Source organism: Erithacus rubecula (genome assembly GCF_903797595.1).
Source record: "Erithacus rubecula genome assembly, chromosome: 2".
Taxonomy (NCBI): Eukaryota; Metazoa; Chordata; class Aves; order Passeriformes; family Muscicapidae; genus Erithacus; species Erithacus rubecula.
Window position 1 is genome coordinate 97,855,184 of NC_136685.1, and position 70,236 is coordinate 97,925,419.

The 70,236-nt window shown below is 45.0% G+C and overlaps 3 protein-coding genes across 4 annotated transcripts in view; 1 reads left to right on the plus strand and 2 right to left on the minus strand.

Moving 5' to 3' along the window:
- The first annotated feature begins 25,375 nt into the window (after positions 1 to 25,375).
- CST7 (cystatin F) lies at positions 25,376 to 36,791 on the plus strand. Its single transcript, XM_079297620.1, has 5 exons — positions 25,376 to 25,885; positions 26,010 to 26,118; positions 30,277 to 30,449; positions 30,695 to 30,811; positions 31,272 to 36,791. The coding sequence occupies exons 2-5, from the start codon at positions 26,043 to 26,045 to the stop codon at positions 31,362 to 31,364; spliced, it is 459 nt and encodes a 152-aa protein (XP_079153746.1). The 5' UTR covers positions 25,376 to 25,885; positions 26,010 to 26,042; the 3' UTR covers positions 31,365 to 36,791.
- Positions 36,792 to 38,311: 1,520 nt separating this feature from the next.
- On the minus strand, positions 38,312 to 49,828 carry APMAP (adipocyte plasma membrane associated protein). Of its 2 annotated transcripts, XR_013773225.1 has the most exons (10): positions 49,657 to 49,828; positions 46,811 to 46,927; positions 46,244 to 46,359; positions 45,015 to 45,107; positions 41,760 to 41,876; positions 41,087 to 41,261; positions 40,500 to 40,634; positions 39,957 to 40,149; positions 39,543 to 39,709; positions 38,312 to 39,003 (listed from the first exon to the last, which is right to left on the minus strand). XR_013773225.1 is itself a non-coding variant. In XM_079297595.1 (9 exons), exons 1-9 carry the CDS (start codon positions 49,746 to 49,748, stop codon positions 38,794 to 38,796), a joined length of 1,248 nt encoding a protein of 415 aa, XP_079153721.1. In that variant the 5' UTR covers positions 49,749 to 49,828; the 3' UTR covers positions 38,312 to 38,793. The 2 variants fall into 2 exon arrangements, 1 of the variants encoding a protein (XP_079153721.1); XM_079297595.1 differs by lacking the exon at positions 39,543 to 39,709.
- Positions 49,829 to 57,315: 7,487 nt separating this feature from the next.
- Positions 57,316 to 70,236, minus strand: part of LOC306798739 (TOG array regulator of axonemal microtubules protein 2-like) — a 15,816-nt gene continuing 2,895 nt past the window's right edge. Inside the window, exons 3-12 of the mRNA XM_079298939.1 lie at positions 68,472 to 68,577; positions 67,488 to 67,723; positions 65,827 to 65,979; positions 64,992 to 65,109; positions 63,932 to 64,035; positions 62,374 to 62,578; positions 61,115 to 61,336; positions 59,952 to 60,066; positions 57,900 to 58,369; positions 57,316 to 57,443 (exon numbers count right to left, since the gene is read on the minus strand). Of these exons, the coding sequence (XP_079155065.1) occupies positions 58,110 to 58,369; positions 59,952 to 60,066; positions 61,115 to 61,336; positions 62,374 to 62,578; positions 63,932 to 64,035; positions 64,992 to 65,109; positions 65,827 to 65,979; positions 67,488 to 67,723; positions 68,472 to 68,573 (1,515 nt within the window). The 5' untranslated portion in view covers positions 68,574 to 68,577 and the 3' untranslated portion in view covers positions 57,316 to 57,443; positions 57,900 to 58,109. The remainder of the gene's footprint in view (positions 57,444 to 57,899; positions 58,370 to 59,951; positions 60,067 to 61,114; positions 61,337 to 62,373; positions 62,579 to 63,931; positions 64,036 to 64,991; positions 65,110 to 65,826; positions 65,980 to 67,487; positions 67,724 to 68,471; positions 68,578 to 70,236) is intronic.

Consider the following 70,236-nt stretch of genomic DNA (forward strand, 5'->3'; position numbering starts at 1 on the left):
CCAGAAGAAAGGTCGGAGAGTGGGGAATCTCACCAGGAGGTGACCAGCTGTCTTGGCTTGCCATACAGAATGTGGCCATAAATGTGCATTCCATCCCCATCTGTTGAGCTGGGTGGGGCAGTGACCCTTATCTCCATGGCACACACCATCTGCTAATGGGCCATCTTTAAAACCAGCTGGGGCAATCATCTTTATCTTTCCACAGCCCATCCTCCCTCCAGGCAGATATCATCTGCTGCTGCCCCATTCAGTCCCACTGTGTGACTGAGAAAATTACATCATCCCACTGGGAGATGCTCCAGCCAGGGGAGGAGCCAAGCTTTTCCTACCTAGATAAAAACTGAGATTTTGGACAGCAAGGTACCTTCTTTCCACTGGATTCCAGAGGAAAAACAGACCTTTCCACATCATCCCTGCACCTTCAGAGGAAAACTGCACCTTCTCCAGGAGCACTGCTCCAGCTGAACCACATCTGCCACTGCAGGAGGATGCAGCCACCATTGAATGGGACTGCTGCCAACACCCTGACTGACTGACAGGGTGTCAGGCTGTATTCTGACTCTGTCAGAGTTTTGGGATTGTTCTTTGTAATAGTGTATTTCTATTTTAATTTTCCTAGTAAAGAATTGTTATTCCTAATTCCCATATCTTTGCCTGAGAGTCCCTTAATTTCAAAATTATAGTCATAATTTGACGGAAGTGGGTTTACATTCTCCATTTCAAGGAGAATCTTCTGCCTTTATTGGCAGACACCTGTCCTTCAAACCAGGACACCAGCGCAACAAGTCCCAAGGGAGAAGAGAGAACAATGCTAATGGTTTCTGAAGGAGCAGAATTAACAAAGCTCTGAAGGTCTTAAAGCAAGAGACTTGAAAGGGAGAACAGCTTAGCACAACCTCTGTGAGCCACCCTTGGCAACAACAGACTGATGGAGAGTGATTTTTGGGGTTTTTCTCCATGCCTTTTCTGGAACCAGTCTCCCTCATGCCAACATTTTTGCTTTAAGGGCTGCAGTTCTGCCCTTTCACACTCATGTATATCCAACTCCCAGCTAAGCTCTGGACAGCCTTTAGGAGATTTGCTTGGCTTTGCTTGTTGTATCTCATATTTACCACTGCTGTTCTTTTCAGCATCTCTTGGTACACCCAACCTTCACCTTCTGCTCCAGACCCATAAATGTGTCTCAACAGACACATTCACCACTGGCAGCCTGTTCTCCAGCACCCCTATGCTGCCCTGCACCCCTCCTGAAAAGGCTTTTTGTACTGTACAACTGAAGCTTGAAGAAAGGAGCTTTCCTAACAGAATCTGTTCATCCAAGTTGTCTCAGTGAAACTCAAGGCATAGCTCAGGTTTCTGTGTATGAGCATGAAAATTGCTGCACTTTGTTTTAAGCCTTTTCATCAAAGCAATTATTCCAGCGTGGACTGTATAATGAACATTAGTATAAAAGTAAGTCTATTAAAAAGTGTCTTCAATGTCATTGTGTAAAAAAAAAAAAATCTGCAATTTTTTTACCTTTCCCATCCCATGTTGCATTTCATGCACCTTCTAAAAGTGTTTTTTTTTGCATAGTCTTCTTTGCAGGCCTGTGGTCACTGGAAGAAAGGACAATGTATGGAGATTTTCTTAGAGCTTTGATAACACACTACACAGCCAAATTCTGAGCTGCAAAAGAGAATGATGGACTAAAAATCAATGCATTAATTGAACCTCAGGTAAAATTCTGTACAGCAGTACTTCATAAAAGTAAATGAAACAAGACTCAGTGGGAAAAACAGGTCTGTTCCTTACACAAAAATATATACCTTAGATTCACAAGGAAAAGTTCTCTTCACAGTTCAGAAATCACCCAGGTTAGCCCTAAGCATTGAGAGCACAAATCAATTTTTCTCTGCTTGCAGGGCACACATTCCTGAAGCAGCTCTATATAGAGGTTAACACACAAAATAACCTTGCACATTTTTCTTAGGGCACCATCACAAGTACAGAAAAAAATGCTTTGGAGTGAAACACACTTCAACTAAAATAAGGGAAAAAACAACAGTGGTAAGCTGCCAAGTGACATCCCTGTCACAGTGATCTGAGAACATTTGTTTTCTAGCAATACCAGAACCCTCTCATCTGTCATTCCAACCCTTGGCTTTCAGGGACAGCCACAAAGCAAAATAACCAACAGACATGGTGATGGAGGAAAAAATATTTAGCTACAAAGAGATGGTAGACAAGCAGATTTTCCTGGGATATTTTCCTGGGAGCTGAGGCTGCTCAGCTAAATACAGTTTGACCCAATAAGGCCATGATCTGCAGTTTATAAACCATGCAAATGAGTTTCACAACCACTCCCAACCCAGCAAAGCAGCCCCTCCCTGAGCTCCATGGGTGCTTCAAACTTTTTATTGTAAATTCACTATTCTGTAAATGTCACAGATGAAACGGAGAACAGAGGTTCAGGAGGAAAAAAAATTAGTGAGCAACAATTTGAATTAGCTAAATATTGTGACAGCCAATCTGCATATACACAAAGTGGATTTTGTGTGTTCAAACATCAACTGTTGAAAAACAACAAAATTTCATTTTCTGCACAAGAGAAAGAATAGGTAAACTTCTGCAGTCTGTTAAATACCTCCATTATAGCATGAAAATAGAGTAGCAAGAGTGAGTGTTTGTTTAAAACAGCTTAACTGCAACAGAACACCCAAATCTTCTTAGCTGATAATGGAAATGGTTTGGGTATGATTATCCATTTTAAACATATTTATGTCATACTTCAGAGAAAGGAAAAACCAATGTTAGAGCAAAAGAATATTTTAATGTACAATTATCGTGACTCTTGTAGCAAAGAACATTCCTATTAAGTCTACCACCTGGGGTTCAAATTTCACATTTTCTTTACAATTTTATTTTTCAAATAGCATACCTTACAGGTATTGGGAGGGCTGCATCAAAGAGATTTTATAGCTCCTAAGTGTAATGCTCAGTAGGTGTTTTTCTTCCACTAACCCACCAAGCCTGATTCTCTGGGGGTTCAAAAGTGATGGCTCCAAGAACCACATGGAAGTTGGGGGTTTTTGGTCTGATCAGCCTGCTAGTCATTCTGTATTTCTCTCAGTTCTTTCTCTGCTGTATTTCTCTCAGTTTAAGTCATGTCTCTCCTCTTGCTAACAGTTCTCAGTGGTCAGTGGGAAGGAACCCCATATCTTTACCTGAGAGCCCCTTAATTTCAAAATTATAATAAATTGGAGGGAGGGGGATTTGCACTCTCCATCTCAGGGAGGAGCTCCAGCCTTTCTTGGCAAATACCCATCTTTCAAACCAGGACAAAACCACAAGTGGCAAATCTCATAACAGCAACAGCCACACAGTAAAGTCATAATTTTCCTGCACTCTGGAGCCTGCTGTTCCCCTACTCATTTTCACAAGCTTCCCAAGCCTCTTTGTTGACATCCTTACAGTGATCTAATGCTCTCTGTGAGCAGATGGCATCAAGCTGGGAAATCTTACACATGCATTGTTACATCAAGCCTTGTCTGACCCAAAACTATTCCCATTGGGTTTCTTGGAAAAAGAAAGCAAACCCATCTTCAGATATTTTAGGCTCTTGTATACCCTGTAACATTATTTAGGCAAGAAGAAAATGCATAAACCACATTTTCATGGATTTTGTTGACAGGGTGTATCTCAACATCTTACTTTATTCAAAGTTTTAGAGAGAAAGCAGTTTATCTATGAATTCCAAGCCCATTCAGTCCCCTGCCCTGAGAGTATAAGTCCTCTCATTATTGCCAGAGGGATACATTTCTCCTGTCCCCTACTTCCTTCCAAGTTCCAAAACACAGATAACATAATGATCTGCTTCATCCTTGGGTCCCACACCTTTTTCTAGCCTGGCCCTTGGATAGCAGCTTTCACACAATTGTCCACCACTGTGCAGAAAAGAATTCTGTGCCTCTTTCAGCTGCTGTGTGTGAAAGGTATCCACAGGACACAACAATAGCAGCAAGGTACATGTTTGTACATGGAAGAAAACTGCAGAGATATCTCTAAAACAAGCTTAATTGGAAGCTGAATTACTTCAGTACACCCCAACCAGGACTGAACCTGTAGATATCAGGGAAGTCTCTCCTTTGTTACCACAGTTTTGGATGGGACTGCAAATTTCCACATCAAACACCAGCTCAGGCTGTGCATTTGGCTACATTTTTGCACAGAAGCCATCAAATGACTGACTTCTAGTGCAGGCAGAAGAAAACTACCTCAGTCTGTGGCCACACTGCAGTTAACACCTTACCAGTGAAGCAGCTATGCCACTCTTGTTTGACCTGATGAGCTATGACTGAAGTTTTGCATGCCAGATTAATATTTTGGCCTGGGTTTTATTGGCTGCACTGAAATGGAAGGGATGAGACAGTGGTGAAGCTCTACCTACAGAAGGACCTACAGAGACAGGAGGAGGTTAGAGGAGGAAGAACCTCTGCTTTGCAGTGCTGCCATTTGAGTCTTTCTTCTGCTCCATCATTCCTGTGCCCCTGAACTCCTAAATAAGGAAAATTTTTTGTCTTTGCCACTTAAGTTTGTACTTTGTGACACAGAATCAAAAACTGGGCTGCACTGCTACAGCAGAAGGTACAAACTGATGCAGCATTTTGCAAAGAGCAGCAGATAAAAGGAATCCAGAAATTCTGCTGGGGACAGTGTGCTTAGCACTGGTGGCAATGCAGCAGAGTCCAGCAGCAACTGCCCCAACACAGGCTGAGCTCCTCGGGGAGGCTGGAGATGGGGAAGAGATCTTTTTGCTTGAAGGAAGTTGGAGAAGTGCAGGTGGAGATGTGAAGTCTGCACAGCATCAGATGTTATGAGAAAGAGAACAGAATCTTCTCCAAGACTCCGAACACCCAACGACACAGCAGGAAGAAAATTCAGAGCCTGTACTCAGTGGGATGGGGAAAAATGATTCCCATGATGGAAAAGGCTGTAAGGTGGTAACTTCAGGCACCAGGAGGAAGCTTGCTGCTCCACTTTCAGGTCAGCAACTACAGAACAGATTTAGTGCCATGATGTCAGATGAGGGCTCAGAGCTGTTTTCTGAGCAGCATTGGAGGGAACTGAACCTAAATTATACAGTGGCAGCAGAAGACAGAGTGAAGTGGGTGCAGGAGCAGCAACAGGTGTCGCCCTGCTGGGGCTCTCACATATTCTTCTTTCAAATTGGTGTGTTTCTGAAGTGCTTGAGCGCTAATCCATGCAGCATGGGGAACAAGCAGGAGGAATTCTGACTCTGTGTGTATTCTAGGGTTATGAACTCATTTGGATCACTGTCACATGGTTACTACAGGCTCATGTGCCTGGAGGGCTTTGATGGATGGATATGGTTCTCCAGGAAGAACTGGCCAGAAGAGCAAGGATGGTTAACAGTTGGACACAGTGATCTTAAGGGTGTTTTCCAAACTAAACAATTCTATAATTCCACAATAGGGAGATTGCTTTAACATGAGAGAGAAGAGGAATGCATGAAGCTTTCTTTTCAGGTGGATGATGAATCAGCTGATAGCTAAGGGGTCATGCCCTGAGCACCCTGTTCTGGTTTACACTGCTTTGGGATTGGGATGGTCTCCAGAGATGCACATTTGTCTAGGACAAAGGCCCTAGGCAGAAAACAAAGCTTCACCCCAAATACAGCAAATGTGAATTTTAACTTAATTTTCTCCCCTTGTTCATAAGATTTTTTCACTCCTCTCTGTTCAGAAAAGGAGAAAATTAAAGCTGAAAGCAAGGAGTTCAGGGGACTCATTAACTATCCAAGCCTAGACACAGAGTTCTACAAATGATGGACAGTAGATGTTAAATTAATCTCAGCATGCTCCTGTGCAATGTGAAGGTGAGACTGAGCATGTCATCCTTAACAACCATGCCATGTTCAAACAATACTGTCCATTCATTACACAAATCACACACAGGCCTAAAATTTTACAAAGGCTTTCAGAAGTCATTTTCTGTGGGATTTCCTGAGCTCTCTCTGAGTGTCTCCTTTACCTACCAGGTGTCATCATGTGGCTAATGGGGCATAAGAGTTATTTAAAGGTTGTCCTTTGCTGCTTTAGGCTTGTCTTTTACAAGTATAGTGTGTACACTTTGCAGGAATCACATTACAGTAAAGCTGTATGAAGCAGAAGAATGAAGCAGAAGAGTCAGCTAAAAAATCCAGAGATGTTCAAATAAATATCTTCAAACTAACGACTTTCAACAGAATCTGAATGAGAAGGGCAGAGCACATCCAGTGACACCAACCACAGACAGCAGTCATCACTGAACACTTCTTTGCTGATGAGAAAGGTTGAAGGTCAAGTAGGGAAATCAGGTCAGTATCAGCAGGTACAGGACCAGGCATCAACCTACCTAAAGCTCAAGAAAATACCAAGAGAAAGAGTCTGAGCTTAAGGCACCTTTATGACAAAGTTTTTTTCCCAATGCCATGATCCCAGGTTACATCTGTACTGGACTGAAGCCACTCCTGAGAACAACCATGGTCCCAGGATCTGGGGGAAGATTGTGCAGACCCCATTTTGTTTGCTGAAGTCCTGGTAATACCACAAGAAAAACAAAGTAATCACAGAGATAATTTTTATTTGTTGAACAGATAGGAGTCAGAATGACTTAGCAGAGCTTAAGAGTGAACCCACATCTCCTGAATCCTTATTCTGTGTCTAGCCCAGAGACTCTGCCACAACACCCAGTCACATTATACACCTTAGGAAAAAGAAAAATAATGGTTCTTATGAGAACTTCAGGGAAAAGATTTACTTGTCTTGTCCCAGCAATTCCCAGATGGATGAAGTTATCTTTCTTCAAAATAAGGAAAATTATACTTTGAGAGTGCTTTGATGTTCCTTTCATTAATAACAAGCAGGAAAAAAAGATGTGTGAGAACTGCAGGGCTGAAAGGAGTAATTGGAGACAGATGGTCAGATACAGGCTCTTAGAAGCATGAAGATCAGCTAAGAACATCTGAAAATCTCTTGAAATTCTGAAACAGGAAAATCATATATTTGAGTTCTGTGAATCCAGCTGCAGTCTTCAGTAATAAAACCCAGCACAGCTCAGTAAACATGAATGTGGTCACAACTCACGGAAGACCACAGACTTTATGCTGACCCACCTGTAGATACTCTCAGCAAGAAACCTGTGAGAGATTCAGCTCCTCTTGTTATTCACAGCTTCACTCACTGCTGCCATCTTTGACTGTATGCTTATAACACCTGCCTTAATCTTCCTTCACTTTCTCCTCTCATGAACTCTGCTATCCCCCTGCCCCGTGACCACCATCCCACTGCTTGATTCAAAGGGTCTGCCTGACATTTACACCTCTGCTCCTTGCAGAAGGAGTGACAACAGGCCGGTGTTGGCTTCCCATACAACAAGCATTCCCCAAGTGGATTAAGGCTTGCCATCATAAGCAGTGTGTGTGAGTAGGCTTTGACAGACCAGTCAGTGACTCTGTATCTTCCCTGCCACCCTTTTGGTCTTGAGAACAAGCAGAAGTGCTGGATTGAGGCAACCCCCTGTTCTGGGACAGATGACATGGATGGCACAGATGACTTACACCTCCAGAGGAAGGTCTGATCTGCTTTCTCATCACCCAGCCACGCTGCTGCTCCACACAGACAACAACCCTGCAGGAATGACATCGATCAGCTTCCTACAAGGGATCCCAAAATGGACAATCCTCACTTGCACTCAGTCTCTGAGCCATTGCAGGGGAGGGCTGCAAGTGTTCCAGCAGGTAATGTGGGAGATGTGGGGATGCCCATATCCCCAGTGTGATGCCCAGATACAGGTGAGCAGCCTCTCCACCAGCTCTGCCTCCCTGGCAATTGCCCAACATCTTCCTGTCAGCAGGAACCCCAGGAAACTCAGACTGCTGCAAATAGCACTGATCTTTCATGCTGCAAATGGGATCATCAATCTCTGGCTAATGCAGCTTGTTAAAACAGCAGCCATCACTTTGATGAAGCAGCACAGTGAGAATGTCGTTTCCTAGCTGCCACTTTTAGGGAGATAAGTCCAGAGATCTCAGATAACTAAGATGTTACAGGAAACTTAAAATACAGTGGACAAAACCCACCTCACTATCTCTGTCCCCTCTCAAGGGTTTTTTTCCTTCTCTTTATATGCCTTTGGATGTTCTCTACACATGCTATAGTCACTCCTTCTTTCTCACATGTTTGGTACAGGTGACTTTTACTCCATCTACTCAGAAACAGTAACTGTTATGTTCCTAAGTCAAATACATCCCAGTGGAATTGTAACTCTTTGTGGCACATAAAACACACTGTGTGAAGTCCCAAATATGAGAAAGATTGCTTCAGCAATAGAACCACAGCACAGACAGGGGTAAGTGAGAGAAGAAGATATTTGGACACACAGAGAGAGCTGCTCATTCTTTACAGGGACATTGTGCCTGCTGTTCGATGCTAATGCCTCTCCCATCCAACATTTCTCTCCCCTATCTCTCCATCTTCAATGTTTTTCTTTTGTTTAAGATTCCCTGCCAGGCTTCCAATACTGTGAATTTTCTCTTAAACCCTAGTTCTTTATGAAGCTACTGATGTGACACAGCTCTTAACTTTTGCCTTTTGAGGTAGGGATTAATCATTAAAATTCAGATTTTTTGCTATTAAAATCCATCAGACAACAAATGAATCAAGGTAATGAGACAAGACTGTCACTTTGTGGGAAATCAATGTCATGGTGTTTTTGAAGCCAATTCCACTTTAAAGTCACATTACAAGAACAAATCTGTCTAGGCCTCTCATTTTAGTGTTGATTTTGAGACATGCACCATCAAACACCAGCTATACAGCTTGTGCAGAACATGAGTATGAGCACACAGCTTATGTTTGGAAGAAATGGTGCTAGACTGTACTTCCCAAGAGTTTTGGATGAAGACTTCCAATTTTTTGTAGCTTAGCAATCACATTCAAAGTTTTCAGTAGAAATAAATGGTCAGTGTTTAATGTGGTTACATAGGTCAGTACTGTTATCTTGTCCCTTAACTACAGCAAGATGCAGAATCCACCTTGGAAACTCCTGTCCTGCAGAAACCTGCGGTTCCTGTAAGAAATCCCCCAGGAAAGCCATTATGACAGCCTAAAACAGTGTCCTGGTGAGGAACAGTGTTTTCTAAAGCCCATTCTAGGACCCATCCTGTGAGCAAAAGTTTGATCCTGTGGGCTTGAAGATCCAAGGTGTTTTTCCTCACCAGCCTCTCTGACAGGTTTCCAGCTCATGGGTGTCTCCAGACAGCAAAGCCTGTATCTCAAAGGTAAAGATGCTCACAAAACACAGAACAACATGAACAAAGAACAGCACTGGCCCCCACACAACCACCAGCAGCACTGACATGGACAAAATCATCAGCCCCATCTAATTGCAGTGTACCTTGGTAGCACAGAGTTCCTTCCTCCTCTGATACAGAACCAAGCACAAATATCCTTTAGAAGTCCAGAACAGAGGGGCAGATCTTCTTTTGGGCTTATTGTTGTTGCTGTAGCTGCTTTGCTTGTTTTGTTTTTCCAAGCCCAATACCTAATAGGAGATCTCCTTTGTCACAGGGGGTGTTTTTTCACAAGTCACCTTTAAAGTGAAGACTTTTGTGCTCTCTACCCACATGGAAACCTGCAGCCAGGCCCATCAGATGGGCTGCAAAAACACCCCCAAAAGCTGTGGTGATTGTTAGCCATGGGGGCTCCTGTTCTGGGGGTGTAACAGCTTGGGTCAGGAATGGCAGCAGCACCAAGCATGAGGCTGCCCATTCCTGCAGGAAATCTGCAACAAGGGAATCTGGGTCTTCAGGCTCTGACACAGAAAAAATACCTGGAGCTTCCTGTTAAAGAAGCTCTGTTTTAGCAGCTTTTGGAAAAGACCTTGCTGATTTGTTGCCTGTGAACAAGAGCCATCACCCCAAAGATGGTAAAACATTCAGCAGGACTGGAGGGCAGTTCTTTCTTGTGCAACACCAACTGACTGATTCAGTGTGAACACTGAGAAATACAGCTACCCCTCTGCAGGGAGATTTTGGACCCGTGCTTTGAATTTATCTCTTTGGAGAATGCACAGAATCATTTTAAAAACAGACCCAAACAGTATGGCAAGAGTTCAGTATCATTGCAGGAAAATCTCAAGGAAACTTTTTTCTGGCAAGACCTCCTGACGTCCTCCGCTTAGGCACAGAAAGCATGTCAATCAAAGCAGGTGTGTGCCTTAGGATTAAACTCCAGATGGAGTCCTGATCCTGAAATTGCCTCATATCAGAAGGCTGCTGTCCCTGTCCAGAGCCCATTGCAGGATCAGGACCTCTTTGCACAGTCTGAACTATTTTGGGGAGTAGATCCAGAGCAGTGGTGACTGTGTCACAGTGTGAGGACCCAGAGACAAAACATCCTCTCTGTTCCAACAAATTGCTCCTAGTGCCAACAGTCCAAGGTCCAGCCCAACCCCATGCACCTTCTAACTCTAAATTACATTGGTTACTTTCCAGCAAACATTCACAAGCTTCACACTTCCTTCATGAGGGGCTTTGAACTGCAGTTGAGTTTAAATCAGCCTGCCATGGCCAGTGAGTCACATTCCTGCTCCTGCAGCCCCTTGCAGCCCAATGCTTTGGAGAAGTAGTGCTCCTCTCCCGGCTGCCCAAACAGAACAGTGTCCCAGTCTGGGGTTTCTCCTTTGCCCCGAGATCACCCCAGAGGGACATGAAGGTGGTTCAAACCCTGTTTTTCTCTGAAGCTTCCGAAGAGAGATTGCTGGAGACAGTTTTCTCTTGTTCCAAGGATTGTTTATTATTTCTTTTCTCAGGGACTTTTTGCCTGGCCATCAGCGCTCTGCTCAGCCTGGCATCCATGGTGGAATCTGCTTGGTGAAGGCAGGGCTTATCTTATATAGTTTGTACTACGTATTACATGTTTACAAAATTTTCCAAATACAATACAATTTTATTAAATGGTCCAGCCCTGACCCCATCCAATCCAAGAGTGCCAACGTGACACCCAACATGGATGACATGGAGAAAAAGGAGGAAAAGGTGTCCACCCCCCAAATTCTCCATCTTGGCCACGTGTCCCTTATCATAAACATTCCCAAAAGTGTATTTATCTACGTTCTAACAATCTAATTTACACTTCACTAATTTTGGCAGCTTGTTTCCATTCTCCTTGTGCTGACAACTTCCCCCAGGGGTTAGAATTCAGCACCTGTAAAACCAGGGTCTCACTCAAGAGTCTTTGAGACCCTTGCCAGGGGGGTTTTGAGACCCCCAAGGAGGCCGGGGTACACCCTGGGCTCCCACAGAACAGTGCCCAGTGATGAACCCTCAGTAATTTCCCTAAATTTGGTTAGTGGAGAGCAGTGACCTAAAGCTGCTTGCTGGTCTGCATGTGTCTTCCTCACAGACTGCTCTGCAGTGTCTCCATGCTCAGCTCTGCTCTGGAAAATTCCTGTCCATCCTCTTCCATGCTACTCTGAGGTGTGGTCTGCATGCAGCCCAGCACCTCAGGAATGTTTAAATTAATAACTGTGTCACTTATGCCTCACCAGCCTGACTTACAAATTCAAAGTGAAAGCTGGAGGTGCTTAGGATATGAGTCAGGATGCTGTTTTCCTCTTCCATGCTCTTCCTAAGGAGAGAAAAGCAGGCACCTTTTAAGAACAAGCCACAGGGAAGGTATCACTAAGGAGGAACTTCTGCTCTTCCTTCTATCAGGCCTCCCAGTTCAAGGCTTTACCCTGCCCTGAACAAGTCTGGGTTTAGCATTTTAGCACTAGGAACATCCCTGGGGCCTGTGGTCTCACTCTGTTCCAGGTCTTTTCAGACCTAATGTACTAATGAGATAGAATTGTCTAAGAACCATCACTATACCGATTTTCTCAGCCAGTGGGGATGACATTTTACCCCTGTCATAAAGTTCATTTATGGTCCAAGTGTGCTGGAAGAGAATTTAAGTTTTCCTCCCCTTGATTCAGCACTCTTCCTGAAAAGTTGAGCTCACTGTTTATGGGCAGCATAGGACTTAAATAGGACTTCCTCACATTTCACACTTTCTGGCCTCCTGAACCCTGCAGGAATCTTTCTTGTCTGCAGCAGACACCATACACAGAACATGGTGCATGGACAGACACACAGAGTCCCACAGGTAGTGGTTTGTGCTGTGGTTTGGCACAGGGAAACAGGCAGTCCAACACGCGGGGCTTGCAGATCCTGTGTGCTCCTCCACAGGAACCCCTGCAGGGGAGAAAAGACATGGGGGCTGGGGGTACATGACTTGCAAATAAACACCTCTCTGAATTCCAGTGACCCCAGTATGCACCTAACCACTGCCATTTTAGTGGGCACTATATAATTAGTGAGTAAAAATAACTTTAGGTCTATTACCATGAAAATAGGAAGGGACTTTACTTAAAATCTTATCCCTTTTGGCAGCATATGCAATCAAGGAATAGGTATTTTTACTTTGGGTATAGAACCAAATTACACCAGCAGTAACTGTGTTTTATCTCTTGGTAATGCACAATAAAAGAGTCAGATCTAACTTTATAAAAGGCAGCAGTAATCAAAAGCCAGCACAGATGCTTATCAAGGGTTTCAAACCCACTAATATTTATTGACCCTTTTTTGTGTCTTTTTTTTTTTTTTTATGAGATGGTTTGCTTATTTTAATGATGGTAAAATGGAAATGAAAATGCAGACAAAAATTACCTAAGTAAATTTGCTCAATGTGACTGCCAAAAAGATCTGTGTGTACCATGTGCATAGAGGTCAGAGTGAGTTTTGGGGGTTCATTATTCCCAGTGCAGATAGATAAAATATAAAAAAGAAAACTGCAAAAGGGAAGGGAAAATTACAACAACGGTGCTCCCAGAGATGTGCTCATTTTGAATCAGGAAACCACACCTGTAATATCCCATTCCAAAGGCCCCAACACCATGTAACAACAGCATTGGATGAGAAAGGGAAGGTCTGGCTGGGTTTGACCTACTGCTTGTCAAAAACAGCCCCTGGACTCAGCCTTCCAGGATCCAAGTGTCATTCCATCTGTGCTTCTCAAGGCATGGAGTGCTGCCATTTAGTTCTGAGACCACCAGCATAGCAAGGACATGAAACTGTTGGAGCAGGTCTGGAGAAGGCCAAGGTGCTCAGAGGAATGGAACACCTCTCCTGGGAAGACAGGCTGAGAGAGCTGGTGTTGTTCAGCCTGGAGAAGGGAAGGCTCCAGGAAGACCCTGTAGCAGCCTTACAGTACTCAAAGAGGGCCTGCAAGAGATCCAAAGGACTTTTGACAACAGGCATGTAGTGACAAGACCAGGAGAAATAGCTTTAGATGGGAAGAAAGTACATTTAGATAAAATGCTGGGAAGAAATACTTTACAATGAGGATGGTGAGACACTGGCACAGGTTGCCCAGAGAAGCTGGGATGTTCCATCCCTGGAAGTGTCAAGGCCAGGCTGGATGGGGCTTTAAGCAACCTGGACTAGCGGAATGTGTCCCTGTCCATTCTAACCACCAGAGGGGCTAGAACTAGTTGATCTTTAACATCCCTTCCAATCCAAACCATTCTATGATTCCATGATAACAACAGTTCTTTGCAACCACCTAATTTAAACCTTTGCAAATGCATTTTCACTTTTATTAAGAAAAGCTTTGCACACTGAGGGAAAGAATCCAGAGCTTGCATTCATAAAGCTAAGATGTTGCTACCAATAAAAATAAATAGATGGCAATTACTGAGCTATTACATTTAGAGCAAAAATGACTGAATTTATTGCCCTTCTGAACATATGCACCATAATATGCAGCAAAATAGAAGTTTGAGGAGAAGTACTGGGCTAAGAAACTCCTCTTTGATGAAGCCAAGAGCCAGTCAAGCTCATACAGTATCTGAAATCTGAACCTGTATGTGAAAAGGGCCTCTAGGGAGCACTCACACAGGTGGTTCAGTAAGGGGTATAAAGCAAAAAGAGCAGAGACAACTCTAGTATAGGCCCCCAGTCCTCCACAGCTTATCAAGCCTCTAAGTTCTTCCAAGAGTATACATAATGCCTCCCTTTCAGAAGGTGAAAATCAAGTTCCTGGCATAGAAGCATGACTACAACATTTTTCAGCTTTTGTGCCTGCAGGCACTGTGCTGTAATGGGAATGTGAGACAAGCAAAGGATACTCCTACACAGCCCAGACCATTCCCAGATTAATAATGACAGCTTCCAACACACATTGTTTTAATACAATATTGCTAAAATAAAAACTTCTTATTTTTTTTAAAGAGCATCTAAAAGCTGGGAAATTTTGAATGATAGTTGCCACAAGTTACCTCTGACTGTACTCTCAAAAAAGCACATCTAACTACTGTGGAAATATGAGGTACATTTTTTGCTAAAATGATAATAGTTTCCTGGTTAGGAAGTGGCAGTGCAATAGCTTACAAAAGATGTTCTGAAACAGCTTCCAGATTATATAATTGAAAAATGAGGAACTGTCTAAAACCAAAATCTGCACAAATTATTTTACATGTGCTGACTGTATCCAGAATAGAGACCCTTGCTTCCACCCAACTCACCCAGGGATTCAGCTCTGGGAAGACTGGTGTGCAGGTCTAGTTTATTTGTGAAATGCCTGGTGCTCAGCTTCCTCACTTCCTTAGTCCTGTTCATCCTTTCTCTTCCAGACATGTTCAACCAGAGGTGCACTCTGTCCTAGAACCATCACTGAGGAGATGCAGCACTTGCCACAGACAGACTGATTGCTTGGTCCCCTTGTATCTAACACCCCTGCATGAAGTCCCAGAATTCTCTTGCCATTGTGCTGGCAGGCTGTTAAATACATCTCCCTTTAATTTGAAGGCTCACATTGATGGAGAACTCAGTCCCTTGGCAATCAGGCCGATTGCTCTCTCTCTGGAAAATCTGCATTGTATTTTTACATTGATTCTCACTGACTTCAATTTCCAGTCACTGGGTATTATATTCTTTCCTATTAAGAAGTCTTCTAACACCTCTTCTCCCTGGACAGTCATTTCATCAGGGTCTTTGTGACATACTAAATAGGCTGGCAGCCTTATTTAGGCCCCACAATACAGCTGGTCCCAGCTTTGACCCTGCTCCTCCTGTAGTTCTTTAATTTCAGGATAATATCTGGTTCCTGTTTGTCCAAGACTAGAGCAAAAAGGGACGTCACCATTGTTGCAATAGGAACAGAGTGGGATAGCCAGGAAGTCCCCCACCAGCCTTCTTGTGAAGATTCCAGACTTTTCAGGGCTTTTTTTCTGTTTGTTTACTTGGGCTAGGTTCTTTTAAGTTTGAGACTCAGGTGTTTTATGAACACAAATCTATTTAGCTGATACAAGGGCAGGTGAGAACTCTGATTTCCATAAGGGCAACCTGTGAATACTTCTGTAGGTGCTTGTGCAGTCCAGAACAATCCTCAGGGAAGAACTACAATCCTCAGCTTTCCACAGACAGGACATAAGGAGTGCATTTGGGATTATCACTATTACTCTTCTGACCACAATGCCACTGATATCCTGGGACATTTTTCTGATGTTGTGTATGAAGCCAAAGTCTTGAACAAAGGCATCCTTCAGAGACTGTGGATCTCTGGAACTGGAAAGGTAGAACAGCTTCTTCATATACCTAATGGAAAGCCTATATTTTCCTCAGGCTGCTTAAATACCAGCTTAGCCTGCTCTCCCCAAAAGTACCTCAAGACAAGTCTGTTTGTTCCTGAACTCAACCCATTGAGACACTGTTCACAAGACTCCCCATCATGCTGTTGATGTGGGGTTTGGGGCCAGGGTCTACAGAAGCAGGATCAGGATGTCTTTACAAGTATGGACCATCTTGCTAAGAGCACTGTGCCCCCTTGATACAACCTGCAATGGTACAGCAGGCTCCAGATTTCTTTCCCTGTGGGCTTATCTGCACCTCCTTTACCCACATTCAATCTCTCTGACTTTCCAAAAACTGCTAGAATGACCTTTTGACTGAGGTAGGCTCCAATTCTTCCTCTAGCAGTGCCATTCTCTCTGCCCCATGGAAACAACCTCTGACTTCTCTAAATCAGCACACTCCCCCATTCCTACTCACAGTTTTGTTCAGATTCCCTCAGGGTTATCTTGCAGATAGGCTTTGTGCAGTCTGACCCTCTGTGTGGAAAACTCCCTGAATGCAAAACCATCCCTGCTCCTGCTGCAGCAGCACAGCTCACACCCTGCTCACTGAAGGACCAAAACACTTCAAAAGAGGGTGAGCTGGAGAGTCCCTGACCTCATATGGGGAGACAGAGCAGGCAGGAGGCATGGGCATGGGAAACATTCAACCTTCATGCTCAGAGCCCTGGTGCAAGCATTCTTCCAGACACAGCTGGTCCTGGCTTGGTTTCCCAGCTGAGTATAGAGAAAAGCCTTTCCTCCTCATTTTTCCATTGGTCAGACCATATGAACAGTACTTGTTGTTTGAGCATGGATTGCCTCATTCCAGGGTCAGGCTGATCCCAGTGCCCCAGTCCAGGGAAAGTCCACATCCACCAGGGTGATAATTCTTCCTAACTGGAGCCAGTGGTTGCCCAGTCTCTGTCTTCCCCTGTGCCCCTTTTTCCTCCCATGGCCATTGCTGGTGGCAGTGACCTGCAGCCTTCCCTGATCCAAGAGATCAGGCTCCCTGTCAGTCTTCCAAGCCAGAATGGAAGGCTTGGCTCCACTTGTTCTGGATGAGCTGAGTCAGAGATAGGTGTTACTGCTATCCCCAGCACACATTGACTCCAACCCCTGATACAATCACACAAACATTTATAGATGGCTTGGATACTGCCTGGGGGAAGGTCTTCATGCCTCATCCAATGTCAGTAAAACCAGCAGTTGTTGATGTGTCCATTCTTTCTGCAACTGCTAATAACAGACCACAGGCCTTTGGAGATCTCTGTGGGACAAGACTGCCATGCACACAGGGCAGTTTGACACCAGTTTGACAGCTGGCTACTCACTTCCAAAGCCTCCTCATTAGTAGATGGTGTTAATGCACAACAAAACATATCCAAATCAAAGAAAAATAGTTTTTTTCATACATATATGCAAGAACTTTGCATTCAGTTCTCTGTTGCTGATCTACAGATGACAGACAATGAAAAAGAACCAAACAGGAGCTGACATACAAGTCACAGGCCCTGTAAATCAAGAGAATGCCCTCTTTTTACTGACTGGCATCCTTGCAGGTGTGTAGAGTTTAACAGTGTGGTCCTGGAGCTGAGGGTGAGCAGACACATCAAGCTATTGGAGGTGATTTACCATTTGACACTAATTCCATCTAAAGGAAGTGGAAGGATGGAAACTGCATTTATGTCAACAGTTCATGTTCAGCTGAGCTCCAAGTGCTTTTCTGGAAGATACAGTTCCCATTCCACACATAGGAGGCCAGGGGAGGAAAATTGACTCCTTTGCTTCTGAATGACTCCGAAAAATGTCTCACCTTCTGTGCCAATCTCTGCCTGCTCCAAGGTCTGGTCCAAGGTCTTCTGGTTACTTTTATCAACCTCAGGAGGAATACAAAGGGCACACAATGTCCTGGAATCTATGTCCAGTTCAGAGCAAAGGTGTAGTTTATAGGGTCTGAGTTAATCTAAGCTCCACCTTTTCCTTGGTACAAAGAAATGTCCATTTCCCATTCATGGAAAGAAAAAAGTGTTCCCAGCTCTTCAGTGGCACAGCTGCTTCCCTAAGCTCTCATGCAAATGTCTTGGTTCTTTGGCTTTCTGGATGATGCCTTCACACAAGTAAGCAGTCATGGACAAGAGAGTGTGTATCCCAAGTTATTTGGTGAGAGCAGAAATGTCCCAAGGCTGCCATTCTCCTCTTCCTCTGGCTTATTGTGCTTGTGTGAGGATGCTGGGTTTCCCAGCAAGAAGGAGGAGAAGAGCAACCTCCCTGAGTGTTCAGAGAATTTTTCTCACACCTCAGGGCTCATTTTAAATTTTCCCAGCTCTTTCCATCTCACACAGAAAATCTGCAGGACCTCACTTTACCTCACTGCATTACTCATCCTGGTGATGGGTCTTCCCCAGCAGCTTGTGACAAAGAAATTCTATTCTGTGAGGGAAAGTTCTTTCTGACTGAGACAGCTGCTCACTGATCCCTGCTCAAATTCTGACATCCCATTGTCTCAGAGAGGTCAGCAGTCTGAAGAAATGGAAATAAATGGGAAGACCTGATCACTGAAGCTGCTTGGGAGGTTGGAGAGGGTCAGCTTCAAGGAGGTCTGTTCCTCTCCTGCATCTCTGCTCCCACTGCCAGAGATAACTCCTTGCTTTTCAGCTTTCATCCTCAGGAACAGCCCAGAAAAGCCAGTTTGAAGGACTGCAGGGCAGCACTGCTGACACACAGCCTCCCACTCCGCCAGTCTTATGCAGAAGATACATCTCTGAGCCAGAGCAAGAACTCTGGTTATGGGCCCAGGGGCAAGTGAAGGAGCTTGCCTGCACCTAGGGCACATACTGCAAAATGAGGTACTACTAAATGTGCTGGAAAACCAAGACAGGCCCAGAGGGAGATTAAAGTTAACACACAGCTTAACCCTTTTCCATACCCTGCACACAGCACGTGTTAGAACAGCTCCCCTGACACACTGCAGCAGCCCTGTTTAATGGCAGTGCAATCCAAAGCACTCTCACTTGCTCTGGCTGTGTTTTGCTCATGGAAAATGGAAAAAAAAATTAATCAAGGTACCTGAAAGAGCTCATTTCACAGCAATGTATTTTGGCATTGCAACAAAATATCTTCTACAGAAAATTCCCAAACGGTGTCTCTAGTATGGGTAAATTAATTCTGCCAGTCTGCAACAGCCACTGCACTTGCTCCTTCCAAGAGAAGTGTAGAAATATCACAAGACCTCAAGACGAAGTAAAAAGGCATCCCATTGTTCCCTGTTCCACCAGTGCACAGCTCACACAGTGCTCTGAAGCAAGGAGGCTTAGTGGAATTTCTGGATCCTATATAAAACTTAAGCACAGCTATTCCATCCTTGTTAAGTACCTGGCTTTCTTCAGAGAGCACTGACAAAGCAGAGGCTGTTCATAACTGGCCTCTCAGGTGGAGCTGTTTTTGAGAAGTCCCTTTTGTGTGCAGACAATGGCTTTGAAGCTTTCACTTCGTGCCTGTGATCAAAAACTTCCTCAGCCTTTCAGCAGGAGTGGAAGGACAGGGATTCCAATTGCTGAGAAAGAGCCCTTGTTGCAGTCAGGGAAAAATCATTAAGCCCTGATTGATTCTTCACTTTTTTTTGCTATAGAACCACTTTTTACAGTGATGGATTTCAGCAGGTAACAATTGTGTGGCTGTTCAGCCTCTGCCCAAACTACAGGGAGAAGCAGAATGGCTAGGAATGGAGGGGGGATTTAATTTGCTGTCCTCAGCCTGGGCACCACGTGTACCTAAAGTAACAATGACAAACACACATTTCTGCTTGGTTTAAATGGTATGTAGGACCTGCTTTTCTGCTCTCTACAGGACACCATTCTCCAACACCATCCTCATAGCCCTGGGAGCATTTTGCACATGCTGGTGCTGCCACCTGTGTATGAAAGCACATCTCAGCCCTCCTTTGGATCAGCTGGTGGTTGTTCCTCATGGAGTGAAGAATCAGGGAAGAGCAGGCAGCGGTGGTGAAAGGGAACACAGCAGAGCAGAAGCAGACTGAGGCTGTCAGATCCAAGTCTCACCAGCACTGAATATCTGTGTACCTGCCAAGCAGAGGAGCTCCACCGAGCTGTGGGAGGGATGTTCAAACACAGCTGGAGAGCACAGATTTTTCTCCCCTCACACTGGGAGACCTGCAGCATGCACTGCATTGCAGACACAGGCCAGCATTGTTGTGCCAGTGCCTCACTGTGTCTTGCACTTGCTTTTTCATGGCTTGTGTTGGGACATCCTGAATACTAAAAACCCAGCATTCATCTGATCCTCGACAGCTGCAATCCTGAGGCAACCTCTTACTGCTACCCCTTCTTTGGCCACCTGGATGGTTTTTTTAGCAGCTCTAACCCTCTGCAGCTTCCCTAAGGGTCACTTTCCAATGTCATAAGACCCATTTAACCAGATTGGTCTCCAAAGAGGACCCCAGCCAGCTGACTGAGCCAATACTTCCAGGCATCTGGGCTCTTCAGTCGGAGAGGAAAGGGATGGGGGGTTTGTTCTTATCAAAATTAGTAAAACAGCTGTGAGATGTTACATAGTGATTTGTGTCATTATAGAAACACACCATGGAATCAGTGTAAATAAAACACTGAACTTGAAGTAAAGCATGGACATGAGACAAAGAAAAATATAATAATTTCATTACATTTGTTAGAATCACTTTGCTGTGAATTACTGGCTTTTTTGCTGTTATGTATTTTTTGCCAGTATAATTATGAATTGCACCCACTTTTTATGCATAAGGAAAATGCAGGCTTGTGCAACCATGAAAAGACTTGTTGCTGCTGTTACCTGCTTGCTGGGAGTGTAACCTGAGAACATGTTCAAGCCTTGTCCAGACCTGGGTGGGGCTTGTAGCCACTGCTGCTTGAGCCAACATGTTTGGGTTTGCTTGGACTTGTACCCAGCACAGTGGGCATGGCATGGCTGTGGAGAAACGGGACTTATGGACAGCAAATCACTATGATTACACAGAAGCCGATCTATTGTTTACTTTTTAGCCCTAATTATACATTCTAAGACTACTGTCCATGTGATCACACATTTGATTGGTGCCTCTGTGTTGTTCACATACCTTGCACAAGCCCTCCAGGTACAATGGTTGGTCGCTGTCCAGAACTTCACCTCCCACCTTTATCTTGGGTCTTCTAATCCCAGTATTCTGTTTTTCAGCTCCTTCTCTCCTGATTTAGCACAATTTATATCTCACTAGCCTTGAAGGGTGTAATATATGTTATAAAATAATTTGTGTTGGTTTGTAATTTATGTGAAATAAAGCATGCTTGTATAGATAAAAAAATGAATAAGAAAATCTTTAGAACACATGTAGCAGTTGGGGAAAAAGGATTGGCCCACAATATTGCAAAACTACAGCTACAAAACTACAAAGCAAAGAGACCTAAATTAGCAAGTTAATAGATGTGTCTCCAGCAGAGATGGGCTCTTCAGAGACAGTCCAGGACACCCAAGTGATGAACACTTGATAAGTATCACCAGTCAAGATAACCAGATTGCCAGGGCAAATACATCTCAATACTGGATTCCTGTAAACTAACATCAGTGTTCATCAACATTCATCACTTCCCAGAAATGGTTTTGTCCAGCCCAGCACAGAGAAAGAAAACTACATGAATATATGAAATAACAAAAGTAAAGAAGAACCTCTGCCCCAGGTGGAAAAAACTGTATAAAACCAACCTGGCCAAGACAACATTCCTGAACATTGGGGGATCTGGAGCGATGGAGTTCGGATCAGTGTGTGTTCACCCGTGGGCTCAGCTGTCCTATTTTGATTGTGCCTGTTGAAGACAGTATTTCGGTCACGAAATAAAAATCTTTTCTTATGATTATTCTTAATTCGGCTTGATCTTTTTATTATCTATAACAAAGGGTCTCAGCTAGTTGCAGAAAACCACCTAAAAATGGCTCATCCCGTGCACTTGTTATAAACATTGGTCTAAACAAAGAAATATACAGAAAAACAACTAAGCATGTGAAGAAAGAGCAAAATATGCAGAAAAACAACTAGGCAGCAAAATCTGGAGAATAACAGCTAAATATAGTTTGGCTGGTGCATACAATGCAGACCATGGCCTAGACTTGTTCAGTATTAGTACACACAGCCCCACCAGAGGCTGCCTACAACAGGGGCAGTGACCAAAGGTGAGACAGATGTGTTGGTTGAGTGTAGACTCCCCATGTCCCCAGCAGTGCTTGCCCGTTCCTTATGAGCAAGTTAATAAATTGCCTTATTGATTGACCTACCCGATTGTGGTGAGTAAATTTGTAACACAGCCAAAGGTAAGATATAGAGGAGTCTTCACATACATCACAGCACCCTGCAGTGCAATCCACAAGCCATCTCTCACAGCTGCTGTCAGATAAACTAAATAACCACACTATTGTGTCCCCTACCCCTGCCTCAGCCAAGTTATTTCCTCTTCATGCCTCTCCTCTAGAAATGTATGGTAACCAGATTGTCCTCAAGCCTCCCAGACTGCTTTCATATTGGATGGAAATTCAGAAGTTATTGCAGGTAGGAAAAGAAAAAAAAGCAGATGCAACTACATGAGCCTCAATCCCCTTGAGAAGTCAGTTCCTTATGCAGCTTGGCACAGGGGAGTGTGGGTGAGCTTCAGAGCACCTGGCAGGAAAGGCAAGTAGACAAATTCTCTGGCTGGAGGTCAGCCTACTAACTTCTCCCATGCATCCTCTGGTTACTGAGTACCTGGATGCATATTCCCAAATGTGGCCACCACCACTGACTGAATGCTCCTCCCCCTTGTACCTCACCAAACTTGTTCAACCACACCCCTGCTCAGAAGGGTATCGAGTATCCTGTGGCTTGTCCAGGTGGTTTTCCACTTACAAAAGCTGAGCTGGCGAGATGTTCCTGCTGTAGGAAGGTAGAGGAGCAGCTGAGTCCTCAACTGAATTCTCTAATCTGGTTCTTCTTCCTTGAACTATTCTTTCTCTGGACCTCAATGTATTTTGCCCTGGCAAAATGACAAAATGTGGTGTATCTTGCTCAGACCCTTCATTAAAGCAACACTTGATACAACAAACACCAACTAAATTAGCTGCCCTAGAAATCTGATGAAAGCTTGGAAAATGTTAAAAATATTTAAAAGGGGAAAAACACAACTATTGACAGTAGTAAATGTGTCTTAATTAAAACCTTGGTATGCACAGTTCAAACACACTCCAGTCGTCCTCCAACTCCCTGCAAAAGTTAATGAGATATGTTTTTCTTACAGGCCCCCGCTGATACACAAACTACATAAAGGGAGTCAGAACTGAAAATTAAATGTTGTGTGTGCAGGGCTAGATGCTGATTGCATTTACAGGGGTGTAATTTCAACAGGATCCCTTGCAGATCCTGCTGGTGTTGTTCCAGGAAGCACAGTGGCAGCTTCTGGGTTGTGCTGCAGGGACAAATGTCAGGCCGTAAATAACTGAAGCAAAAAGTGATGATGAAGAAGTCCACCTCATGTTCCAAATGAAAATCAAATATCAGGTATGGTGGCTTTTCTGCTTCTTCAGTCCAAAGGAGAGTATAATTACATCCTTGATTTATGAATAATAGAAGTTTGGTTGGTTTTTTTTTATTTTAATCTAAAGAGTCCCCAGAGTTGCACTGTTGCCAAAGCCTCTTGTAACTCAGGCCAACAAAGACAGAATGTAATAACCCTGCAAATTCCCTTGCAGAAAACAGGGAATGTGTATCCCAAGGCTTGCAATAAACATTCCCTACCCACACACAAAAAAAAAAAAAACAAACACAAGGGTTCTTCATGTATGCAAGACTTTCAAGATCAATATAATCCATCTTAATGCAGAAAGATCACAAGTTTGATTTAGACTAGGTCAGGGATAGCTATTTGCTTAAAGCAAATGCTCTATTTACCCTGGGATAATCTGTGAGTGTTTCTGTGCCCACTTATACTCATCCTCCCCCTGTTCAGGATGCCAGCTCACACACTGGGAAATTCAGTGGGTGAAATCTACTCCACAAAGTGCCCCTCATGCTCTGAGCTGTGTGGAGGAGATCTACACGCTTTCTAGGGAAAGGGGATTAAATTCCTATCAGGGGCCCTCAGGGAGCTTCAATGATAAGGTATTTGATTCATTTTCTGGGGTTGGATGCCAGGCAAAACATCATGCTGCTCCAGTTCTGCAGATGGATTTGGGGCACAGAGCAGTACCCCAGGAAGTGACATCTGCTTTGAATGAAACTTTGCAAAGGGACAACCATCACAGTCTCCAGCCACTGGTTTATTCCACAGCACAAAATTTCCCTAGGAAAAATAACAGGTATATGTACCTTGTGGCCTTAGAGGAGTTTGATACTGTTTGGTCCTTACTGGGGAGAGGGGGAGGATTTTGGTGGGATTTTTGGTATCATGTTCTTTGTAATTTTTAAAAAATACCACTTAGCACTATTATACTACTGGTCATTAGTGAGCACTCTGTTACTTCCTAGGAGTAAAGAACTAGATAAACTTCCTCAACAAAATCATAAAAGGGGCAGTAGAAGAAGGATAAGTTGATATGGAAGAGCTGTAAATTATCCATTTTTATGGAAAGAAGGGGCAATGCAAGAAGACAGGAAAAATTGTGTCACCTGAAGACACATGCTGCTTTTTTGAAATTGCTGTCTGGCTTTATTACAGAATCATAGAATGGTTTGGGATGAAAGGGACTTTAAAGGTCACCTAGTTCTGACCCCCCTGCCATGGGCAGGGACATAGTCTACCAGGACAGGTTGCTCAAAGCCCCATCCAGCCTGGCCTTGAACACTTCCAGGGAAGGTGCATTCACAATGCCCCTGGGCAACCTGTGCCAATGCCTCACCACCCTCACATTAAAGAATTTCTTCCCAATATCTAATCTAAAATTGCCTTTCAGTCAGTTTAAAGCCATTTCCTGTGGATCTGTCACTATATCAAAAATCCCTCTCCTAGCTCTCTTTTAGACCCCCTTTAGGTACTTGAAGGCTGCTATAGGGTACTCTAAACATTTTGCCAGCTTGCTGATTTTCTAAAGAGGCCAGCAAAGGAGTTTTTAATTGTTTTGACCCCTTGAGAACATACTGTTGGTATTCCTCCCACACCTCTATCTTGGAGTAAATGAAAACCCATAAGCCCTTTTAAGTCTCATCAAGCAAGTTTTGGGGTCCCAGCCACCTCTTTCTTGCACGTTAGAGGACCTGACTATGGGCTTAGAAAGATACTTGCCAGAACTTGTCAGTGAGGTTGCAAATGTGGAGAACAGCTCTTCAGGAGAAAGGTGGGAGGTGAAGACACCTGATGACATCCCTACCTGTGTCACAGTCATGGGTCAGGCTACCATGAAGCTCAAAAAAAATTAAAAGGAGGGTGAGTAATTAAAATCCCCTCAATATAGTCCTCCTCATTCTGTATCAATGTTTTCCATAGGCTTAGCAGTGGCATAGGATTCAGCAGCCTGTGCAAGTGTGACACATCATGCTTGCCACATTCTTTCTCTATGGGACATTTCAAAACTGGATTTATCTAATCCCTTCCTACAACAAAACTTTAAGAATATTTTCCTCCAGCCCCTTTGACAACACCCATAGTACCCTGCAAGCTGCACAGAAACAAAATATCACTCTCCCCCTGTTTCTCTTCTTTCTGGATATCACCTACAAAAACTCATCTTCTCTAATGCAGCCCTTTCCTGTTGTCATAACACCTTTTATAAATGTAGGCTGCGATGTTTTCCTCTACCACCAAATCCAAAATGTTTTCCCTACTGGTTTTGTTCCACACAGCCCCCTTGGGTAGGTACCCCTAAAACTTCTCCATCTCCCTCACCCAAATCCCACATCCTCACATCAGGGGAAGCAATACACTGAGCTTGTCATCTCTGTCAGATGTCCACACACAGATGTACATATGCAAACCAAAAGCCACATCCCACGGGCTCATTGCCTATTTCTTAGGTATGGAATTTCCCCATTAGAGCACATGACTGTAACTCTCCTCACACCCACAACCCTTTCCAGTGTTGTATCACATGTATCCATCCACGCTTCTGCCCAGTCCTTGAGGACCCCAAAGCAAAAGTCCCTGTCTCATGCAAGACTGGCGCTGCTGTCACCAAGCCACAGCTTTGTGGCAGGGCTTCGAGGCATGTGGTCATCAGCAGGAGACAAAGTCTGCATCAGAGCTGTGATGATTCAGGGGGTTTTAAGGTGGCTTTTTTTCTTCCCCACCAGCCAATAAGAGCACTCACAGAGGCACATCTTTGGCAGGAAGCAGGGCAGTTACTCCTCTTCTGACGTGGTGGAGATGGCAGTGAACTTCGCCTGCAGCTTCACTGCACTTTGCTGTTTGGCACTCTGGAGCTTCATGGCGACTTCAGGTGGTAAGAATGGAAAATAATTGCTGTTTTCCTTGTGGTTTAGGTTCTGTGAGTGCTGCTATGTAATGCTCCAGTAAATAACAGCCTTTCTCCAACTACTGCTCATGCTGGCTCAGCACTGCAGAGTTTAGGCTGCAGCTGAAAACCCAACTGCTGAAAAGACTTCTCCTTGTCTAGTGAACTATGCTATCCAGAGATATATTTAAGGGGTTTAAAGTCAATTTATGGTTCCAGCTCATCTGTCAGTATTTAAACTCTGCATGACCTTGATTATTAAATCTAAAGACTGTGGGTAGCTGCTAAGTACAGATGGACACTTGAGTGCCGATGACTTTTAATGAAGCATTAACCTGTCTAATTTCTTTCTTTGCTGAGCAAGGGAACTCTCTTGATTGCAGCTGACCTTAAATCTTTAGAATGGGAGCTGCAGACATGAGTGTTTTTCTCTGAAGGTTTTGGTTCCGTATTACTGAATATATTTCAGTATTTCTTTTGAAAAATTTCAGAGATGGTGTTTGGTTAGCCAGTAGCTTTTAGTTTTTGCTGTGGTTTCCTTTGGGGGCTGCAGAGGCATGCAGGAACTCTGCCACATCTTAAATGTAAAGATAAAGCCCTAGCCTTGCTAGAGGGAGGAAGTTTTTAAAGGAGGGAGTAATGGGGGAGGAGATTTTCAAAGCATCTGGTGGGAAAAAAAATAAAAATCAACCTGTTGCAATCTGCTCACTTGTTTCACTGCAGCCTGGGAGGGAGCATCCACAGAATTGCTCTCTCATTCTGCAGGAGCACAAGGTCCCCAAAACAATCCTCAAGAAGGAAAGCACAAGAGAGAGCCTCAATACAACATTCAGCTCATATCTGCAAGAACAGCCCTCGTTTGCTCAATAACAGTTGGTTGCCTGTTAATTTTGAGCAAGAAAAGGCTCTAACCCTACTATTGCCCAACAGAAGGAACAGAAGGAGGAGGGCTGGCTTCTCCATCTCTCTCTCACATTTCCAAATCCAGGAACAAGGATGGGCTCTGAATATGAATGCTCTGTTCCAAAGCATCTCTCACTAGAGCAGCAAGAGTTGGCTGCTCAGATCCTGAGATCACACAGTCATGGCTTCTGAGGACTGTACGTGCCTGGCCAAGTTATGCTGTGCCTCTGCTCCCTCACAGGCTTGGGTGTTTCAGGAATGCTGGTATGCCTAGAGCCCTGCACTGCCATTTGACCCTCTGAGCCAAATCTGCCTTGTGTCTGGAATGGGGCCATCACCTTACACAAATTCGAATTTTTAGGTAATGGCACTCAAACCAAGTCAGGGATGAAATGGTCAGAAAAGGCTGCAGAGAGAAAAATCAGAATTACAGGTACCTCACACCAGAAAGTCTTTGGGGTTTGGAAATAACTACAAACTATTCCAAACAGTGATTTCAGAGCAGTGTGTGTGCCATGCAGTGACCACCTTGAATGGGAATGAAAGTACACAAAGAAAATCAAATCCTAGCCTCAGCAAATTCCCAGAGGAAAATGGTGGGATAAACATCTCCCAAAAGGACTCAATAGATTTTATACCTACTTTGCTCTGGTATGAGTAATTTTCAACACCAAGTTGCAACAGGTGAAAGAGGTAAAATGCTCAGTACCCCTTAGTGAAAGCTGAGGGGAAATATAAGCTATAGCCTATCCCCTTCTTACAATACATGGTATATTGAGTCTACCTGTCTACAACAGCTGTCCAGCTTGCTCACCTCTCCAGGTGATGCCTTTCAGAGGCCTGGCCCTGTGTGATACTTCTGGATCTCCCAGGCACTGGAATCAGGACTCTGACTCTTGGTTTGAGTAATATACATAATAGCTTTCTTCCCATCCACTCACTCAGTCTCATTCACCCCATGCCTATAAAAGTTACTACCATAACTCAAAAAATGTTGAGGGTTCTCAAAAACCACAAAAGGACATTGTGTTAAGATTGAAAGAGGCTGTGGTTAGCACCCCTTCTACAAAGAACAGTGCCTGATGTCATCACACCCACCACCACCACACTTGACTTTCCAACAGGCACGAGAGCAGATATTCAAGGAAGGTGCTGGGGAGCAGCAAGAAGAGCCCAAGCAGCAATCTGCTCTCAGCCTGGCAGAATGTCCCAGTTGCTAGGTGAGCTCAGGAAAAAGCTGGTCCCTCTAGCTGTTGGGTTGGTATTGATGGCACAGGAAAAGCAGGGCAATTTTGAGTATGAGGACAGCTGGTCTTGTGGGCAAGCAAGGCCCTGCTCTGCCTCGAGCTTCATTTCTGCTCCAGACAGGTCCTGCATCACCTGTGGATGCCAGAGCCTTAATCCCCTGAGAAAAGTTTTACCCATGAGCTGAACACTGGGTAAGATGTGCTTGCCTGAGAAATGTCTTTGGTCCAAGGCTGAATGGTCACAAGCTTTTGTGACACTTGAATCCTACCCTTGCTGCAGTGGCAAAATACCATCCCACAGACAATAGTCTTGGGACCTACAAGTGGATTCTGGGCTGTTGGGTAAAAAACACCACATTTGCCCAGTACTGGCTGCACACCCAGTGCCAACATAGATCAGAGGCATAGGACAGGAAAGTTATCACCTCCACACCAGACACAAAGCCCCCTGAAGAACATCTCCTCCTCTTCAACACATGGCTTGGGTCTCTCAGCTCCCATCTGCAAGAAAATATGGGCGTCATTAAGGTAGTTGGGGTATCAGCCAGGAAGAGAGATGGATTTGGACATTCCTGGGAGGAGGGATGTGGAATTGAGTCTCTCCTTTGCAGGTCAAGATGTAGATCCCTGAGCACTGTTACAAGTGAGAGCAGCAATTAACACCTGTGAGAAGGATGTGACAGTATGAGTAGGATGTGCATAAGCAACACTTAAGATAAATTTTTGTCACCTTCCATGCTGATGATGACACATAATTCTGGTTTGGTTTCTTTTGCAATTTTTTTTTTAATAGACTCTGGATCATCAGGCTGTCCTCATCTTCTTCTACTTAGGTTTCTCAGTGCAAACTGGCTTAAGTACAGAGCCTATGTTCTGTCCAGCTGGATATGGGTGAGAGTTTTAACTGTGAAAAATGCAGCACAGCAGATTTAGTACAACCTCTGTGAGTGCACAAGCACATGCAGGCTCACTGCCTGCACTCACACAGGGTCATCTCCTGTGCTGGCAGGCCTTGGTGTTAGCAGTGGCTGGATGGCACCTCCTGCAGGATTGGGGATTTTTCCTTTTCTTTGATTTCAGAAGTGGAAGATGGAGAGGAAGGGAAATGTAAAAGGGGGTGAAATAATGATATCAACTGTAGGCTTTGAGCTTCTTTTAAATGATTGAAAAATAAGCAGTGCATGGGGAAAGAGCTACCAAGGCAAGGAAAAATATACAGTAAATGGTTCTGTGAAATTCTATAATGTGAAAGGTCATGGGTTAACCCCCCACACTCCCCAATTTCCATTTCCTACACACCTTGCTTCTCCCCTCCATGACCTTGGTAATCATAGAATTGTTTGGGTTGGATGGGACATTAAAGAGCATCTACTTCCAACCCTCCTGCACAGACAGGGGCACCTCCCACTAGACCAGGTTGCTCAAAGCCCCATCTAACCTGGACTTGGAAACTTGCAGGGGTTGAACATATACCAGTGTCTTATCACCCTTTCAGTGAAGAATTTCTTCCTAACATCTAAATCCTTTTAACATAGAAACCTCAAGATGCCATCAAAGGTTTAAGGGTGGGGGGTAAAATCTTATATTGTAAGATAAGATATGCAAATTAAGAACAGCAGGACTCTTGAGCCACTGTTTAGTATGTTATCAAAACTATGCTGTACTCTTTATAAGCAGATTCAAAGTTGGTCGTTCTATAAACTGTGAGTTATACCAGAGGCATTTAAGTAATATTTGTGAAACTCTCTTCTTCCATGTCATTTTGAACTCTGCTTTCACTTCTGGCTGCATCTCTTTATGTCATTTAATTTCCTAGGTCTATTTCACCATTTCAGACATATAAACAAAAATTATTTTGTAACAGATATGAGCAGAGACCTTCTGAAGTACAAATGCATTGGACAAGTAAAAGGGTTTAACATTGGTTCAGAGGGCTGAAGCTTCCACCCTTTCAAGACCCTGATGTGTTTGATCCTGATGTTTTGTGTTGTTTCAGTTACAAATGTGCCACCACCCCACTCAACCATAAGACCTGGCTCCCCTGTCCCAGTGAACACCAACAACCCTGGGGTCCGCAAGGCCGCTCGCTTTGGGGTTTACAGATACAACAACAACTCCAACGACCTCTTTCTGTTCAAGGAATCACAGATAAAGAAAGCCATGGTACAGGTAAGAGCAGCAGACTCCTGATGGTCTTTCAAGCCATCCTTTAATTGATCCTCCCATGGCACATCCAAGACACAGCATCCCTGATCTTCCTCAGGACTGCTAATGCTGTCCCCCATAGCACTGCTACACAGGAGGGCTCTGTGTAGGTGACACACAATTGTCAGGTGCAGCACTTGACTCCTAGCCAAAGTTTTGGCATCTCTTTCCTCTGCCCCTATTTTAAAGGAGTAAACTGCTTTCTCTAGATTGTCAGAGGGCTGAAGTACATGCTCCACGTGGAAATCAAACGCACTGTGTGTGAGAAGAGGGATCACTCCAGCCTGGACAGCTGTCACTTTCAAAAAGAAAAAAAACTGCAACAGGTATGTGTTCAATTCATTTGGGGTGCTCAGGAGCTGCAGGGGATTCTTGGCCACCTCTAGGTGTACAATCACCTTTAGACCAGCTCGGTCATGTCTTCATACGTGTACAAGCCTCTCCTCTGCAGAGCCAGCTGGAGTGAGGCCAGGTTATCACCTTTCATGCATCCAGGGCCAGCTCCTGTCTGCAAGGAGTTGAACCAGACACATGTGCCTGGCCCATATTCCTGAGTGACTGAGGAGAGTGTGCAGAAATAAAGTAGGTGCCAAATAGATTTCCTGGATGGAAGACACTCCACACAGGCTTTCCCAATAGACAGGATTACTTAGCAAACAGTATTTTTCCTAGGATAAAGCAGGCAGACAAAGGGATGTTGTTTTCTCCTGCCTCATCACATCCTGCAATGCTGAGATTAACCAGCAGACACCTGAACTTTCTCACCTATTCCCCTTTTATTCACAGATGCTGAGATGCTATTTTGAGGTCTGGATAACACCTTGGACACATAAAGTACATATTCCTGTTGCCCACTGTCACCAAGACCTTTCCCCATGAGAGCCTGACATACAGGGGATCTCCTACCATGAGTTTTTCCTTGCCTGGACTGCTGAGGTCAATACTGAAGTGAGGAACAGCTGTACAGAATTGCCACAGGTCTTTTGTCTCAAAGCACATGATTGTTTTTTCCCTGAGAAAGACACTCAAAAGACAAGGCCTGCCTTGACTGAATGTCTTGCTATGCAGCTGTGTATCTGTTTTTCCAAAACTAAACTGCACATGAACATGTGTTGTCCTTCATTCACCATCCATCCTCTGGCTGAATTTCCAAGCACTCCCAGGAAGCTCTGTTGCACTTGTTTTGTGATGAACCTTCACAAAGCCATGATGGAAACGAGTCTAAACCACAGCATGTGTGAATACAACACTGAGGAAAGCTTTACAACAGTGGGATAGTTTGCCTGAGTATACATACACACACAAGTTTTAAGATTTTCCAGTGACTGAGACATCTGTCAGGAAGGCAAGATGGAGAGCTGTTCTATTTTTTTAAGACAGAGGTATGGAGAAGGAAGTCTTGAAACACAGACAGCCCAGAAATTACATAGTCTAATGAATCTTAATCAAAAGCAAAGCTACACTGTGAAAGGGCATTGCTGCAAATGCCACAGCAAATGCCAAAGCAAATAAATCTAATCATATTCCCAAAGAATAATTCTGAGGTTAAACAGCAGAGTTCCATTCAGGTTAATATACAACATCTGACTTCTGCCAGACAGCTTATATTCAGGTTCAGTACAATGATGGTCTTCTTTAGGTGGACATCTACCATTCCTTCAAGTTTTCACTTTTCATCCATGGGCTAATTATTGCTTACAGTGGACTAAGGCTCCTATGAGGAAGGATTTGCATGGCTGCTCCCTTAAAACAGCCATAAAGCCTGAGCCCATGATCAGTCACACAGACTTACAGACCAGCACTCCTAAATGGGCAAGGGCCTGATCTAAGCCACAAAGAACACATTTTCCCCACAAATACTTTTTTGTTTTTTTGAGAGTTGTTGCCTTTCTGCAGGAGTATTGTAACTCCTATTAGCAGTAACATCCCCACTTTCAGGCATCATAACAATTACTCAGTCAAAAAAGGCCAGTGAAAGACTCTAAGCCAAGGTCTGGGGTTTTTAAGACAGATGGTATTAGCAATACAGTTGAGTATCTGCTCCAAGTAATCCCAAAGCTGGCCATGTCTCAAGTTCTACTTCAGAAACACCACTTGTGATGAACAGGTGGCCCAGCAGCAGCTCAAATTCAGCATACAATGCTGGAGAGGCAGCTGTGCTGCATCTTACCTTTGGGAACAGCAGTGTCTTGGCTGGGGAAAGAAAAACCAAAACCAAAACCAAAGCAAACAGGGTTTAAAAAAAGATCCAGAAGAGCCTCAAGAGGATGCAATGTGATGCTACATTCAGCTATCACACAAGCCACCCCCAACAGCCTGGTGCCAAAGATAAGGAGAAAGTCATCTATGGTGGTTTGAGCTGTCCACAAAGCAGGAAAGCTAATCCACAGCTAAGTTTGTAGGAGAACAAGAGAAGCAGGAAGAGCTGTTCTTTGCATCTCATAGGGGTTGGGAATAGTCTCAATTCCTCTTCTCCTTCAGCTGCAGGCTTCATATAATGCCAAGGGCTTCCAACCAGGCTGTCAGCTCTAGACAGTCTGGGCCAGAACAGGCTGGGCAGATCCATGCTCCTTCCTTCAGCCAGCAGGACAGCCTGGTGCTCAGAACAGATGTCATTTACCTCTCATGTGCCACCATGGGGGCAAGCAGGCAGCACACTGTCACTTCAGGTCTGTGCAGAGTGCATGCAGGCAGTGAGCATGTCACACAACAGTGTCCCCTGTGCAACTCTCCAAGCCCCTGATACACAGTGCTTCATCTCAGTCACCTCACCAAGCCAATTCTCCCCTTGTCAGAGCAACAAAAGTGAAAGACAGGTGAACTTGGCCCCATGCAGGCTGACAAACCCAACAGGCCTTTGCTGTTCTCCCAAGGAAAATGCAGAACGACTGTTCAAACCCCTCCATCCAAACAGACAATCACCAGCTGAGAAAGACAGATCAGCCTTATGTTCAAAGCTGCATCCAAGTGTTCACTGTTACATATAATTCCAGTGTGCTTTATAGTAAGAAAGGCTATTGTAACAGAGCTTTCATAAACACCAAAGAAAGGAGCAGAGCCAAAGTCAAATGAGCTCTATCACTCCAGAGCACTCCACTCAGGAAGGATTTTGGTAATTAAAGAGGAGGATACTGCTAGCACTGACCTGAAGAACTGCAGCTAAATACCATTTAATCACAATGACATGCAGCAGTCCAAAAGCCAATGTCTCTGCCTTCTGCATCTTGGCTCCAATTTACACCACAGTTAACACTTCACCAATTCACTCCAAGGAGTTCATACCCTTGCAGACCTTGCTGAGTCTCTGACATCTATTTCAGGTTACAATGGCAATTTAAAAGGATTTTTAGTAAAGATTTAGAGCATGAGGTGAGAAGGAAAACTTGTTGCTAACAGTCTTGTATGTTGAAGAAAAAAAGGAACAATCCCAGCAGTGACATTAAGAGCTTGTGGAACAACCACAATCTGAGTTTTACCAGAGCTCCCAAGTGGCCAGTGATCCTCAAACTGAGATCTTCATTTGCTCAAAAGCTCTGCTCTGCAAATATTTCCTCTCATACTCCCACTTTTTCAATTCCACAGGAGACAAACTGCCTGCCACCGCAATATAAAGCGATGCTAACTGACAGACTTCCCACTTTGCATTCTCTTGACATCAGCAGCTCTACATGAAGGACCTGGAAGTTCTGCCTGTACCAGATGCACACCCAGTTTCACAAACTGACTGACTTTCAGAGCCCACTGGCAGCTGGACAGTCACAGCCACAGGGAACCAACACCAGGTTGAGCTGGCAGCAGACAGATAAGGAGACACAACAGCTGCTGACTGTGAGGAAAAGCCTTGCACACAGAGCTAAGGACAACAACTTACTGCTACATTCTTCAGTCCCTACCTCAAACAAATCAGCAAAAATCAGCTGCCCCTGTGCTCACTCTTTTGCAGCACTGTTTTTGAGCAGGCTAGATGAGGAGGCCAAGTGACAGCATCATCAGATCCCTGCTGTGATCACTGAGCAGACAGCCTCAGAAACTTAAGAGGTCATTATCTCACCTGCAAAGTTTTTACTGGCACAAAGCAGACACAACTTTAAAGGAATCAGATTTATGCCAAGGCTTTGTAATCACTTTCCTCAGCTGTTCACACTGAGAAACCAACCTTTGCATAAAAGTGTCATGGGCACATAAGTTATGTTTCAGCAGCTCTAATATAGAAGTTGGCTCCAGACAAGAAACAGGGCACTTAGCTGTGGAGTAACATTTTAGATACTTTCAGCAAGTTCCTCTCAATACTCAATGCCCCACAGAAACATCTATTCCACCAACAAGGCAAAACAAAACACATTCTTTAAATGCACAGCTGTGGTGTGCTCCAGCTCAGTTCCTTTCCTTGGATAGTTTTACTGCAGGTTTACATTAAATCAAAAATTTCTCCAAGCCTTTCAGGACACAGGGCAACATTCTCTCATATGCCATAGTCTGCCCCGAAAGAAACTTGGGTAAGACACAGGAAGCAAGCTCATGCTTCTCTGGGAGTTATGCAGAGAGGACTTCCTCCTTTCTTAAGGAACCACAGCCCCTTTCTTCTTCCACCAAAAGCTCTGCCAAGACCTCTGATACCTCTGTAAATGCTCTTGCATCCAGTAAGACTTCCCACACTAAAGAGCCAACCTTAGAGCTGCAGAGGTGTCATGTTCCTGCACTAATATCAACAAAAGAGAAGAGTGGCTGTTTGTTTCCAAGCCTGACTTGCTCCAGGTTTCTCCTTGCTCAAGGCAGGTGTGTCACCCTCCATCTGAAACCAACACACCATTACTCAGTCTCTGTGGAAGTGGAATGAGCCTGTAAAACCAGTCCTCATAGGAGCATCAAGAGGACATTATGCCAGTTTGTTTATTCCACAGGCATTTTAGTGCTGCTGCTTTACTCCTGCATTTGAGAGCCAAAGATTGGAGATTTTTTAAAAATTGTTTTTAGAAAAACACTGTTCATAAGCACCCCTTATGATGAATAATGATCCCTGTATGTCAGTCAACCTGTTTCATCTGGGTTTTACTAAAGATCTCCCCCACCTCTGCATACAATGGATGGATTATCAGGATCTAGCACAACACTGGGAATGGAAGCCAGCTAAAATGAAGTGTTAAGGCTCTTCTAAGAAATGGAACACCAGTGGTGTGCTTAAGCAGCCTATCACCATGCAAGGTTTGTTGCTTAGTATTGTGCCACCCACCACAGTTGGGACTTTACAGACTTCAGAGATATTTAATATCTCAGACTGAATAAAGCCTGTCTGTCCAGCCTGTATAAACAGAGGGAGCTTATGGGGTACAAGTCCAGTTCAGTTTGCAATACCTTTAAAAAATAACTGAGAACTGCACTCTGTCCAAAGGTTACTTGGTGAAACACTTTGGCAAATAAATCACTGTGATAACAGTGTACCAAGAGGCAAAGGCTTGACCCAAGGCTGCCAAAGCATCAACATAAAAGAATCAACTCAGCAGATTTGCTTTTTCAACCCCAACTTGAGATCCCATCAAGTTTAACTTTCATATCCCACCAGAAGAGGACAAATAGTTGCAAAGGCTGGCAGAGCAGTGTTAACCAGCTGCTACTGAAGCAGCCTGCCCTGGACTGGGCTTTCCCAGAAATAGGAGCCCCTGGCCTGTACAGGAACAACTCAGCCTGATCCAGCAGCCATCAGCTACTTGCCACAGGATTGATGCAGCCTGGCAGTAACACAGAACAAGGTGACAGAGGCACTCCTGACGAGGAAGAGTCATTTTCATTTGCATAGCCCTCCATTAACAGAAGAACAGAAGGCCAGTGAAATCAGGTGATATTTTTAGCATCACCTTCCCCTTTTCTGGTGCTTTTCGTTATATATTTATAGCACATCTCTTTCCTTTCCAAAGGTGACGAAATGCAGCAATTGTGTAAGTTTAGGTTTGATTGTCACCCAGTGGTAGAAAAGGAGAGAGCAGCAATAACTCTGATTCCCAAGTATCAATGCACTAAATCACACAGTGGCTGAAACAACTCCTCTATTTTTTAAGATGCAAAACCTCTTATTTAAAATCATAGTATGTTTTGGGTTGGAAGGGACCTCAAAGATCATCAGGGCCACTTCTCATGAGACTGGGTTGCTCAGAGCCCCATCTAGCCTGGCCTTGAACATTTCCAAGGGTAGGGCATCCACAACTTCTCTGAGTAACATGCTCCAGTCTCTCTGCTCTATGATCCTGCCAGGCACAGAGATTGAAAGGCTGTAGTTCCCCAGGTCTTCCTTTCTTCCCTTTTTTTTTTTTTCTAGTTGGTGGGAGCTTAACTGGACTACCACAACTCCTCAAATATAACAGATAGTGACTTAGCCCCTTCATCCATCAGTTCCCTCAGGATCCATAGATGCATTTTAACAAGTCCCGTGGACCTTCATGTTCCTAAGACAATCTAAGAATCCTACAGTGGGGGATTCTTCAGTCTCCCAGGCCCTGCCTTTCCCTTCTGCAACTTGGGCAGTGTGGCTGGACCACTTCCTGGTGGAGATGGGCAAAAAGTACCTCAGCCTTTGCCATGTCTCAGGTAATCAGGTCTCCCCTTCCAGAGAGGGTCCTCATTTTTCCTAGTGTTCCTTTTATCATCCCCATACCTGCAGAAGCTTCTCTTGTTGTTCTCAATATCCATGGCCACGTTTAATTCTCTTAGGGCTTCATCTCCTCTAACCTGATCCCTGACCTCTCTATTCCTGCCAGGCTACAGCTCCTGACTCCATAGGCCTTTTAGTCTCTGAGCTTGTCCAAAGCTCCTTGTTCATCCACACAAGACCTCCTGGCATTTTTGCCCAATTTCCTCTCTATTGGGATGCATCAATCCTGAGCCTGGAAGAGGTAACACTGAAATATCAACCAGCTTTCTTGGGCCTTTCTTCCCTCCAGGGTTTTATCCCATGGTATTTAACCAAGCAAATCCCTGAAGGTGCCAAAGCCTGGCCTCCTGAAATCTAGGGCAGCAAGTTTGCTCTATAGCCTCCTCCCTGCCCTAAGGAACTTGAACTCTACCACCTCATGATCCCTGCAGCCAAGGCTGCCCTTGAGCTGCACATTTTTCCTCATTGTTGGTGAGCACAAGGTCCACCATAGCCCCCTCCTCCCTGGCTCCTCTATGTAACTGAGTATTGTCTGGAATTCCTTCGTGCTGCCAACCATTCCAGCCACAAAATGTAACAGCACAGGCTTTCCTTTGCTATAGCTGGCAGCAAAGCATTCTCCATATTTACCAAGCAGAGTATCTGGTAACAGAGCAGGGCCCTGGAGATGCATCCATGAGCTACTACTGCATTCCAAAAACTGCCACCAAAGCCTTCCTCAGCCCCTAATGGTAGATTTTACAGGGACTATTTGAGTTCACATCCATCTTCGGACACCAGTCTTCCCCAAAATCTTCGCCAGTTCTTCATAAAAAGCATGTTGAAGAGGATTCCTGCAGGATTCCTCTCCTCTTCTCCCTGGAATGGTCACATAGATAATGAACAGGAGACTTTCAGGACCTGGTAAAATATGGAGGAAATACTAGGAACAACCCTTTTCATACCCACTGGAACTAGTCCTTAATAAAGCAAAAAATGCAACTGTCATTCATCATCTGACCTCAATGCTATAAAGAAACACAGGAGTCCACAGGTAACGATCCAATTTGATTCTGCATGTTGATTAACAGTTAATTGCAAAGTCTGATGTTATGTACACAGGCTGGGACTGAAGAAACCAATGGTATAACTATATTCCTAGGCATGTCCTGGATGTTGCTGCCTCTACCACGGCACCATGGTAGAACATTAGAACGTGCACTGTAATCACTCCTGGACAGGAGGCACTAAAACAGAAATAAACACATGCAAGCCACCCTCTTCCACCCAAATCTCACACAGTTAAATTCCATACATCACAAATCTTTCCAGTGTAAGAGGATATACAGTTGCATTAAAGGCGACAAGATGGTGTCTGTTCAAGATGATTCCAAACAAGGCTGGGCACAGGAAAATCAATGGATTTCCTTGGATCAACAAAGAACCAAAGATGCCTCACCATAGTCCTTACATATGAACAATAATACAGGCCAACTCCAGAGCATGAGCAGTCACCTAAGACAAAGGACAGGTACAGCGTGCTGTATCTCTTCCTATGGCCACAGTGCTCCTGCACTGTCACTTTTTGTCCTTTTGTCACTTTTTGTCACACACTGTCTCAAGCACATGCTTCCTCTGCACCTCTGGCATAGTACAAGACAGTGGGACTTCATCATGGGTGGGCAGTTAAACATGCTGGAGATCAAGTCTGCCAATATAGGGAGAGCGAAAGGATCCCAGGTAAAGGTGTCCATTGTGTTCATGTGCCTCACTGACATAAGCTATTGTCACTCCACTGGGATCATGGAAGCTTCTTTTGTAGGATCCTGTCTCACTGAGTTCCACAACGAGGCTATATTTGGGTACAAACTTTGTCACAGTTTCCTGACTCAGCAACTGAAAGAAAAGAAAAAGAAAATTAACCAAAGGTTTTGTTCTCCACACTGATCTCAGACATTTATACAGGCAAAGACCACTCCACGCTCCTCAGAAGCAGCAGCTGAGAACACAAGGACACATTCTGAGTAAAACACTCTTACACAGGGTTAACACATTAATATCTGAAAAGCCAACTTGAGAAGAAACAAAAGGATCAGCAGAAGCCCACTCTACTTCAGAGGCAGGCTGCAAGGCTGCCCACAAAAGAGACAGCAGCTTGCTCTGTGCAGCTGATGCCAAGCTCCCCACGGAATCACAGCGCTCCTGTAACGTGCCAGGAGAGACACGGACAGCACACAGCTTGCTCAGCTGGAATGGAATCCTAAGCACTGCTTGCTAATTTTTATTTTTTCAAGGACAAAAGTATTTTCAAGTCTTTGCATTGTTTAAAAAGCACCATGCTGTTTCTTTAGCCCTTTGCTCATCAAAGCGGGGTGACACAAAAACAAGCATAGTGAACCAGAACAAAATGTCACCTAACACCATCCACAACATACACACTGGCTCCTAGGGTGCCTAGGGCAGTCTTGGGAACAGCTCACACTTCCCAAATGCTCTTCAGACACCTGGCAATAAGCAATTTAGGCACTTCAGGTGAAGTCTTCCCATATCCAAATGTAGATCCTGTCTTGCTGAATGCTTAGAGATAGTCTCTTTTTCTTTCCTAAGATCAAGATGGAAGGCAACTTAAGAGATGTGTATATGCTAGTCAGAGAAGCAAATGTTAAATTTTTCTACCTATACAAAAGCTGTTCCACCAGGGGAAAGCAACAACAGTTTTAAACACAGCACCTAATGTTTTTTTAAATCCTCCTGTAAAGAGGAAGAAACAGGACAAACAAATATGTATCACTTCCATTCCTCTACTAAAGGTGGTATTTCTTAAAAAAGTTTTCTTGAATATTTTTTACCTTAAATATCATCCTTTTAATCCATGTTTTTTCAGATAAGAAGTCCAACAAAGAAAATCCAGGATTGGGTCGCACAGCTGCCATAGCTACCCAATATCCTCCAGAGCTGCTTAACCTGATATTGTCTGGAAGACCAGGCATATTCTCAACAAACATATCTGCTCCACCTTTCATCAGCCCAGACACATAATACCTGAAAGTTACATATAATAGATTAGAACATCTTAACTCAGTTTAAGTAATAAGTGAGAGTTCCAAAATTAAAAAAAAAAAAAAAAAAAAAAATCCCATTATTTTGGTACAGAGAAATACAGCACTGCCACATGCTTCTCCCCAGGAAAAAAGTCAGCTTACTTCACTGTGCTTAAGGTGCCCACAATTAAAACAAAAACAACAAACCCAATAAATTAAGTATTGAGGAAGAGTACCCTCTTTGTCATTTTTAACCAGGCCTAACTGAAGTGTAGGGTTTCTTTTGTCATTCCATTCATTTACTTAAACAATCCCCATACAGATTAGCAATAATTCCAAAGTCATACTCGCCTTCTGATTCTAGCCATGGTTGTCTCTAGCACCAGGACAAAGTCTTCTGCAGGGGACAGCTGCACACCATTGGGAAACCTCAGCCCCACCATTAAGACTTTCACTTCTTTTGTCACTGTGTCATATTCAAGGAGGCTGAAAAGAAACCATTTTTGAGTGAAAATGAGCATTTATGCATCTGTGTTTCATTCTTTAGGCAATCCATCTTTTCTTGAATGCACCACACTGAAGTTAAGAAGGCAGAATTAGCCAGGAAGCATTTGTTTATAACCACAAGAGAAATAACAAGGCACTTGAGAATGGCAACATTCATGAAGGATTTGGACTGAACGCAATGCTAACCCCTTCATTTTTAAAACAACCATTCCCTGCCAGTCCTCCTGAAGGAAAAAGGGGAATCTCATTTATTTTGCTGCAGGTCTCATTAGCAACACCCCCACAATTCCCTCACCCTCCCCCTGTGCAGTGCAGTGTTCACAAAGGTGGGTTTATAAAGAAAAGAAAACGTGAAGATCAAGGAAGTGTTGAAGTACTCTCTGACAACTGAGCTTGTGGCAAGTTAAATGCCATGGGAAGGAGATACTTGCCGCCCATCATCTGTGCCTTCCATAACCAGGAACAAGTAGTCTTGTCTTCTCCATTTACTGCTGGAATCAGTGAAGTAGATCTTCCTCCCATCCCTGGTCACTGTAAGATCATTTACAAATGACAGCTTCTGGCCTTCTATCAGTGTTTTCGTTGACACAAGCGTCTTCGTTTCACCTGGTTACAAAAAGAAAAGGAAAAGAAGACGCACAATATAGCCACACCAAAATGCATCTCTCTTCACTTTGTGTAGATTTGGGTTACAGGGAAGTGGAGAGCTTTTCACTACCACAGTGAGATCAAGGCAGAAACAAAAGTACAGCAAACATAACGAAAGGTTTTATGTATCAATCTTTTTCCTTCCCTTTCATGAAAACCGAAACAGCTGTAACAGAGCTCTATTCATGGATCCTGGGATACCAATTTTAACAACAAAACCCATGTAACACCAAAAGATAAGTCACTGGTAGCTCTGATCCAGACAGCCAAATACAGAGAGGAAGTGATTGCTACAAGAAAATAAATATCAAGTTCTTGCATGACTCATTTCATCCAGACAGCTTCAAATCGCTTTACAAAAAAGACAGGCATTGTTTAAGCTGCAGTGTCTGGCAAAACTGCAAATGAAGCCCAGATTTGTCAGTGGAAGAAAACTTTGGAGCTGGAAAGTCATACCTGTATCAGGATCAATTTCATGGAGTCCATAATAAGCATCTGCCACAAACAGGGTGTTATTTGGCCCAACTCGCATGCCGAGTGGTCTTCCACATGTTGGCTCATCTTCAGGGCCTCCTTAGGAAACAATTTTAAAATGGTTTTCCAAACAGAAATAAATATAAGGTATTTAGGGTACCTACACAGGTGTGTTGGGTCTGGCTGAGTTGAAGAGCCCTCCCAGTGCTGTGCTTCGCACAGTCAGCTAAAAATGTGTTTTGGCTGATGCTCAGAAGGGCTGGCACAGCATCAATGCTCTCTCCAACATTCCTCCCTCCAGCAGGCTGGGGGTGGGCAAGATCCTGGCAGGTGACATAACCAGGACAGCTGGCCCAAACTGACCAAAGGGATATTCAATGCCATATGCTGTCAGCTGAGATATGAAAGCTAAGAAAAAGGAGGAAGAGGAAGCAATTATTATTTACATTTGCCTTCCAAAACAAATGCTACATGTGCTGCAGCCCTGCTTCCTGAGAAGCAGTCAGACATCACTGGCTGATGGAAAATAGAGAATAAAATATTTGAGGGTTTTTTTTTCCCCCCTTTGCTTACACATGTGATTTCTGCTTCAAACTGTGGCTTATAAAAACTCTATGGCATACATATGGCACATATATTCATTAAAGAAATTATATAAAGAAAACTATTTCTACTTTACTAGGTGGGAGTGAAGCAAATATCCCCATGCTGTCTTTTCACCAGTCTAGAGAAAATCATAGAATTTGTCACGCTAGTAACTAACAGCTGCCTAATTTAAGAAAATGCTTTTTCTCAGAAAGAATCAGTTTTACTGCAGGTTTGGGGGGGGGGGGGGGGGGCTGGTTTTTTTTTTTTTTAATTAAATAATTTTTAATTTAAAAAACTTTTTTTCTGGAAAGGTCCAACATTGTCATGAAACAGCTAGTTTCTCAATACAAAGACACTGAAGTCTTCTATATGAGGAGGAAGGGGAATTCTGCAAATCTGAAGAATTTAGATAAATTCAAGGAGATATTCGAGTCCTGAAGAGCTAAGAACTTCAGAACTGAAAAATTAGCAAGAGAAATTTTTGGAGAAGGCAGATGGCTTCCAGCCTTTCCAGTTCCCAGCTCAAGGAGCACAAAAATCCAGGCTCCCCATTACCACTTTGGCCCCAAAGAAACAGGGCAGCATGACCTTCCCACCTCTCCCAAGCTGTTAAAGCCCAATGGAAATAAGCAGGGGAAAGGTGATTCTTCACACCTGCTTCATGCCTAAATCCAGCTTCCAACCAAGGGTGTTCTACATATCAGGCAGCCAAGAGAGTACTGCCAAATCAGCCCAGAGTCTAATCATGCGAGCATCCACATAAAATTACACGGAATAAATTATGAACATAGCAATATGAGCTAACAGGAACAGCAACAGTTCCTGACCCTAATTTCTAACTGGCAATCAGCACAAGGCTGTGGAACCTCAGGTGAGTTTCTGTATCATTATCACAAACAATACTCCCACCACTCCCAACAAACACCAGACAGGCTTTTCAGACTGCCCAGGCACTGCTGATATGGACACTGAGCTCCCCATAGAGATGGTTCTGTAATAAATAAGCTGCTACTAGTTTTCCTCACTCAGCTCCAGAAATCCCATTAAATGAAGCAAATAATTTGTTCAGAAAGAGGTGTAGAATTCCACAAGACATAACTGCAATTTAGCAGTGAGAAAACAAAAATACCATGACTAATGCAGAATCTCTGCTAAATCAAGTGCAGCCACAACTCCCACTGTGCTTACAAACAGAGGAAGGGAAATAGGTACAACAAAATGCTAGTCAAAATTCCATAGATAGGAAAGGTGGTATTTATTTTCAAAAGTCTCTGTAAGTTGCTATCCTTCTGTCCTGGGTAACCAAAAAATTGTATTCCTTATTTTCCCTACACCAACCTGTCCAAGATGACCACTGCCCCTTTTGAAACCAGGAACTAGAAGAACTGGGATGTTTTACCCCAGGCTCATGGAAACAGGTGACCTGGAGTCCCTTTAAAAGAGAGCAAAGGGGCACACTGAGCTCCTCTGCTCTCTCTAGGGCTTTGGAGTAGAGGCTGAAGAATTTTTTTTTGCCAGGCTGCCAATAAAGTTGCCTGGCACAGGTTCTTTGAGTCAAGGCAGTGCAAGGCAGCCTGGCAGGTTTATCTCCAGGCTTTGGAGAATTCTGTAACATCTTTTTGGCTGCTGTTGCCAGGGGCAGCCCTGTTTCTGGGTCAGGGAGGACATTTCCTTCAGACCTTTTTTTGCTGCTGCCATCCAGGACAGCTCCACTAGCATCATCCCCTCTCTCCAGGAATCCCAGCCACTGACCCAGTTCCAGCTGCCACTGTCAGAAGAGCTCCTGTCAGTCCATGTGGAGCCGCTGGATCAGCAGCATTTGACTGGTTTTGGACAGGAACAGTTCTCCAGGATTCTTCTGTTTTGTCCTTGTTCCCTGGTAGCTGTTGTTTGGGGGATGAGGTGGTTCTGTGATCATGGAGGATTGGTTGCTATATTGATTATTCTTTGTCAACAGGACACAGTACCTCTGTATCTAGTGGTTATTACTGTTATCTTGATTGCTGCTGTTGTAGTTTCTAGTAAGCTGTTTTTCTTTCACTTACATCTTCTCACATTCATCTCTCCTTATTGGTAAAAATTGAAGGGTTAAAAATACAAGGAGAGATAACTCATTTTGGAGTTCTAAACCAAGACCCCTTCCTACTCACAAATTACCTCAAGTTCATTCACTCACACTTGTTTAGAAGTCCTCAGTTTTCATGAGGTGGCCCTTCAGCTCAGAATCTTCGTGACTTCAGCTTCTACAAATATTAGACCAGGTTGCTGCCTGTTTTTTTCTTAAGATGGATGCTTTTTATGGATGGACTAATGGGAAAAGGAATGCTATTTGTGATGCTCTTTACTCTTGCCTTTCTCCCCATGTTAAGATGCAGGATTTTCTACCAGCACATCATCCATGGCCTGGTAGCCATGACACAACCCCCCCTTTCCTTCTTAAATTTTACTGCTGGAAACTTTGTGCTTTGCTATCAAGATCATCCATTTCCATTCTTTTGGCCCTCGATTCTACAGTTCTACTCTTCCTTCCAATGTACATATTTTCACAGAGCAAAACATGCACCTGCAATCCAGACTGAACACAGTTTAACTAACACATGCCCTTGACCCAGACATTTTCAGGCGCACTGCTCAGGAGCTGTCACTCACCACAAGGACCGTGGCCAATTCTGGCTATTGTTTGTATTTCCCCATCTTCAATTTTGATAATCTTCCCATCAGCTGTCCCAGTAAACAGAGCATCTGCAAAAACAACTTGTGTGATTAGGTTGATCATAAAACAATACTGGTAAACTTCTTCTACTTGCATGAAGTAGGGAATAAGGAGACTTCAAATTTATTCACAGAAAACTTATTCCCAGTCAGGTTGATTATTTCACTCATAGGTCAGCTGTCCCTTGCAGGAAGGTTTCCATAAAGTTTCCAATGAGACTGATGAAACTAAGCAACATAAAAAATCCACATCTTCAGGTAATTCCTTTAGCACATTGTTAACAGATATAGGTAAAAAAAGTGTGATCTAAAGAAAGAGTTTACAGTAGCTTCTTACTGGGTAATGTATTTTCTTACAAATATTTTACTAATAAATTAGAAGAAAAATAAATTATTTGGCACCTACTGAGCACCTCTTGCACCTGAAGGCTCTTTCAACAAGGGCTAAGAATAGTTCCTAGCCTAATCTCCTCTTCAGGAGGCACAAGAAACACCCCCTGAACCATGGCAGGTTCCAACAACAAGAATGTCATGGCATTAGAAGGGCAGGGAACTCATTAAGGAATTGCTCAGAGGTGGCATGGGTTTGTGGCTTGGGAAGAACCCACCTGCCACAAGAGAAAAGTACTGGATAGCTCCTGTGTTGGTTAGATTCCTTCCAAGAAGAATCCAAGCTTTAAGAGTAACTAATATGGAATATACAGGAGTTATGAATATAGGATATGATATTGTGCAACAGCATTAAAATTAAATATGCCATTTATTGATTTGAGATCTGTTTTCTGTCATAGAGGCAAAGGTGAACACCACAAAATTCAGCTCCATCAGCAGCAATGAGTAACTTCCAGTTAAGACCTAGCCAAATAAAAAATGGGACCATTTCCTTCAAACTTAAGTAGCCCCTGACTACATTGCTGATGCTCTCAGTCCTGGAAGACAGAGATTTTTAATCTGACAACAAGATTTATTTTTGAACTCATGAAAGAGAATAAAAACAGTATAGAGAACTTGGGTTTTTCTGCGTAACACAATTACTTTCAGAAAACCTCCACGCTGAAAATAACTCCCAGAGTTTGTTATCTAAGAGGTCTATTGCTGAACAAACTCTCACCAATGAAACAACATTTAAAGAGCCTTCTTTAAAAGCTGGCTTTGTCAGTGCTTACCCCCAATATTGACAATGGACTCTGGTCCAACCAGCTGGTTTTCCCACAGCCGTTCAGCTTTTCGTAACTTGGTGTTGGGCTCTAAAACACCCACCAGGAGGGGAGGCTCCTTCAAACTACAAAACAGGAGGACCACGTGATCCTTTGCACAAAATTCAAACATTACTGAGCAACAAATTTGATCATGTTTTCCCCTACTTTGCCAACTTCTGCACACCTGACTTATGCTTTACACAAGGCATGTTTCAAAAAGTGTTGCAGTAGTTTGAGCACTTGGCCTTTAATGAAAATGCAGTTCTTGTCTCACAGAAGGCAAGAGTGCACTGACAGCCTGGGTAGCAGAAAATAATTTTCTAGATTAATTATTAAAGAATGTAATTCAGCTCCTTCAATGATCAGTAGGGACACACAATTGCACAAGATGGCTCAAAAACAAACTCCCCAGTTTCTCAATCCAGACAGAATCACTTTGCACTGTTAACTCTTGTTTGCTGAAACAAAACAACAAAGCACACAGGAAAAGTTATGCTTCCACAACATGTGCTTCAAAACAAAACAACTGTTTACCTTATGGGCTGAGGGTCAATAGGACAATCCAGAAGAAGAGTCACTCCAAGCAGTGGCACAGCCACAGACACTGCCAAAGTCAGGAAGGTAACACGGAATACCTTGCTGCTGTAAGTACTGCCAAAACCAAACAAGAAATAGAATTAACATTGGTTTCAGATGCAATAGTCCTTAAAAATCTGTAGCAGACTCTTTTTTTCAGAAAAGGAAACAATAACACTTTTGCACAACTCCCATCCTCACCTTCAAGGTCCATTTTGAATATATTAGGATAAGAGAAAGGTCTCAGGACACTGGCAAGAAAGGCTGAACATCTTTATGTGAAGGTTTTACTCATGCTACGAGTTACAGCTGACTAAAATAAAAACAAAGAAACAAACAAACAAACAAATAAGCCAAACCAAAACAAACCATCTGAGAAACAGGGGTTTTTTTGGTTGGGGGTTTTTTAACTTGATCATTAGTTTTGGCAATGGTTTATATCCAGCACGACTTTAGAATACAAATTTCCACTAGAACAACAGACACAGAGGAATCTAAATGAATGGCTGCTTAACTTAGTGAGCACTGGTTTGAAACTCCAACCCCAGAACACAAAAGAAATTAAGTATTTTCTCTTTACCCATTAAAACACACCAAAATACATAAAAATTTCTTCCATATGAGAAAACCATATTTTGCTGTATACAAGTTTTAGAGAAATCAATCAGGCATTTACTGAGAAAAGCAGAGAGCCAAGCTCAACAAATCCTAACCTTGTACTGGAAAAGCAGCACATATAATTTTAGCTGTTCTGAACCATTCCCTGGCACAGACAGACAGGCTCTTTACAGGATCAGTTAAATAAAAACAAACAGTGCCTGGTGGTTCTGCACTAATCCTTGGACCACTTCCATTGTTTTGTCCTTCATTAGTCAATCATCCAGACAGTAGGAAATAGGAACCACTGCCCAGAGCACAAATATCCCAACTGGGAGCTAAAGACATATACTCATGATACTGATATCAGCATCAAGGTAACCTTCAGGATTATCAGCAAGAACAGCAAGGGCAGAACTAAGCATAAGGATTTAGGCAGGATTTAAGCACTTCCTGCTTTAACAGTAGATGTCTTAAGGAAGCAAAAACCCTCCAGTCTGCATCCCCTTGGATCTGGAATTGAGAACAGGGTGTAAAAGTAAAAGGCAATCCCCAAGTTTTTTTATAAACTTCAGCCTCTTGTCTGTCCACTGTCCTCCAAGAGATGAAAGTTCAACAGTGTAAGATTAAAAGTACTGTCAGTAGCCATGTAAGCACCTTTGTGACAGCTGAGAACACAAATGGAGCTGGGAATGAACAGAAACAGAATGGGAACTCATCTGCCAAAGCCAACCTAATTAAAGCTCCTAAAAGCATGATTTAAGGAAGGGCCATAGTTCTGATCCCCAACCAAACTTGCAAGGAACTGACAATAAAGAAAACAGGCAGGAAGAATAGGGTGATAAGCAGATTCACACTTCAAGCCTGCAAATTGCAAGACCTAGTTTAGACACTGCTGAAACGACAAGATTTTAAATAAAACCCAAAGGCTTTACAAAAATATAAACTAAATAAACTAAAAAGTAGTCTACTCAGAATCCTTCTCAAACTCCATTGAACAGTAACAACTGTCAGCCACTGGAGAGAATCACTGAGGTAAAGGTTCACCAACAGTGAACCAGAAAATCTTAGTCAATAGTCTCTGATAATTAATCCTACATGGCCTTCAGCCACAAATCTCAATAAAGCAACTTACCAGGACTCCAGCTATAATTACAACAATTTAGTTGTTATTATGAACTAAAAAGCAGAGCCATTAAAGCAGCTCCTGAAGACAAGGTAGGCTGGCAATGTGCTACTGTGGGTCACCACAGCCAGGAGGCCAGGCTGTCTCATCCCCTTGGCAGAAGAGCTGCTGGGCTGGAGAGAAAAGCATCTGTCCTCAGAAGTTTCTGCCATGGCTACCAGCCAGAAAAAGGCCAAGCCCAGGAATTTCCTCCACTGATTTCATAGAGAACAGCCCCTGTGAATAGTCTGGCTCAGTGATAGAGCCCTAGAAATTCAACTGATTGAACACCAAGAGAGGCTGAAGGGAGGAGGAACAGTCTCTCAAGCTCAGAGATGCTGATGCTTTTCTCCAAAAACAGGGACTGAGTGCAAGCCACCAGTCTTTCATTCTGATGGCCCTGAAGGGCAGAGATAAGAATCTGCAAAGTACTCACATCAGAAGAGATATAATAGATGGTGAACAAAAGTATTACAAGTCATCAGCTACCTTATGCAGTGAAAGGCAAAGCAAACACTCCCTTATTACAGCTATTGCCTTAAGTCACAATGAAGTGGGTTTCTTTATATATAATTCCTAAACAGAAAATTGTAAATAGAATTTTTTTAACTTAGCCACAAACAGACTGTTGATAAGATCAGACACACCTAAATCAGTTGAAAACCTGCAGGTCAGTCTTTAAACTATAACCAAGACATAGACAGACTAACCACAATGGCACGGGACTTAATCACACCCACAATAAACCTGTACAAGCCACAACGGGATAACTGTTATTTTTTGGGAGAGGAGAAGCGAGGAGAAGCGAGGAGAAGCACCAGCCCAGCCGGCAAACCGCGCTCTCTCTCCGCACGCCCGCAGCGGCCTCTGCCCAGCCCCGGAGCAGACCCCAGCCCTTCCAGCCCCTCCCCGGGCACTCCCAGCCCTTCCCGCCGCTCTCCCGGCTCGGCCTGTGCCCTCCCGGGCAGCGATCCCCGGGGCCGGGCCCAGCCTCGGCCCCGCAGCCGCAGCGTCACGGCGGCCGCCCCGCCCGGGCACCCACCTGCCCTCCTTGGCCTCCTGCGCCGGGCTGTCCTCGGTGATGACCTGCGGGCGGAGCGGCCGCCGCTGCCGCAGCCCCTCCGCCTCATTCATCCCGACCGCGATCCCGAACCGGGGCCGCCGCCGCCGCCGCGCACCGGAACCGCGCCCCGCCCCTCACACAGGCCACGCCCACCACTCGGACCGCGCCCCTCACCACCGAACCACGCCCCTCACGCAGACCACGCCCATCACCCTGGCCACGCCCATCACCCTGGCCACGCCCCACTCGGGATTGCAGAAAAACCTTTTCCGAACCCCTTGGCCGTGGCAGGTGCTCGGCCTGTGCCAGGAATTATTTCCTTCCGTGAGGAAGTTTTGGGATTTTTGTCATTTGGATATGTTGTCATATACAGGGTTGCTCTGGCTCATTCACCACACCTCAATTAGAGATATTTTTTGGGATTTTTGACATATATGTGAGCTTTTAAAATAGATTTCACTGGCAGGAAAGGCTTGGGCAGAACAGTGTTTCCTGTCACCTTTCCTTTGTAAATACAAGAAAAGCGCTACTAAATTTCCTCTCTAATATGAAAGCGTCTTCAACAAAAATAATATGATTTTCTGATTCACCAAATTTTCCCTCACTCTCTCTCTAGTCGAGTTGCTTGGGTTTCCTTTTCCTGCTTGAAACCAAGATTTGACTTCAGACTCAGGAACCACCTCTGAGTGCTGTGACTGACAGGAGGCACCCTCTGCAAGGAGTCACCAGTGTAGAACTCCCTGCCAGTCCAATAGCAGGGAGATGGGAATCTGGACATGGGAATGTGCTCAGTGAGTTTGTGAAAACAACTGTTGAACTGCCTGCATAGCTTCAAGTAGGAAAGGGAAACTCCAGTGTGGGAAGAGCTGCTCTTCCCAGTTCCCCCTGCCCTGGTCAGTGTTGGACTCAGGATTCCAATCTGCAGCAGTTTGCAGGTGATGTTTTACAATGCACTGAAGTTGGGGCACGATTTCACTCCTCATCCTGTGCACTGGGAGGTGCTATTGCTGCTCTGGTTTTGTGTGTTCTAGCTTTATCTGTGACCTCACAAAGTTGTTGAAATGTCATTCAGAGCCCTTGTCTTTCAGCAACAGATCTTGGCCAATGATAGCTTCAGCTTATTTACATGCTGAATTTTATGTGAACTTGATTTTGAAATAGCTACTTTTAATACAAACAAGCCTATGAACTAAAATTAAAATTTTGCTTAAAATTAGTAGTGCATTTTTTTCCAATTCATGGTGGTGTCTCATAAAAATATTACGTTGATTTATCCTATTAACAACACGTGCAAATTTGCTGAAGTTCCTTTTGTATAAATTTGCTTACAGAAAAGTTCCTTACTACAGTTAATACAAGTTTGCTTCAATTATATTTACCATAGGTCATGAAAACCTTATCAGAAGCACAGTTCCTGTCGCTTGTGGAGTGAAAGCTGTTTGGGGGAGTGGATGTAAAACCTCTCCAGTGTGTGGATTGAGAACATTTTGCACTGTTTGTACATAACAGCTTTCTGCTGAGGAAGATCCTCAATATTAGAAGAAAATACTATCAGAGTGCTTTTACACTTTTAATATTTCGTAAGATCTTAATCATAGTAAAATTTTTGAGAGGTTTTGTTTTCAAACATCTGTTCTACCCTTTTGCATATAACAATGAAAGCCTTAACAGTATGATGGTATATCATGAAAAAAAAAATATTTTTGTCCCATCATTGGGAGTGAGAAAAGATTTAGAAGAAAAACCTTAAACTGCCAAGCTGGCTCAGTGCTCCAGCTGCAATTTTTGAGGGGTGTGTGCAGGTGTCATGTTCCCATTATGTCAATATCTCATCCATATTTCTCCTAGAACACCATCCAGCGCTGTAGCCAAGTGTTTCGAGTACTTTTCCTCGGTACTTTGACGCAATTTGTTCCCCTGCCACCGGAGCAAGGATAGGGAAAGACACGATCCGTCTGCAGTCAGAGGCAGAGGGATTGCAGCAAAACCACCGTGACTTTCCCAGTATTGCAGATCCAACTGCAGACACTTGGTGGAGCAGGATGTTTACAAGTCATAATGACTGGTGGAAAAGCACATTTTTTCACTTGTTTTTCTGCTTGCACTCTTGTAGAAGATTGTGGAAAGGCAAAGGTTCAGGTAGTTCATGCACCCTTTAGTTCCCTCCTCACCCAGGGCACAGGAAGGAAAGCTGCCCATGCAGCAATGGGGCCTTAAAGAGCAGCTGCTGGACTGTAAACCCATCCCGGGGATCTGTGGGAATTGCAAATGGAGATGACTTGCAATTGAAAATAGGGAATTTGGAGGCAGTAAAATTTCCCCTGTAAAATACTTCTTATGTGGAAGACAGAATGTGGAGAAAATGTCACTCTGCACAACAGCTGTACTAAAAGTATTTGCAGATGTTCAGAAAATATTTTCAACATTAATATTCAATATTAAATATTGAATATTGAATATTGAATATTGATCTAAAGGGTGAGAAACATGGCTGATCGTATATTAACCAATGGGAACGTGGTCCAACATATAAACAGGGAAAGATACACCCAGCACCTTGTTCCTTCTGGATAACTAGATAACTGTTTACATGACCCATGTGTCTGGAGATCCCTGAGGCTTGGACTGTCCACACATGAGCTTTTCTGCTTTTCCTAGGACAACATTCCCAGAAATCTTCCTTATGGTGCTTGTAATCTCTGCTAGACCTGTGTGTTCCTAGGCTTAGTGAGCCTGACTATGGACTTTCTTTTTCCTTCTGGACTTTTGTATTTCAAAATAATTTCTGTATTTCTCCTGTATTTCAAAGGAATTGATGTATTTATGTATTACAGAAAGAGAACCATCTAAACCTTAGAATCAGATGAAGTGAATTCCTTTCAGAATTACTGTAATACATAGCAGATATTTAGGAGTAGAGGTGGAAATTAATGAGCAGAGAAAAAGAAAAAAGTTGGAACACAAAAGGATGTAAAATTTCAAACCATTTGCTGCTGGCAACATTGCTTTAAAAAAAACCACATTAACCTGTCCTGTAACTATAATAGAAAAGCGTTTCTACTGGGAAGAGAGATGATGCTCCTGCAGAGTTCTTCAAATATAATGATGATACAAGGACCCAAAGCAAAACTATTTCATGCTCTTTCCAATTTCTAATTTTGTAATCTTATCAAGACTGTGAAAACAAAGTGATACTGCAGACAGAAGATGGACATTAGAGTAATACAACAATTTCTGCACATGTTTATATCTACTTAACATGGCCTCTAGGGAATGCAACTTTGCCAAGCCAGAAATTTCAAATTCCCACCAAAACAAATGGGAATTGCAAGTCTTAGCAGCAAAAAAGACTACATCTGTGGAAATGCAAATCTGAAAATGATCAAGAAGGACATTATACCTTCAGCAATCCTTTATTGTACATCTGTATGGTTAGTCTAAAACTCAGATGCAGAAGAGCATGAAAATATACAGCTGAATAAAAAGATGGTTTCAAAGGAACATTTGATCTTTCCTGACCCGATTACAGGACTACAACTAAGAAACAATTCTGTGGAAATCAATATGGTTGTAGCAAGGCAATCTCAGTAAAGATTACAGAGTAATCTTAGTAAAAAAAAAATTATCAGACCACAGAATACAACACTGTCATAAAAATATTGTCTATTACACCTGTTTCAATGTTCCCTATAAAACACTGGAATTTTAAGATAAACTTTGTCTATTCTCACCTCACGTTGCAAATAAGATGTTCCTGGGGGAACTGGATCCCCTGCAATCACAGGAACATGCCTGAGAGTATGTGGGGACTGGGGCATAAAACTGCAAAAAGTTTAGCACAGGAGATGTCTGATATTTGCAAACCAAATCCTGGGCTGCGTCAGAACCAGCATGGCCAGAAGGTGGAGGACCAAGGACAGGGACACGCTGGAGCAGGAGCCCGGCACGGACACCCAGGTGCTGCCAGGGCTGCAGCAGCTCTCCTGCAAGGAAAGCCTGGCACAGCTGCGCTTCTTCAGCCTGCAAAAGAGACTTAGGCTCAGGCTTGACCCAACTGCGGCCTTCCAGTACCTGACGGCAACCTACAAGAAAGCTGGACAGGGACTTTGTACAAGGGCAGGCAGAGAGAGCACAAGGGAGAATGGATCCAAAGCGAAAGAGAGTAGCTTTAGATGAGGGGTTCAGAAAAGGGACTTTCCTGGAACAGGTTGCCCAGAGAAGCTGTGCATGCCCCAGCCCAGACAGTGCAGGAGGCCAGGCTGGATGGAGCTCTGGACAAGTCGCTCTGCTACCAGGGGTCCCAGCCACAGCACGGGGGGTGCAACGACGTGATCTTCCAGGTGCCTTCCAAGCCAAAGCATGCCATGACTCCGTGATTCTGGGATACCTCCCCTCCTCATCATCCTCTGGCAGAAAAAGTAACTTGGTACCAAGTTCCACATTGTAGACCATGTCTTTTGGCCACCAGCAACTGTGTCAGAGGATGAAAAGAGATTATATTACTAACACGATTTCCCTTTTCTACTTGAAAATTAAAGGCTCCACTCATTTCCATTCTCAGATGGCCATGAGGAGAGGAAATTCTTCCCAGGCAAATGCTTCATCTTGCCCAAGGAAGAATTAAACTACAAGCCAACACTTTTATTCATTTCGTTGATGTATTCAGTTATTTCTTTCATAGGCATTTATTTGTTTGCTTGTTTCTTTGGTTCCACGGGCATCGCGGAGGCAGCGGACGAACTGCTGCGCGCTTCGACAGCTCAGGAGCAGCGGCAGCAGCGCCTGTCGCGATCGGTTTTCCGCTCGACTGGCAGTGGAGCCGCTGGAGTGCCGCTCGTTCTGGCGCTGGCGGAGCAGCGCCAGATTCTGGCTCCGTTTGGCCCCGGCCCCGACCGAGGCCCCTCCCGCGGCTCCGGCCGCAGCCGCCCCGCAGCCGCCCGGCTCCCGCCCCGTCGGCGGCAGCTTCCCCGCTGCGAGCCCCGCCGCCCGTCAGCTCGGCTGCCGACCCCGAGCCTCCCGAGCCCGGGGCGCCTCGGGAAGCAGCAGCGCCCGGGGCGGGCGGGTGGCCCGGGCAGAATGGCGAGAGCGCCGTGCCGTCCTGAGGGGCGGAGAAGCCTCCCCTGGAGCAGCTCTAGCGGGAGGGCCCGCTGCTGGGGAGCGGCGGCTGCGGCAGCGTTTGCGCCGGGAGCCGGCTCGGCAACAGCGCCCCGGTGAGAGACAGGGCCGGCTCGGAGCGGTGAGGGGGACGGCGGGCGGCGAGTGAGCCCGGCCCTTGCCTTGGTTCGCAGGTGGCCATCAAGGGAGTGGCCCGGGATCGCGTGTGGGAGGGGGCGCGGCTGGGGAGGGAGCCGGGGCCCAGCGGGGCAGCAAACGTTCTCCCCTTTGCTGGCACAGGGGGAAGACAGAAGGAGGGAAGGGGAATCCTTCTTCAGCCGGCTGCAGCCAAGCTGCTTTTCGGCAGGCAGGGGCTGGCTGTTGTGGAGCAGGCTGGGAGGGAGGGAGCAGCATCGGCCTGATGGGCTGCGCCCGTGTCCCATAGGAAGGCGAGAGTTCTGCCCGCCAGAGTGGATCCTCTTGGGCTGCTACCACAGCCAGGCAGCCACCGTCTGGTCCCTGGGCATCCTGCTCTATCAGCTGGTGTGCGGGCACCTTCCTTTCAAAACCGGAGAGGACATTGTGTGGGGCCAGCTCTTCTTCCCGCCCCGGGTGTATCAAGGTGGGGATGTGCCTTCAAGGCACGGGAGCAAGAACAGGCTTGAGAGTGGGCAGGTGGCACATCAGCGTCCTGCTCTTGCAGCTTGGAGGAGGTTGATCTCCTGAGCTTAGGAGAAGGAGGCGGCACGTGTGTTTTGTGCTGCTCACCTCTGAAAGGGAGGATGGATGGGAAGCTTTGGGTGCAGCTCTGAGCACTCCTAGTGTGGCGTGGGCACCGTGGAATGTGGGAGAGCATGGACAGGAGCTGACCAGAGACTTGTGGTTTCTGTCTACAGAGTGGCAGCACATCATCAGGTGGTGTTTATGCATGGACCCCACAGACAGGCCATGCCTGGAAGACTTTGTGGAGCATTCTTGGCTGCAGAAGTCCCATGAGTTCCAGGAGACAGCAGAGATCCATCCCTATGCACAGTAGGATCCAGGAGCCCAGCAAGTGCCAGCTGCTGGCGTCTCGTGGCGCTCAGAGAAATGCCCAGAGCGTTTCCCTGCGGCCGCGGCGCGGAGCAGAGAGCGCGGCCCAGGAGATGCTTCGGCGGGTCCCCGGCGAGTTGTGGAGGGAGCGGCTCAGGGCTCCCCGTCCTGCTGGGGAAGTCGTGGCACAGGGCGGTGAAGTTGCCCCAGACTGGAAAAGGGGAAACATCCCCCTGTAGCTCAATGGCATTGCAATGTCCCCGGAAACCGAGGCACAGCTGGCGTGTTCTTGTGGAGCGCGACGCGGAGCCGAACGCCATCCTGGAGCTGGCCGCTGGCGGGGCAAAGCCGATGGGCTTTGGTTGCAGCCCCTTCCTGGAGGACACGCTCTGCACCCCCAGGAAAATCAAGATGAGTCCCCAGCGGGTGCAGGGGCGGGGGGATGCTCGTGCTTCCAGGCACGGCAGGGCTCGGCCTGGCCCCGCGCCACAGGTTCCCCCTGGGCGGCAATGGGAATATTAATCTTTCCGCCGCTCCCCCAGCTGCTTTTAGCAGGACGGGGACGGGTGTTGTGGAAGGGGAACCGGCTCCTGGCCTCTCTGAGAGCTTCTGCCAGCATGCCTGGCACAGGCTGGGGTGGGGGCAGCCAGCCTGAGCAAAGCATCCATCCGTGTGGATGGGGAGCGGCAGCGGGGGCCGGGTTCTGAAGCCAGGCCCCAGCTGCTCTGCTTTGGTAACAAATGATCCCATTCCCATGGGCTGAATGGATCCCAGGCCGGGATAGAGATTTGGGGAACCACTGACAAATGTTATTGACCTCACAGTCCACTCATCCTTCTGCAAACAAGTTGCAAACTACACTGTTGGACTGCTGTCCTGGATAAATGTACATACACGTGACTTCTCCAAAGCAGTGCATCTTTCCCCATGACTTCTTCTAACTTATGAAGTTGTGATTGGAGACACCTCTGAGGCAGATCTGGGTGAGACTGCAAAGGAGCAAAGCTGTGGGATTTGGGCACAATTCTCTTTGTTTCTCCGCTCCCCTTTTGTGAGCACAGAAAACATCCAAGTAGAAAATTTTAGACTGTACAGAATGTGTTGGGTCCATTGTCCCTCAAACATGTCAATGGGGGGCCCTGTTACCAAGTTATAAACAGCAGCAGAAATGACACAAAGATAACAAGGCAAAAGAGGAAGAAGAGAGGCCAAGGGAAGAAAGAATATGGTGAAACACACCAAGCACACCAAGTGAGCTGCACTCTGATAACCTCCAAACAAGTAGGTCCTGAACTCACATCCTCTGCTTGGTTTAAAAAAATTAGTTTATTTAAAATATAAAAATCAAAACATGTCATCAGAATAAAATATATACAACTCCAAATATATAATCAAAATATTAAAGATACAATCAAGATACACTTATTGAAACCTATAGCTAACTATAAGAACATATGTACATCTGTAACTATGGATCCTAACACATAAATGCTGTTCTTCAGTCACTCTCTGGGCAGGCTGCAGCTTCTTCCTGAGTGTGGAGGAAAGAGCTCTTCTGGACCAGATGAAAGGAGTTTGTGGCTAAATGCAATTGGGAATGTCCAGAGAAAACATCTTGGCAAGAGGGCAGCCAGTCAGGTCTGCAAAATGCAAACAGAAGAGTAACAGAGGGTGCAATGTAAACCTAAAGTATCTGGAGCACTATATTTCACTGTACAGACTTGCTGGAAATTTCTAAATGCCTGCACAGGGGTACATGCTCCTGCCAGCAGCCCCTTGAGGCAGGCCAGGGGCACACCCTGAGCCACTGGCACAGAGCTCCCAGGGGAACAGCCTGGCCTCTGGGCTGCCCTCGCACAGCAGGGAGCCCAAAGCCCTGTGCCTTCCAGCAATGGCTCAGCTGCACATGCAGCCTCCTGCTCCTCTCCCTGCCCCACAGCTGAGCAGCCCTAGAGCTGTACAAAGCACTGGGAGCAGCACAGCTGATGGCAGGGGCCACCTGCAGGGCAGAACTGTTCCCTGGCCATGTGCACAGGCTCTCCAGGCTGGCACAAGACCCTTCCTCCTGCCAGAGAGCAGCCCAGCTCCCACCTTACCTCTGAGTGAGGCTGAGCCCTGCTGGCCCTTCCCCTTGTCCTCCATCTCTGCAGTTGCTTCAGGCCCCCCATGCCATTCCAAGGAAGGGCAGTGGAGAGAGCAGGGGCAGATCCACAACCTTCCTTTTGTCTTATTTGGCACAGCTAGAATGTCAGATCTGGAGGTGTCCATCTCAGCCATTGTTCAGCTTGCTGGAGAACATGAAGCCTTCACCAGCCCAAAATGCTGGAGAGGTTTTCCTGCACGTGTCGGGGCTGGCTGGCAGCACATTTCCCCAGGCTGGTGTCCATCACCTCGTAGAGGGCAGAGGCGAGCCTGGTGACCACCGTGCGGACATTGGCGCTGCGCACAGGCAGCGCCTTGTTCTCCAGGCAGGCCCAGAGCACGGGCAGGGCGCACTGCTGGACAACGTCAGGGCTGCTGGCATAAACCTCTTCCACAAGCTCTGCCGGGACAGGGACACAAGCTTCTTAACCACCAACCTCCGTGCAAACAAGGATCTACCTCTAGTTTTGCCTCTTGAAGCCTCTCTGGCTAAGAGCAGCAAAGCAACACACAGATCCAGAAATGGCCACAGCAGCTGATCCTCCCCAAAACAGAACCAGCAACCCGTCAGGGCTAATTGCTCCAAACAGAGCCTTGTAACTGTGGGAGATTTTATACTTTCACTAAATAATTTCCCAATCTGTTTCTCAATGACTGAAACGTCAACTTGCCTTTTATTTCCATTGACAAGTTGTCTAAACCCACCCTGAAGATTTGGAAATGCACCGTAGAGAGGCAATTGAGAGATTTCTAATTCAAAGGATGATTGGTCAGGAGACGATTCTTATTTTTTGATTAGGCAAACTAGTATCCATTTATTATTCTGTGGTGTAAGAGATTTCATTTTGTCTATGCTGTTAATCCACCCACAGTCATCAATATTTAAACAGCTCCTGAGAGTACCCAAAAGCAATTGTGCCAGGAAGAAAAAGGGTTATGGTACCCTTATCAAGATGGGAGTTAATTGGAGTTGAAATGCAATTAAAGACATTGGTCACTATGGCACTTGAGCATAGAAGGAGATGTCTGCTCCCACTAAATCTCAGAGAGAACATTTGCCCTTTCTAAAGTAGTCCTAATTCATGTTTAATTCCTCATCAAAAAAACTGGAAAACTGAATTACTTTTTCCTGGAGATCTACTTTATTCAAATGCACTTTAAAGGCCTTTGACATTCTTAATTACTGAATATGCCCTTTTGAGATGTCTGATGAAGACACAAAGTGTATTAAACCTTGCATTTAAAGATGCTGGCACACTTAGCAGTGGGTTTAGCCCCAATTAAAGCAAAGCTATAAATCATCTTCTCTGGTATATGTTGAGATGATAATTTTTCCATTCATTGGCTGTTGCTGACATAGCCAGCTCCTCTGAGGGATCAATTATCAGCTGCATTTGTAGCTTTTTGGACAGGGCTGTCACAGGAAGACACTGTTTGCACACCCTGAAATGCTCAGTGCAATGCCACTGTGACAGCAGAGGCAGGGAGCCTCAGCACTCTGCTTCTGCCCCTCTGCCCCCAAAGGCTGCCTTGTACCAAATCCGTGCCTCTGATCTGGGTGCTGAGTTTTGACCCAAGCTCTGACCCCCAGGCACTGCAGGGTTCAGCCTCAAATCTTTCCAAGATCAAAACAAGAATTCTGTGAGGACAAAGCAAACGGATCTCTTGCAACAGCACTTGCCACCATTTTCCCTAAAGGATCACATATATCCCTGAGCTTTCAGGAGAGCAGCCAGCTGGGTATTTTTAGCCCCTGCCTTTCCTGCAGGTGGGTTCTGAGATGCCCCAGTGAGAGCTCAGCCCCAGGCCGAGTGCTGTCCCCATCTCAGGTGCTGCAAAACTCTGCAGCAGCCAGAGAAACCTTCCAAACACACCTGCCATGGGGATGGGGCAGGAGGGACAAGCTCAGCACCCCAATTTGGAGCAGCTGCTCTACTGTCTATTGACAGGAATTGCCTGTCAATACTCCCTGGGAAGAGCTCTTGGCTTAGAAGGGGAGCCCATACCTGTTATACGCTCTGTGACATCCAGCAGAGCTTGGCCACCCAGTTGATTCCACTGGTAGCTGAACTCTTTCATCAATGATACTTTATCTGCAAGAGAAACACACTGCTCACTCTTCTGAGGTCATAGGAGACAGGAGAGTGGGGAGGGAAAGGGCAGGGGCAACCCCTATTATGAAATCAAGTAAATTTCTGTTGATTTTTGCATCCCTTTCTTCTTTCCTGGCAACCTACTTGGGAGGATGTAAAATTGCCAAAGAAAAGCTCTCCTTTCCCATTTGTAAATGCAAAGTTGTCTGCTGTACCAGGAGCTTTGTTAAACATTTTAGATCAGGGACCTCAAGAGTCCAACCACACATCAGCAGTAAAAGGGTTTTGCATTCCAGAGCAAACAGGAAGAAGCCCAGACTTGGGATACAGAAAGGCACTGAGTCAGGCAGCTCATGAATTCACAGAGCAGCTCAGGTGCAGAAAGTGGAAACTCCCCTTGAAGACCTGCCTCTTCAACACTCCATTTTTCAGGCATATTTCCCTAATGGAGCATTTTCAGAGCTGACATAAATCTCTTCAGCAAAGGAATTTAGAGCAGCCCTTGCCTGTGTAGGTATTGGCTACAGCCATCCTGCCCCATGCAACACTAAATGTGGAACAGGGCATCACTGACAGCTGGATTTCTATCTGTTTGTTTCAAAGAAATGAAGTTTGTGAATCATAAGTTCCCTTTGAAAAAAAAAAAGACTAAGAAGAGAGGTGGAAAATAGGCAGCTAGTGCCTATAATGTGGAGCCTTCCAGGAGACTGCTCTGCAGAAGCTCTGATGGGCCAGTGTCCCTTCATGCCAACAGCAAAGCTATTCATTTGGAAAGTAAAATGGGGCCCAAGCAAACTCCAAAAGCCCCATTTGCCTCTGAATTGCAGCAAAGCTGCAGTACTGGACTTCCTCTGCAGACAAGCAGCACAGAACCAAGAGCTCCTGGTACTTTTGGGAAATGCTGCTGCACAGTCAAGCCTGTTGGGGGACTGATGTGTAAGGACTGCACCTCCACATCTTCTGGTGGATGTCAGCTGGAGCATTCCACAGGCAACAGGAGCTCTCAAGGCACTCAGTGTTCTCTTGTGTCAGAGAGGCAGAGACACAGCTGAGGAGAGTCCATGTCAGGGCTCAGCCTTACCTAAGTGAGCCATGGATTCTTCCAGAGCGCTCACAGCTGCTGCATGAACCCTGGGGTCCTTTGAGTTCAGGCTCTTTGTGATTCCTTCCACCAAAAGGATAACCACGGGGTTCATGGCATCTTTCAGGATGGCTGTGATTTCTGCCAGCACACTCAGCGCCTTCTGCTTCACTTTTTTGTGGCCATCAGCAATTCTCAGGACAAAAGAATCAAAAATCTGTGCAGAGAACAAACAACATGAAAGCTAGATTGAAATGTCCTTGTTTGAAATGAGCAGTCAACAATGTACAAGATGAAAGTGATCCTTTCTGTCAGGTCAGCACTTGCTTGCACAACTTCACTGCTTCCCCGTGGGCCACTCACTGGAATGGTTGTGCCACCTCATGCTGGTGTAAAGATTTTCATCTCTTTCTAAGAGGTTTGCGTGGGGTATGAATAGTTCCTACGGTGTTTCTCTTCACCTATACATCATTAAATTAATCCCATGCATTAATGCAAAATGGTATCTTTGCTTTAGATGTATGGAAGCAGATATTTACAATGCTTGCTTTTCTATACAATTGCCTCAAGTACTCAGGGCAACTACGATTTTGCCAAAACTATGGCTGGAGGAGATCCAAAGTTTCTTTTTTCTGTCTCAGAATCTGTGTCTGGAGAAGTGCATGGCTGTGATCAACTCTTCCAGGATCCAGATTATTTCTCTAACTAACAGGTAGACTTGTGAAATTTAATGTGCTTGACAATTCCCATTAGAGCAGATCCAGTCCCTTGACAGCAACATTATCAGGCACCATTTTCTGGGAAAAATGGAAAAAAGCAGCTACGGGGAGGAGAAGGAAGAGTTCTGTCCCTAGTAATTTTCCTCCATCCGAAATACTTGGTTTAAACCAAACCGGCCTGATCCTTCTCTTCCCCATCCAAACCCATTTTTGTCTAGAGAATTATTGCCATGCTTTCAGTGGCTGGATTCCCTTCCCTTGACCCAAGCAGGAGTAGGAGACAGCAGAAGTTACACCAGTGGAAAATTCTGTCATCATCTGATGAACAGCACCAATGGGCACCTGCCAGACAAATACAGCTGGACTGAAAGAACAGATCCATTTATCCTGAACCTGAATTAAATTGGTCTGGGTAAGAGGAACCAGCCTGTCCCAAAGAGCCAGGATGTAGTGCCAAGACACACTGAAATAACTGTACTGCTGCAGGCTTGGGAGAGGAGCTAAAGGAAGGGAGCAATGAAGACACCCTACATACTTGGACAATGTTTGTGGCAATGAGCTGGGGGTTGTTTTTGCACATTTCCAGGAGGAGTTCCACTCCTTTCATCCGTGCCTCAAACCCCTTGGCTCCCAGGAGACTGGAAAGCTTCTGGAGCTGCTCTGTTTCAGTCATAGCTGGATCTAACATGACCTGGGCTTTTGGACACTGTAGGAGGCGTCCATCAGAGGTTGACTTCACCCTGGAAAATAAAACCAAAGTATGAATTGTTGATGATAATACCTTCAGATAATTGTGAGCAAAATATCTAGAGGAGCTTTTCTAATGATGTGATTTCAAGCTAGAAAATCATGAGGCTCTGAAAAACAACATGGACCTGATGACAGTCATTAAGAGAGACAATCTCCAAGGAACATTCTCGCCAGTGCTCACTCAGGAAAACCAAGGATGAGATGCATCTGATCTATCTCCAGATGCCTTCCCAGGCACACAGGTCACATGGCTTTGTGGAGAAAGAGAGACACTACTGCCAAGTTCAAATGCCTCCTCATATGGGAGGTGTGTGTCTTCTAATAAGGAAAGTCATCACTCTGGAGAAGTGTCTCCACACCAGGCATGACAAGCTGGAACAGGGGCTCAGATGAATCTGAGCAGATGAACAGGGGCATATCCAAAAGATGCAGAAAATCAGTAACAGAGATAAAAACTGAAGCCAGACATCCCAGCACTATGCTCACATTATTGCTTCCCTAGAGACTAGATGCACAGCTTAACAAACCCACTGGGAGCAATTCTCCTGGATCAACCTGTCTCTTCCATAGGCCCCTGAAGCACGTGGTCACTTTCCTGCCACCGCTGAGCATGACAGAGCTAAATAAATCCCCTCTGTTATCAGAGGAGAACAGGTACAAGTAGCTCTGCCACTGGCATGGAGAGACAGCAAGGACCAAATCCCTGTCTGAAATGCAGATTGCAGCACAAGGGGAAATCAACCAAACATGCTGTCCATCAAGCAAACTATATGAAGGACAGGAATAGCAAGAGAAAAAGTCTCCATTGAGACACCTTTCACCATACTGAGCTCTACAATTTCTTAGGGATTGCCTTGCCATATACTACTCAACCTTGCTGGTGTTTGAGGGTAAGAAATCCTGATTCAGACAGGCCAAACCACTTGCATGGGAACTGCTTGTTTGGAGAATGGCATCTTGATTCTAGACTGGGACTTCTCATCAAAACACCCATTTGAGAAACACTCCACTGTGATGAAAATACCCTTGTAGAATTGACTTGTCCCAAGTCAGGCATCAGAGACATGGCCCTCTCCTAGCCTGCACAACACTGCCCTTGCCACTGCACTGGATTGTCTGAGCTGCAACCAACGGGTGTATTTTTGTTGCCCAATTTCTGTGGAAACCCCTCCGAAGAAGTTTTTTCAGTGTAATGTAGAAAAAGACATTTTTTATCATAGAGCATTTGCAGGGAAAGGAAACAATCTTTGGCACAGATTATCAGTGCCAGAAGGATTTTCCTGAGGAAGAGACATGTCCAGCCTGTCATGTGCTTTGTCACATCCAACAAAAGTGCTCAGTACCGTTGACTAGAAGGCAATGTGGCCTGGGGCTTCTTTGAGACATTGCTCCTCTTCTTCACAGGGCCCTTGACAGATGGGAGTTCAGCCTTCTGCTCTTCCATCCCCTACAAAGACATAGAGAAACCCTGTGAATTTTTGGAATATCAGATAGGAAATTCCCTGTTTAAAGCACAAGTTCAAACCAGGATCACTGCTTCCAAGGCTTAGGGAAACATTTCCTAAGTGACAGAAGGAAACAGTCCAGAGATTCAGTGATGCCAACTCTTGGTTTGCAATAGCCCAAGGCAGGTTATGGGTGCTGCCATAATGAGCAGCAGTGTAGAATCCCGAATTCATGAGTCGATCTTAAATGGGAATAATGCAAACAGGTAGACAATGAGTGTTCTTAAAGAAAGTTACAGAACAACTTGGACTTTTTGGGGGATGGGCTATTTTGTTGGAAGATGATTTGATTCAACACTCACTCTCTCTGTTACTACACAAAGACACACTCCCTTCTATAATGCAGAGAAAAAGAAAAAAATTGTCTCCAAACAATTCAATGATTTTCCACTTGATGGTGCTGAATTCACCCAATTTCTTCCAGCTTAACATGGCTTGACAGCAGGGCAGTATTCCCAGAAGACAGGCAGTAATTGCAGTAATTAGGATTGACTTGGACATCTTATGTATTTTTGGAAATTGTCTTGGCACTACTATTTCTAGTGTCTTTTGCACAGACTCTGTTATCATCAGAAGCACCATTCTCACTTAATTGCTTTACTGGGGGCAGAGCAGGAGGAGCACAGTGGAGGGTTACGCCTGAATGTAAACCCATTTTCTCCTCTTCCCCTTTCCTGATTGTGACCAATAGTCAAAATATTCAAACCCCACTTTTCCCCTAATAATATCAGTTACTTTGTGGTCTGCAGATAAACAGGCTGGGGATTAACAGTTCAATCCCAGGAGCAAAAGGATTCAGCAAAAGAGCAATGAGATAAAGGGAGCTTAAGTGTGTTTGATCTTCAATTCGCATGGCAATGCTTGCACAAAGGAGATATTTCTCCTGCCAAGCACTTACTTTCTTCTTAATTCTTGTCAGAATATCTTTCAGGTCATAGGTGGAAACAGATTGCTCCAAAAGCATTTTACATTTTTGATGATTCATCATGATCTTCACCATCTCCTGTCCGTAATGCCTAAGGAAGGAAGGAAGGAAAAGAGAGTGAACAACCAAAAGAAGACTGCTAACAGAATAAGCTGATGCCTAAACCCATCAGGTGCTATCCTTTGGTGAGAAGGCATTGCCTACTGAGCAAAGAGAGAGATTTGCCCCTACCTGTCACTGTACAGTGCTGTCAGTTGAAATACGAAAATGGCAAGAGGAGCACGTGGGGCAACAGAAAAATACCATTTCACTCTGAAACTCTGGGTGTGCTTCTGTGGGATTAAAGGATCCCAGGGAACAAGTGAAACACATCTGCTTTGCTTTCAGGTCTACTAGCAGTGCCTTGCTGCCATTGCACAATAGTTTGCCTTCCTTTAACTAGCTGGGAAGTCAGGACAAAGCATCTCATGCTTCCTTTTGATTACTCTATACAATATGTATGCACAGGACACTAGTTGCTGATGTGTTCTTGGCAGCTGTTAATGGGAATTTGTTCACAGGAATTGAATTTTAAAGTAAGGGGATTTTGGTGATTTGGGTTGATGTTGGCACTATGAAACCACAGTTTTATTCAAGAAGAAATTTGGAGGTCATTCAGATACAGATAACAGTATTCGAGAAATCTGCAGAAGAGGTTTAGAAAGACTGAATACATTGGCTAAAAAGTGCTGAAATATTTCTAGGAAAGTCTGAAATTAATGAGAAGAAACAGTTTTCCTGTCCCAGGAGGTGAACTGAAGATGGTTACCTTGTGTCCTTGTGAGAGTCCTGAGCCAGCGTCCCTGCTGCGTGCGCCAGCCTCCCAGCCCTGGCTGTGCCTGCGAGCTCCGTGACTCCAATTTTCTGCAGCAAGGACAGGAGCAGCTCGGCCGCACACTTCCGCACCTGCACGTGGCGGCTCCTGGGAAGGGAGAGCAAACACTGGGGCACAGGGACAAGGAGCCACAGCAGCACAGGCCTTGGCCACAGCCTGCTCCCTGTCACTGCTGGGGGAAGGAGGCCTGGGCTCTCCTGCAACTTGAGACACCTCTAGAAGCTTCTGTCCTCAGATAAACCCAAAGTTAGCATTGCACAGAAGGACTGGCTGCAAGGAAGAGGGAGGAATTCAGTCTCCCTGCACGATCTGGTACTCAATTTCTGTCCCACAATTCCCTCTCAGAAAGATTAAAGAAATAGATTACATACAAATGCTTAAGAAATTAAAGACAATTCATGCTGATCCATCAGAGGGTACCCCCTACAGAGAGCTGCAGCAGGGCTGAGGCTCTTTCCAGCCATTTATCCCCAAATCTGCAGACCTTTAGAAAAAACCTAATGCAGGGAAAACACACAGTGGGCCGTGAAGTTGTAGAATATGCAGCAATGCAGCCTGTTTCTTCTGTGAGGCTTGGCAAGGCATACATCTGAATGTGTCACCCTATTCCACAGCTGAGGAAAGGGTGTCAGTCAGTTTAGCCAGGTTGTCCTAGAAAGTGTCTCTTGGGAACTATCAAGCCCAGCACCAACACTTAAGGCAGCATTTGCTTCAGCTGTCCCATGGCATTTGGCCTGTGAAGGTGCCTATGAAGTGATTCATCATCTCAAGGCTAACATGAAACATCAGTTTGAATAGAAAGTAGAGCTCTATGGCCAGGACAGTCATACAAGACTCCTTTTGGCAGGAGCTGCACCACCTGTGCAGGTTGTGCCATCCACAGAACATTCGGCCCTGTGTTCTCCATGGTGAAGAAATATCCTTCTTATTTCTCAAGTTAATGGCATAATGAGGATTCATGTTTTTTTCCAGGGGTCTCTGTAGTTAGTGCAGTGAAATATCAAAGAGCGCTCACAGCTGCAATAGCAATTGGCCCTCTTCACACAAAAGCACAAGGCTCTATCCTTAGTCCTTGCAGGCACTTTCATTTCCCCACTATTCACCAGGTCTAGGCTACTCTGACAGACGGGGAGAACTCCAGGCAGCTGCAGGAAGCTGAGTCAGAGCAGGTTTAGTTTGGATATCTGGAGAAGGTTTTTCACCCAGAGGCTGTTTGGGCACTGAACAGGCTCCCCAGGGCAGTGGTCACAGCACCATGCCTGGCAAAGGTTAAGAAGCATTTGGACAACACTCTCAGGCACATGGTGTGACCCTTGGGGTGTTCTGTGCAAGGCCAGGAGCTGGACTCGATGATCCTGACAGGCCCCTTCCAACTCCCCATATTCTACAGTTCTGTGATTCTGACAACTCATGGGCTGCAGGAGGGCAGAAAAAGGGGACAAGAGGAAAGAAATGAGGCGGACTGGAGAATCCAGTCACTGAGTTGACAGAAGATGCAGGACCCTTCCCTCCCACCATTCCCATTCTTTCTCTCATCCCTTTCACCATGTGCACACTAGAAGGTGAAGAATATCACTAGAAGAAGAAGAACCTACTGGACTCCACTGTCCAGGAGAGCAGTCATTGCTCGTGCAGGAGTCACATTCTCCACCATGAGCCCCAGGGTCTGGCTGGCTGCTTTCTGAACAAACTCTGGGGAGTTCCACACCATCCGGAGAAGGACCCGAGCCACCTCATCCACCTCAGGGTCCATGTCCTTCTTCAAGGTGGCAAAAAGCTCTCCCAGAGTGACAATGGCCGAGTAGGACACCTTTCTGCGGGGGCTGGTCACCTGGGGAAGTCATGAGGGAAACATAAGAATCACTTTGAAAAGAAAACCAGTGGCCTTAGACAAAAGTCCCTGGAAATGACAACACTGTGTCCCACTGTGTGCAGAGGGACACAAAAGCACAGTAAGAGCAGAAGAGCACAAGCACAGAAAGGCACTTACTCTGGCACCAATTTCTGCCTTCAGACCTGCTTACTGCAGGCCCAAGAAAAGCCCATTTCACTGAAGTGATCTACTTAACCCTTCTACAATGCAAACTGCTTTGATTCTAGGTTGTTTTAATTGAAAAAACAAAGAACCAAATGAAAGGAAGGGCTGCTTTCAAGCCATAAAGACACAAGTCTTCAGGATAAAAGAGTCATGTTCTCCTGTTAAAAACACCAACACCAGCAATTGGAGCAGTCAGCAAGGAAAGAGAAAACTCTGGCTCAGGTCTACAGACTAATTTGCAGTGTTGAATTCCAGCTTGGGCAGAGATTAGGACTCTGGCAAATAACATAATTAGTGTATCTGTTTCTGTATTTGCCCGTTTCATTAAAATGGGAGTTCACTGAAAAATGAGTGTCAGACAGCGACCTACCAGTAAATACAGCTACATACACATCCTATAGAAGCTGACAGACATTAGAAATATAAGGTGTAAAAATAGAAATAGAGGCAGCTTCTGAGCACACATGGAGATGAACAGGCACATATCTACTCTACACACCATGCATGAAGTACAGAGGGCAATCCAGAACAATGTTCTCACCTCACTGGTTAGTGCCAAGCAAATGTCATGACATCTTGAGAGCAGGACATCTGAGTGGGACCCAGCCAGGTGTTGGATGCTGATGAGTCCCTTCTCCTTCATCTCCCTGAAAGGCAAACACCAGAAAGATTGATTATTCTCTTCACCCAATAACTAGGCAGCACCCTCTGAAATTCCCAGGCTGGCAGCTCAGTCAAACAATGGCAGCTGCTTTTCAAGGAGTACTTAATGAAATCATGGAGCTCGTTGCCACAGGATGCTGTGGCTGTCAAAAGCATACACAAATCCAAGAGGCAAATAGAGGAGTTTCAGTGTCTTCATTTGTGGCCATTTAACAAGACAACCTTTCCAAAATGTCTGGCAAATGAAGTCCCTATGTCACTGCTTGCTAGAAGCTGTGAGACCAAACTGTGCTGCAGTTTCTTGTCACCCCCCTGTTCCTATCCCTGAGACGCAATCCCATCTGTTACTTTAACTGGGGCATTTTCCTTCTTTGCCAGCCCCAGCAGGCAGTTCAGCAGTGAGAGTCTGCACTGGCCCTCTGGAGCAGAGTTTCCACTCTACAATCAAGGCCTGCCTGTCACCCACTCCACTCCACCTGCACATTCCCCCAGAAAGCAGCAGGAGATCCCAGAAGATTGCACACTGGGGCAAGAACAGTTAAAACTCTGCCTTTTCCCAAAACCCCCCACCTAAATCACCCCACACAACAGCAACATGTTATTTAAAAGGCACATACACCTCTGTCTGTCAGCACTTGCTCCGTGCAGGCCCTGAGCTGCAGGAAGGTGTGTGAGGCATCAGGGCTGCAGCACAGGGCTGGAGATTGATCCCACGGGAACCCCTGAGTGTGACATTGGACCCCCACACCTGCAGAAGCTCTCTGCACCTCACAGTACACAATAGAGAAATGGGGAAAAGGAAGCAGAAGAGAAAGGGCAAAGCAAAGGTGACTATCCAAAGAGATGCCTGGTGGAAGATTTTTCATGCTTATCCCAGGGTGTATGTCCTTATCCCTGTGGGAATGAAGCATTGACCAGTTTGTGGATGCTAATGCAGGCATCAAAAAGACAAGCAATATCACCTCACATTTGTAACATTATCACCTCTGGGCCTCCTTCTGTCTGTGTCTAATTTTGGGGTACATGGTGAGTGTTGCTGAAACATCTCAGGTCCATAGGAAGCAGTTAGAAGGAAGAAGTTGCATTCTAAAAGTGCAAGATTCCTAGAGGATTTAATTTCTTTTCCTTCTCTTCTGCCATGAGCCCTTCAGGAGTAATGACAGGCTGAGGGACTTGAAAGCACAACTCAGTCCACTTCTCAGAAAGAGGAATGGACTCTGAGCTGGAGCTGCTTCTGGGACTCACATGCAGGAGGTCACAGGGAGACCCTGTCACCTACCATTGCTGTCAGCAGTGGGACCAGAGAGAAATCTTACTCAATCTCACTGGGCCAGTGCCCCAAGGCACCCAAACCTCTACACTCAGATCTGCTGCCATCCTGCTTCTGCCTTCAGCCAGCAAATCATCTCGTCCCACAGCTCCCTCTCTTCCCTCAAGATTCCCTTTGCAGCTGCATGGAGCAGCAGGCAAAGCAAGGAAACGGCACAGATGTGTTGAGCTCAGCTGCAGAGCAAGGCCAAGGAACGGCTGCTCTCAAATCTTGGTGCTCTCACTGCTCTGGAGTGGTTTCCCCAGTGCCCTGTGGCCCTCTGGGCTGTCGGGGCTCAGAGGCAACAGCAAGATTCCCTTCTGAGCTCCCTTAA

What these genes read in the sequence shown, in the direction of transcription:
- CST7 (XM_079297620.1), top strand. Translation starts at nt 26,043, where the DNA reads ATGGCAGTGAACTTCGCCTGCAGCTTCACTGCACTTTGCTGTTTGGCA. An exon ending in CTTCATGGCGACTTCAGGTG is followed by an intron (nt 26,119 to 30,276) that starts GTAAGAATGGAA and finishes GTGTTGTTTCAG; the next exon opens with TTACAAATGTGCCACCACCC. An exon ending in TAAAGAAAGCCATGGTACAG is followed by an intron (nt 30,450 to 30,694) that starts GTAAGAGCAGCA and finishes TGCTTTCTCTAG; the next exon opens with ATTGTCAGAGGGCTGAAGTA.
- APMAP (XM_079297595.1), bottom strand. Translation starts at nt 49,748, where the DNA reads ATGAATGAGGCGGAGGGGCTGCGGCAGCGGCGGCCGCTCCGCCCGCAG. An exon ending in CAGGAGGCCAAGGAGGGCAG is followed by an intron (nt 46,928 to 49,656) that starts GTGGGTGCCCGG and finishes TGGTTTTGGCAG; the next exon opens with TACTTACAGCAGCAAGGTAT. An exon ending in ATTGACCCTCAGCCCATAAG is followed by an intron (nt 46,360 to 46,810) that starts GTAAACAGTTGT and finishes CCTGTTTTGTAG; the next exon opens with TTTGAAGGAGCCTCCCCTCC.